The sequence below is a fragment of the Schistocerca gregaria genome, chromosome 8, assembly GCF_023897955.1.
Source record: "Schistocerca gregaria isolate iqSchGreg1 chromosome 8, iqSchGreg1.2, whole genome shotgun sequence".
NCBI lineage: Eukaryota > Metazoa > Arthropoda > Insecta > Orthoptera > Acrididae > Schistocerca > Schistocerca gregaria.
The window spans coordinates 319,298,394-319,370,482 of NC_064927.1; positions in this window are offsets into that span (position 1 = coordinate 319,298,394).

Sequence of the window (72,089 nt, forward strand, 5' to 3'; positions counted from 1 at the left end):
CGTAAGAGCGGCGGTGGATTTTTAAAAAAATATATGAGCACTATTAACTGCCATGGCTAACACGAGAGCATGAAATTTAGAAAAAGATGAAATTTGATTTTTATGTTATTAGCCAGAACAGGTTTTGCACAGCCCTCTTTGATTACACACAAGTAAAATTTTATCACTCATGAATTATTTACGTAACTGATAACATAATGGCAGCTGCCCATGTTCACCTGAAAATGACATAATAAAATCCACAATTTCCCTCTGAAGTCTCCAGTAAGCTGAAAGAGATAACTTTAATGTACCGTTACCTGCCCGCTATATTTCGGGAAAAGTGCTTTCATTCAATTTAATTTGAATTTGCCGAGGCAGCGGTTCCCGCGATCGCTGCAAGGCTCTGCGTCATAAAAAATTCCTGATACGCTGAAAACGGCTAAGAATGTGGAATGAAATCTTGGGCAAGCTAGCAATAAATAATTACAGGTAATAATTTTAATAATTTCTGTATTATAAAAAAAACATAAATTGAAAGGACACACCTTTTACAAATATCAACCTCCAATGGCGTCTTTCTCGATCAAAGGACAAACGAAGGCTACCTAAGCATTCAAGTGAGCGTCACAGGCTATTACAACTTTAAAGGCTACAAGAAGAAAGAGACAGTAATGTTTTAACCGCTTTTATTTACGAGCAATTTAATATGCATCTTTGTGATTATTTTCAGTTTTCATTGTCTGCTTCGATACATACATTTGCCGACCACAGACGTTATTTGTGAAATATAAATACACTCCTGGAAATTGAAATAAGAACACCGTGAATTCATTGTCCCAGGAAGGGGAAACTTTATTGACACATTCCTGGGGTCAGATACATCACATGATCACACTGACAGAACCACAGGCACATAGACACAGGCAACAGAGCATGCACAATGTCGGCACTACTACAGTGTATATTCACCTCTCGCAGCAATGCAGGCTGCTATTCTCCCATGGAGACGATCGTAGAGATGCTGGATGAAGTACTGTGGAACGGCTTGCCATGCCATTTCCACCTGGCGCCTCAGTTGGACCAGCGTTCGTGCCGGACGTGCAGACCGCCTGAGACGACGCTTCATCCAGTCCCAAACATGCTCAATGGGGGAAGATCCGGAGATCTTGCTGGCCAAGGTAGTTGACTTACACCTTCTAGAGCACGTTGACGTGCATTGTCCTGTTGGAACAGCAAGTTCCCTTGCCGGTCTAGGAATGGTAGAACGATGGGTTCGATGACGGTTTGGACGTACCGTGCACTATTCAGTGTCCCCTCGACGATCACCAGAGGTGTACGGCCAGTGTAGGAGATCGCTCCCCACACCATGATGCCGGGTGTTGGCCCTGTGTGCCTCGGTCGTATGCAGTCCTGATTGTGGCGCTCACCTGCACGGCGCCAAACACGCATACGACCATCATTGGCACTAAGGCAGAAGCGACTCTCATCGCTGAAGACGACACGTCTCCATTCGTCCCTCCATTCACGCCTGTCGCGACACCACTGGAGGCGGGCTGCACGATGTTGGGGCGTGAGCGGAAGACGGCCTAACGGTATGCGGGACCGTAGCCCAGCTTCATGGAGACGGTTGCGAATGGTCCTCGCCGATACCCCAGGAGCAACAGTGTCCCTAATTTGCTGGGAAGTGGCGGTGCGGTCCCCTACGGCACTGCGTAGGATCCTAAGGTCTTGGCGTGCATCCGTGCGTCGTTGCGGTCCGGTCCCAGGTCGACGGGCACGTGCACCTTCCGCCGACCACTGGCGACAACATCGATGTACTGTGAGACCTCACGCCCCACGTGTTGAGCAATTCGGCGGTACGTCCACCCGGCCTCCCGCATGCCCACTATACGCCCTCGCTCAAAGTCCGTCAACTGCACATACGGTTCACGTCCACGCTGTCGCGGCATGCTACCAGTGTTAAAGACTGCGATGGAGCTCCGTATGCCACGGCAAACTGGCTGACACTGACGGCGGCGGTGCACAAATGCTGCGCAGCTAGCGCCATTCGACGGCCAACACCGCGGTTCCTGGTGTGTCCGCTGTGCCGTGCGTGTGATCATTGCTTGTACAGCCCTCTCGCAGTGTCTGGAGCAAGTATGGTGGGTCAGACACCAGTGTCAATGTGTTCTTTTTTCCATTTCCAGGAGCGTATTTCATCCTTCCCGGGCAATCGTATTTGTGCCCTTTACCTATTGACAAAACCTCAAAAGTTTCGTGTCAGCACCTGCGGAAAACATATTTCCATCTGCCTAAAATACATATGTTTTAACTGAAAGTAATTTCATTTTGCAACAGTTTGCATTTCCAAATAAAAAATTTGTCCCATTTTCCATAATACGGCATGGCTATCACTATTTTCATACATTTTGGTCAACTTCGTGCAATTTGAAAACTGAATGTTCTCTGTGTATTTCTTACGTAGTCCTTTGTTAGTTACAGCGTTAGTAGTCAACAAGTACTGTGCTTACCGCACCAAACGTATTTTCCTACAAACATACATCTCTTGATTTCGCTTCCCACTTCAACGAAATATGCCAGAAATTGCTCGACCCAGTCGTTATCTTTCAAAAACCCAATGGAAACAAGAAAATGATTCTGGAATCCATCTTGAAATCTTCTCTGACGTAAGAGTAATGATTTCTTTAGTTGAAAAAATTAAAAATGCAGGTCTTCCCACACATCTACACTAAAAGGGCGTTCGGATCAACGCGTACGTCTGTATTGGAATTTCTCTAGCACGCAAGAAAAAGCCACGCAACCACTGCTTAGATTACCGCTCTGCAAATGTAACCTTTTCTCCTCTCGAACGCCAGAATACGCAGCTGGTCACATAAATCAGGACTGCGTGCCCGGCCATCATTCTCGGAAGCCATCAACAACTTCCACTAACTGGAGGAGTGAGATTAAAGAGGCGCCGCGCAAAGTATGCTTTTTATTTGCGGTCCAGAGATAAGAAGACCTGTTCAGCTGATAGATGTCTGCCTATTGGTGCTATTAAGAGTTACTGAGAATATTTGCTTCAGAAAGTATTAAATGACAAAGGAATGCAATTTTCCACAATCCTCTGTCTCAGTGGAGGCGGCGTTCTATAATCTAAGTTAGCTCTGTTCGGCGCATAACCAAAGGAATCCCTTCAGACCATAAACATATGTTTTTTTCGCTGCAACTTAGCTCAGAATCTACGCGGTAGTTTCTCGTAGTAGTGTGGTGAATGTTTTTCTAGTCCTCAAGTTACACGTCAGCTACTCTGTTCGCCAAAATGATTTCTGCATCTGAGAAGATTGGAAATCTACTTCCTTCAACGCAAGACATACGCTGACGAGCCAAAACACTACCTGTATGCCACATGTCCGCCGCGGGGTTTTATGTTGCCTAGTGGTGCAGAGGGCACATGACGCGATAAGAGAAGTACTGTATACGAACGGAGCAGAGACGACTGGGCAATCATTCTGGCGACGGTAAGTGGCGAAAATTCGGAAATCCGCCGACTTAAGCGACTTTGATAAAAGGTAGATTGTTGTGGCCCAGTGCCTGGGAGCGAGCAACTCGGGAACAACGAAGTTGGGCGCCTGTTCGCGTGCTACTGTCGTCAGCATCTATGGGATGTGGTTGAAGAATGCTGAAACCACGAGTAGGCGACAAGAAGTTGGACGTCCGTGGCACATCACATAACATAGGGAACGGAGGCTTGCCCGCTCTCTAAAGCAGGATAGGCGGCGATCTGTGGCAGATCTGACGACAGACTACAGTGCTGGAGCAGATACACGTGTTTTGGAGCACACCGCTCAGACACCAGTGTTGAACATGGTCTTCCGGAGCAGAGGACCCTTACGTGTTCCCATGTTAACCCAACAACGTCGCCAACTGTGATTACAGTGGGCACGGGATCACCGAGGTTGGACACGGATCAGTGGGATCGTGTCGCCTGGTCGGATGCATCCCGCTTATTGTTAAACTAAAGGAAACTAAACGTCCGGACAGGCCTTGGCAGGACCAACGGTATCGACCGGCCGCCGTGTCATCCTCAGACACAGGCGTCACTGGATGCGGATATGGATACCAGGTCGATGATCGCGTCCAGACACGTAGTCATCTAGGCGAACCGTTGCTCGAAACATGCAGTGCGCCACGGATACAGGCCGCTGGGAGCAGTATTATGTTATTGGAGAGATTCGCCCGGGCTTCCATGGGACCTGAGGTAGTAATCGAAGGCACTATGACAGCTGCGGACTCCGTGAACACTATTAGGAACCACATGTAATTGCTTATACTTGATTTCTTCTTCAATAGCGACAGCATCTTCCAGCAGGATTACCGTCCGTGTCACAAGGCCAGAGTCGTACTGCAGTGGTTTGTGGAAAATGATAGTGAACTCACGTTGATGTCTTGGCCATCAGATTCGGCTTATCTGAATCCGAAGAAACCCAACTGCGACGCTGTCGGGCGCCAGTTTCGCGTTGTCAAATCACCCGTAAATTGCGGGAAGTGTGTGACAAGCGCGTAGGCTCCTGGTGTTACAAACCTCTGGAAACTTGCTAAGTACTTGTCGAGTCCATGGCACGCCGAGTCACTGCTGAACTGCGTTCCACAAGTGCACCAACACGCTTCTAAACAGATGGTTACAATGTTTTGGCTGATCAGTGTACATGGTTCTTTTACTGTTGTCTATGCAACAAGGCGTATATCAACTTATAAGAGCAGTTCCTTTATTCTAGTTTGTCAAATGTCATTTAAAGCAGTCCATATCTTATGACTAACGTGTTAATGGAAAAGGAGGTGAAACAGAACATTCAAGTCAGTATTTTTACGACTTACTTCGCTATGTCATGCATATCTTGCTCGTTTTTCGGTAATACACGCGTTCTACACCCACGTTTAGCTACAAACTTTTTTTACGTATTATACTCTTTTTGTTTGCTCCTATTACCTCTCGGGTGCACTGTTCCTTCCCATACCAAGTTAATTACTTGTTAATGCTGCGGCAGATATGCCGCTCAACAACCACTGCTATCGACAATGCTTTCATCTTTATTTTTCCATCGTCCACGTTTCACTTCTAAAATATGCTGTACAGAGATGCACACTTTCAGGAATTTTATACCTCGCTTCCATAAGAATGTTTGATACTAGTAAAGCCCGTCATTCAACATACTTTTCGTGGCTGGACTAATCTATACGGGGCAGTTAAATCAAAACGAGATAAGACGAAAAAAGTATGTATGGTGTTGATTATTTCATAAGTAATTGCCACAACTGTTAAATACATTTGTCCCACTGTGAGACAAGAAGGTCAATGCCGTGATGGAAAAATGTTTGCGGTTGCCTACGGAACCATGAGTGTACTCAACCATACACCTCTTCGCCTGAAGCAAATCAACAGTAACGAATATCTTTCTTGAAGGTTTCAAAAACATGGAAATCGCATGGGGAGAGATCGGAACTATAACGGCTTCCCAGTGAAACTTCTGCAGCGTACTCGAAATGACAGGCATGACAGCTCCGGGAAAATCATTATGACCTTTTTCTTCGAGTGCAAGGACCAGCTGCTTATTGACTTTCTGGAGCACGACGTCACAATTAAATCACAGCATACTTTGCGGGCACTTTGCAAAAATTCAGTCACGCCATATAGTCCAGATACGGAAGAATGTTGAGGGACAGCATCATGCTATTGCATAAAAACCCCGCCGGCCAGGATGGCCGAGAGGTTCTAGGCGCTACAGTCTGGAACCGCGTGACCGCTACGGTTGCAGGCTCGAATCCTGCCTCGGGCATAGATATGTGTGATGTCCTTAGGTTAATTAGGTTTAAGTAATTCTAAGTTCTAGGGTACTGATGACCTCAGAAGTTAAGTCCCAAAGTGCTCAGAGTCATTTGAACCATTTCAACCATAAAATCCCCGCCCACACGTTCGCAAAGTTCTTTCTAGTACGCTGCAGAAGTTTCGCAGGAAAGCACTTAAACATCCAACATACAGTCCCGACCTCTCGCCAAGCCTGAATTCGTGGCCGTCGATTTGCTTTGGACGAAGAGGTGCACGCCCTAGTACAATCATGGTCCCGTATGCAATAGTAAACATTTTTCCGTCAAGGTATTGACCATCTTGTCTCGCAGTCAGGCAAATGAATTAACAGTTACGGGAATTACTTTTGAAGTAATAAACAGTTTACTTACTTTTTTTTCAACCTGTCTCCTTTTCATTTGACTGTCTCTTATCCTTTAGACGACCTGCACAAACTTAGGTACTCCAATTGCTTCGGGGTGAGATATGAGTGTGGGTACCCAATATGTGATACTAAACAAATTTCTATTCACTTTCCTCTTAACAATTATCACTTCCGTCTTAGCCTTCTTCTTCTTCTTCTTCTTCTTTTTATTCAGTTGCGCTACAGCCCTTGGTGAGCCTTGGCTTCTTCAACAACCTTCCATCACACTTCTCGGTTATTTTCTGCTCTTTTCCATCCCCAGACTCCCAAACTGGTGATATCCATTGTTATGTTGTCGATACATCTTCTTCTAGGTCTCCCTTTTCGCCTAACTGAATGGACCACACCTTTCATCATTTTCTTTGGAATTCTATTCTCTGCCATTCTCTCCAAGTGTCCTAGCCATAGTATTCGCTGTGATTTCACAAATTTTACTATATCCCTGCCTTTTATTAACTCTTGTAATTCGGCATTGTAGATATTCTCCAGCCTTCTTCCTCCCTTATTGGCCCATAGATTTTGCGTAGTATTTTCCACTCTATGGTTCTTAATGCATTTTTATCGTGTTCTGTCAACGTCCATACCTCTGACCCGTATATGATAACTGGGTCGACTAGGGAATTATATATTAGCAGTTTAGTTTTCCTTGTAACAAGGCTATTTTTTAAAAGTTGCATATTTGCAAAGTAAGCTCTGTTTCCTGCTTGTATTCTTTCCCTTACAGCCTTTCCAATATTGTTATCATTTGTTATTAGGGCTCCCAAGTAGTTAAAAGAGGACACTCCTTTGAAGCATTTCCCATTGACGTTTAGATTTTTAGGGGTTCTTCCGGCCTCAGATTGTGACATTACCATATATTTTGTTTTTATTTCATTTACTATGAGGCCAATTTTTATGGCTTCTGTTTCCATTGCCCGGTATGTTTCTAGGAGTGTATTGGTATTTCTTCCTACTATAACAATGTCATCAGCGTATGCACATATCTGGCTAGTTTTCGTAAATATGGTGCCTCTTTTGTTGATTTTATTTATTACACTATGCAGGGCTATATTGAATAGGACAGTGGAGAGAATAACACCTTCCTTGTTCTGCTAAGGACCTTTACTTTTGCTCTTGTCTCTGTCATTGTCATTCTGATTAGTCTTATTAATTTAGCACATATGCCAACTTCTTTCAGTACTCTGTATAGTCCTTGCCGATTTATGCTGTCAAAGGCTTGTTTGAAGTCGATGAATAGGAAATGCAGATCCATATCATATTCATAGAACGTAGCCTTTTCTACTCTAAATCTATGGTCTGAATTGAGTATCCTGTCCGCTCCTTGAAACAGGTCTCTTACTATAAGCTTGTCGACATCGTTTAAACATCTTAGTGTTTGAATCTATTGATCTTGCTTCTTCAATATGCAAGTCAAAAACACAAGTGACAATACGTAATCCTTTCTTATAACCTTCTTAACACAAATGTATCACTCCTCATCTTTCTGTGAGATAACTCTTAGTTGTCACTCTTAGTTTTTGAATGTCTCTCGTTCGTCTGTGTACTTCACCTCCTCTTGCCTCAGTGTCCCGAGCTTAATTCCATTTTACACTGGGGAAGACTGTCTCTACTCGATCAATGGTATCCTAATTTTTCTTTATTCCTTCTAGCGTTGTTGTTGTTGTTGTTGTTGTTGTTGTGGTCTTCAGTCCTGGGACTGGTCTGATGCAGCTCTCCATGCTACTCTATCCTGTGCAAGCTTCTTCATCTCCCAGTACCTACTACAACCTACATCCTTCTTAATCTGCTTAGTGTATTCATCTCTTGGTCTCCCTCTACGATTTTTACCCTCCACGCTGCTCTCCAATACTATATTTGTGATCCCTTGATGCCTCAGAACATGTCCTACCAACCGGTCCCTTCTTCTTGTCAAGTTGTGCCACAAACTCCTCTTCTCCCCAATTCTATTCAATACCTCCTCATTAGTTGTGTGATTTACCCATCTAATCGTCAGCATTCTTCTGTAGCACCACATATCGAAAGCTTCTATTCTCTTCTTGTCCAAACTATTTATCGTCCATGTTTCACTTCCATACATATACTTTCAGAAACGACTTCCTGATACTTGAATCTATACTCGATGTTAACAAATTTCTCTTCTTCAGAAACGCTTTCCTTGCCATTGCCAGTCTACATTTTATATCCTCTCTACTTCAACCATCATCAGTTATTTTGCTCCCCAAATAGCAAAACTCCTTTACTACCTTATGTGTCTAATTTCCTAATCTAATTCCCTCAGCAATTCCCGACTTAATTCGACTGCATTCCATTATCCTCGTTTTGCTTTTGTTGATGTTCATCTTATATCCTCCTTTTAAGACACTGTCCATTCCGTTAAACTGCTCTTCCATGTCCTTTGCTGTCTCCAACAGAATTACAATGTCATCGGCGAACCTTAAAGTATTTATTTCTTCTCCATGGATTTTAATACCTACTCCGAATTTTTCTTTTGTTTCTTTTACTGCTTGCTCAATATACAGATTGAACAACATCGGGGCGAGGCTACAACCCTGTCTCACTCCCTTCCCAACCACTGCTTCCCTTTCATGGCCCTCGACTCTTATAACTTGCGTTAACAAACACAAAGTAACAGTTACTTGTCCTAGAGTTTTTTCTTTTCCGAAACCATATTTCTCACATCCAGTAGCCCATTGCTTTTTGTCTCTCTATCTGTGTATAAGCTCACTGGACGAAATATAGCTATCCCGTTAAAAGAGAATACTGTTCGATCTGGAGCCTTGTAGCTGATGTAGAACTGGTACTAGTCTATCACGTGACCCTCCAGAACATGCAGAATGATTCATATGTCCTTACCACTGTCGTTTTATGCAGTCTGCAAAGTTATAGCTGGCCTTCATAAATTGCATACAAGATTATCACATTCTCTCAATCGTTATGCTCAAATCATTAGTCCTATTGAAACAATGATCAGGACTTTTTTGTAAAAAAACGTAATCTAGTTAAATTTTGTACTAGGATTCGTTTACACCGGCGACCACGGTTTTCGAGTTATTCAAGAAAAACGTGCAGAAGCGTCTCCAAACGCGCCTCCGCCCCGCACTCACCCCCTCCGGTCAGGATTTCTAGTATGCTGCTCGAGCCACTCCCTCCTACCAGTGCTCACAAATGTCCGACTAAACGAACGATTCCCGGTATTAGACCTTTTTTTATCTCTATTGATTGGTCTATTACGCCCTCAGCTGTCGGCTACTTCGTTAACATTATTAATTTGAACGTTCCATTGAAGATAATGAAAGAAAAACGACTTTGTAAACGTCGCACTAAAACTAATTACGTTGACAATTCGATCCAAACTTACCCCTTAGAAGCACAGTTGTTCTATCCAGAAGGCCTGACGAATACAATGATGTAGTTTTTAATGCTGTTAAAATACACGAAATTGTTAAGTAAAAGTTACACAAATGTCAGTTTTACAATTTGTAAGTGTTCGACAAAGCGGGGGCGTAATAAGGCCAGTCAATAAAGATAAAAGGTCTAAAGTGGAAAATAATTCGTACAGTCGCAAATGTACAGTGGTGGGAGGGAGTGCCATGACCAAATACTTGAATGTCACTATGTACGTTTTTCTCGAATAACTCGAAAACTACGGCCTCTAGCAAAAACGTATCCCAATATAAAATTTAATTACATTTAAATTCCTAGAAAAGTTGCTGTTCATTTTTTCTGTAGGATTAATAGTTTGTGCGCAGCTAGCGAGAGAATATGAGAATCTCGCACATTGTGTATGAAGTCAACTATAACATGACGGTTTGCGTAAAACGACAGCGGTAGGGGCAACTGAATCACTGTGTATGTGCTTGTATGACGTGTGATATTAGTGTGCTAAAGTGTAAATGTCGTGCGACTAGGGCCTCCTGTCGGGTAGACCGCTCGCCTGATGCAAATCTTTCGATTTGACACCACTTCGGCGACTTGCGCGTCGATGGGGACATTCTGTCGCGCTGACCACTTTTTTTCTCATTTTATTCTATGTTGTTTGTTGCATTTGTTCGGTGCGGATGTCCCAGGACACCCGTTCAAGTTCAGTGTTGAGCCGTTGACTCAGTTTTTTACTACAGAGGACAGCTGACCTTCTGACCGAACACGCTGAGCCACCGTGCCGGCACCACTCAGCTACCGGGGGTGGACGGGGATGGACGGAGGTAGACACCTAACAGAATGACAGAAATGAGCTATAGTGTTTGGACATGCCCGCACAACGCCGTGTACCAAGTTGACCTACTTGTAAGGATTCAACGTGAAATGTAGAACGTGTCTACAAGGAATGGTGTACCACACGAAGTCATGCAGTACGGTGGGAGGACAGTGGTCGTAGAAATATCCTTACCAACAGAAAGCAGAGACAATTGTCACGCCTTTTCAGTCAAAATCGGTTGCAAACCCGACAGGAATTTCCGCTGTCAGTAAATGCATCTCCATCACAGTTTATGAAGGAACACTGCTCTGCGTGCAATAGACATTTGTAGTAGGATACCTTTCAAGAAGCCGCTGCTCACAACCATGCATAAAGCTGCGTGTCCTCATTGACCGAAACAACACAGATATTGGACAATAGCTGATCGGAGGCGCGTAATGTGGTCCGGTGAGTCACCATTTTGTCTCTATTCAAATGATTCAAATGTCAAGCGCACCGACAGCCCAATGAGGTTATTTACCTGACGTTTATGGAGGTGTAGTTCATGCTGGAAGTGCTTCTGTGATGTTGTGGGGCATATTTCTTATGCCATGAACCACTCATTCAGGTTAACGTGAACATCAGCCATGATAGAAAGCATTCTTGATTGGAGCCCAGCGATCGGTATAAAATGCTAAAAATCTGCGTCACTTGAGAACCGTACTTCTAAGGATCTCGCTCCGTCTGCCTCCACCAGGAGCCATAATGGCGGTGATAAGCCTGAACATTGTCTGAGGAGAGGGCCTAAAACGGTTTCTATCAAATGAAAAACCTGAAAACGCGGTCGAGATAGTTTCTATAGATTTTTGTCAACCTTGATGTTTACAACAACGTTCTCGGTTGCACGTTCTTCCACATACTCATAAGAAGTATATTGTGGGCTCCCTCATCTTCCAGGGTGACCCAGCCCTGTTCAAAAGGCTGCACACATAATTATGTTCCTTATTTGACGAAAGCTCAGGCGCGCTATCGCTCCTCCATTGGTTGGCTACTTGACATCACAACTGTTTGGAAGTTCTAATCGTCTAATCATTAATGAGTGGTTTCAGCTGGATATGGCATACCTCGAGAATTTTGTGGACCCTCTTTCTCGCAGAATTGCGGGTATTATCATGGGCAGAGGCAGCCTTACACTGTATTAGCGTGATACCTCCTGTAGAGGTGACAAGTTTTTGTCCACGCTTCTTATTATCCTAATTACTAGCTGATAAGTGTAAACTACCAGGCTGATAGTTTTAAAATCCAAGTGAGCCTTTCAGTCATTTGGTAAAACGCTTCATTGGAAACCTGATTTCTCCTCCTCCATACAGTTCTGATACCAGAAAAAAATAACTTGCAGGTCGTTTGCCTCATAAATATTTGAATAACTCTGAAGGTATTCTTACTTTGTAACTTACCTCCCTTGTAAATTAATGTTTACACATCAGTTGCTACAGATGACGTGAAAAGTACTTTCTCTCTGAAAAAGAACTCTTCGCAGCCATCTGAGTTACCCGCTGGCTTACTTGACTTGCAAGAGTTCTAACGTGGCACCCCTGCTGGAGATATATGCACGTCCTTCGAATGCAACATTCGCTGGTAAGAGGTTGGTGCCCAAAACATAAATACCCAACGCGTCTGGTAAAAACAGACATAGTTGAGATTTTGTGTCCTCCAATTAATCGTGTGTACTTCAGTAACAATTCCGACTCGATGAATGTGTGTCGCACCATAATTCAAGGAGCCTTCATGGGAGCCACTAATTCAATGTGATCATTTTCCCAACGAAACTTTGTGTAACTAGCAACCCAAGAGGGATATCAATGAAACCAGTTTTCAGCCTAAAATTTATAACTGAAGCGTCTGGATCGCTATTGACGGCGGCGCGAAAGGTATCCAAGTAGAAATGATTGAACGGGTTTAGTTATCGAAGAGGAATGAAACAATTAAGCCACTTCTTGAAACAGATCAGTAATACTTCTGGCAGATGAAAGCCAGTTAGGTTTTCACTGAGCCGAAGTTCAATAAACACCCCTTATTAAAGTCAATGTCCACACAGTGCAAAATTTTCAACGTCTGGTGCGTGTCCATTACAGAGTTACACAGAAACAACTTTGGAAGCCTACGTCTTTGCGACGTCGACAAAATCCTCGTCTTGTTTGGTGAGAAGGGCACGAAAACTCTAAGTCAACAGCTGACAGTTCCTGTGCCACGACATCAGATCCGAATTGCAGTACCGTCGCGGAGGCGGCTCTCAAGCGAGAAGCATGATCGAGGGAAACCTTAGACAATTGGCGCTTATCCCAAGAAAACTCAGAGTGAGCTGATCTTGTCTGGCCCGAACATTTCCCTAAATACCAATCAGCTCTACGATAAAGCCAGATCTATTTTCGACCATGTGTCCTGCAGAAGATAATAGGACCTACCGGCCCATGACCTCTAGTAGTTCTTGGATCGACTCCTAGTGTAAGGTTTGATCATTGCTTTGTGCCTTCCAGAACACTGCCCTCTTTTACTTTGGCGTCTTCAAAACACTAATGTGAAGTTGGCTGCTGACACTGCAGGTGTTAAGCCTCAGTAAAGCATCCCCCTCCCTCCAACCCCCCCCCCCCCCCCCCCCCACTGAGGTCATGACAGAGTCCATCTTGACATTCCTAGAGGTGGTAAGTTCTGAACTTCTGGATGGGGCGGTTAGGGGATGATGTCTACCTGACTTGATGTCGATTTTGACATGACGTGTGTAGCTGTTGAAGGCCTGTGCAGGGAACTGGCCACTGGCAGTGTTCAGTTGGCCCAGCAGTGTCTGAGATGGAGATGGCAGGTTGCTCTGTCTCTGGGACAAAGGAAAATCGTAGGTTCTACATGTCAGGAGAAGGACCACCGTGAGGCATAAATTGGTGACATGTTTGGTTGTTGTTCCAACACTGATTTCATCTTACTGGTACTGGTATGAATCAATAGTTTTTTGTACTGGTCTTCAACTTGTCTTAATGAAGGTCTCTGGGCTCCAATTTCTCATTTAGTTGTAAAACAAATTAGTTTGTGTTCTGTTTTACGACAGGTCTAGTCATTGGGGAAGCCTTGTCAGAGAGGTCTACCGCATGAGCATCTAGGGAAATGATTCCAGTGGTGATTACTCATTGCCTTTCACTGATGATGACGGAACGATAATGTAGTAAGTGATAAACGTTCAGGCCTACAGATGCCAAAGAGAATGAGTGCCACTGGTCGTCACCTGAGATGCTGTGAGCCAGAAAGTGCTGCTCCATGCATTCAGCATAATTTGCCCAAGGTTTGGATTTCCTGTTGAATGACTTGCAAGCTGTCGGCGTCAACCAGAAACCCTTGATCATGGGGCCGATCTCGGAGGCACGAGAGGATATTTCTGGAGGCGACATGGAGATGGCCACCAGGTCAACAGGTCATGGGCACGCTTTGTCTGCTGGAGAAGTGTCAACACCTGGACAGAGGGACCCACTGGTTACTTTAAGCTGTAAGTAACATTATGGGGAATGTCTTGTCAAGTGGAAAATGCATACAAACACTGACAATCTCTATCAGAGCGCACACACGCGTGAGCCTGAGTTGAGCCCAAAACAGCACCACCAAGTGATATGTCCACTAATGGTGGCACAAAAAATATCCAGGTAGCAATGATTAAACAAGTTTATTTTCTGAAGATTAGTTAGACATCAACTCTGATTTGCAATTAAACAAAACATAAAATAAGTTCTTCTTGAAATAGAACAATACCACTTCAGGCAGATGAAGGCCGATTAGATCGTTACTGAATCTAAGTTCAATAAACACACACATTATAAAAGTCAAAGTCCAAAAGGGAGCAAAATTGTTTAGCCATTTGAAAGTGAAACAGGAACAAATTTAGAAGTCCAAAGATCTGCCATGGAGACAGAGTAGTCTTCTTTGGCGAGGAGCCCATGAACACTCTAAATCCACAGTTGGAAGCCCCCAGGCCGCTATGTCAGATGTAAATGGCAGTGACGTCTTGGAGACATCTCTTGAGTGTGAACCCTGACTGATGGAATCCTTGCAGAATCGGCCCTAGCTCTGGGAAAACTCACTTGGAGAGAACTGATCTGGTCTGGCCCAAGTGCTGCCCTAAATACAGCCAGGTCTATCTTCGGATCACGTGTCTTTCGGAAGAGAATAGGTGTGGTCTCCCTATGTACTCTCCTGCTGTACAGTCGAAGCATGGCGCTCCATCTTCTGGAAAATTGTCCCCTATTTGTTAGCTATCTTCGAAACACTGCCGTGATGTCGGTTGCTGACAATGTAAGCGTTAAGCATTGGCACAGCTGTTATGACATATCCGAGCACTGTGCCCCATAAGATGCTACGCAACTATTAAATTTACCTGTACACTTGTGAACAGAAGGCCATATTCGATTATCTACTGCAACACTGAGCATATACTCAGTAAAATAATGAACGTAGCCCCACTAACTTGTGCCAGTGTAAGATATGACACAACAGCATGAGATAAGCTTTGTTCATCTGATATGCTCACTCTAAAATTGTAATTATTGTCGCATTTCAAATCATAACATTTCAATGTCAATCAAGGTCTCTTCCTACATGACTGTACCTGTCTGTACTTCACAAACAACAGATGTACAAACAGGCTTATTGCATCACTAAAGTTGAGCTGCCATCAGCTACATGGTCTGATCTCCGTGTACACCCACTACAGTCTGCTCAGAACAAGGGGGCACAGTCCTCATTTGTAACTGTTGCTCAGCCTGTGATGCCAGGCATGCAAATTTTCCTAATTTTTATAACTAAGCGACTTTTATGAGTCACGACAGTAACTCACACTTGTAAATACTTGGAGCCCTTCTTGTTCTAATTTTAGGATCGTTGTGCCTCATACAAAACGAATTTTTGTGGAAGGAGTGTCTCTTCTCTCCCACCATGAAGAGAAAGGGACGAGTGCATTCTGCTTTTGCTAAGGTATATCTTTTTCCTCAAACAGTGTCTTACTTTTTAGTTTTGACACAAGTATTCCTACTCCAAGTTCTAGAACATTCGAGATGCCTTTTTTCGCCCCTATCCGGGATCTACTTTCTTCCCATTCCAATAGCCACAATTCCCACCTCCACATCTAGTCGTCCTGTGTGACAACGGTCAAATATGACGGCCGATCACCTCCCTGAATTCTGATGCGTCGTTCTACTAAAAATCACCTAACTCTCGAACTATACGATGTATTTAGATGCGGATTTCAGCTATAAATTGCAGAGGCCCAGAAGCATATTTTTCGCTCTGTCCTACAGAATGTTCTACTAATACTAACTTTATGTGTTACTTAATATCAGGTCGAGAAATGTGTATGGCCAGGAAAATACCCTGCCAACGCAACATATCAACTTGAGCACTTTCTCTCTCAAACTCTAACTGCATTACTGGATACACTGTTCAGATCTTATTAATGTCCATCTTGGAATACATAGTTCGACAACTCGTTTGCTATAGTTTCGACAGTATGTTTTATCTCTGAGAGTGCACTTTGAAACAGAGTTTTATCTTTCTCTTTCCAGTTGGCTATTCAACGACCTTCACTGTGATTTCGACGCGGCATATCGCGTATCTTTGATTTTTCAGCTTTTTGTCAACGAGTACATCGCAGTGAAATACTTTTTCATATGATTTACAGGTGCATACAGTTTTCTATTATATATGTGAGCTCTGACATAAATTTCCTGGCAGACACATAGCGTTATAATAGAAAACTGGAAGTGATATTTTCCGTGGTGACAGAGAGCTACACCATGTTGTCACAATATTGTATGTACTTCCCAGTTTCAATTGCATATAAGAAATTTATTAAGAACAAGCATCCGTTCTATAATTTCCTACAACAAGACAAAATCAAATTTTGCTGTCGCTAATGTGCAAACTCTGCGAGAATTATGTCTACGTCTACATCTATACTCTGCCAGCCACCTTATGATATGTGGCGGTGGTACTTCTGGTACCAGTAGCTTTTCACCCCTTACTTGTTCAGTTCATGAATGGCACATGGGAAGAATGATAGTTGGTGAACCCTTGGTCTTAGCTCTAATTTTTGAATTTCCTCATTGTAATTACCTCGTGAGCTCCTTGCGCATCTCCGTAATGGTCTCGCGTCTACTAAACAATCCTATCATGAAGTGAGCCAATCTTCAAGGACTCTTGTGTATCCCTGAACATCATGTAACCACAAGAATGAAGATGTCAAATGTCGGTGATTTAACACTAGAATCATTTTCGTACAGAGTTAACATGGAAAAAGGAGTTGTAACATGTGTAAGAGTTGGGCATACGGCCAAAATTGTTGAAACAAATAATTTTTGTGTACATCAGAACTTAGAAGCGTGTGCTTGTGATTTATTATTACAGAATACTGCTCTGGTAATTGCAACAGTCTAAATGTCCCCACTAGGAAACTTTGAGCTCTTTGTGAGAAATCTAGATACATTACACAGGCCAACGATGGAAAAACTTTTTTGCTGAAAATACCTTATTCTTATGCTTTTTAAGGGTGGGAAATCCAAATACGATATTTAAAAAACAGTATCACCCACCTTTTTCCAGTTAAATTTATTAAATTAAGCGATTTTTAAACAATTTAACAGCTTTTATATAGTTAAAATAATTTAAGAAGGAAGTGTAATGAATCTAGATGACGTTAATAGCACTGCTGAAAACCATTTGCTAGCAAAAAAGGTCTATTCTATTTTTGTGTTAACAGATGGTCTTTTGTTTACTGTCAATCTAATCTCACTTTCCCTTTTCCTGTACGTGTGCTCAGTACAATGTCTAATCGTGGTTGTAAAACTCTGCTGACAGGTTTTCTCACATTTGTGGTGAATTTTTGATTAAAATCACTAAAGAAACATTACAGACATTGGGAAAAAGGTTTATCTATCATACCTTGAATCTAAACTTGGTGATCGAGATAAATTTTTGGCGCTGCATACGGTATGTTATGTGTTTGTTGGATACCTGAGAAATTGGTCCAAAAAGGAGAAAAAAGCCTTTAGCTTTTCTGTTCCTATGATATGGAGGGAGTCAAGAAATCATTCTGATGATTGCTACTTTTGCAGTGTTGATATTACTGGTCATAATTCAAAAAACAAGAAGGTAATGAGCTACCCTAACATTCTGCCCATCATCTGACCAGTAGGGAATGGTGTATATTTGCTGGTTCATGAACTACCAGATGATTTAAATTCTATTCCACCATAGCCATTTTCTGATGTACAATCTCATTTACATGAACCAGATGGTGACGAATTCCATTCTAATACAGAAAGTCTAGAGCCCAAATTGTTTACTCAGACCGAGCTTAACCATTTAGTTACGGAGCTGGGCTTAATGAAAGGAAAAAACTGTATTGCTTGGCTCCAGATTAAAAGAAAAGAACTTATTGGCAGTTGGAAGCAGCACATACATATATAGAAAGAGAAAGTAGCGATTTTCCAAGTTTTTCCAACAAGAAGGTGATTTAGTGTATTACTCAGACATTCACAGTCTGATGAATGAGTTTGGTATTGAATACAAAAAGGAAGACTGGAGGCTGTTGTTTCATCCAAAACTAGTTTAAAGGCTGTTTTATTACACAGTGGTAACATGTATGCGTCTATACCTGTTGGACATTCTGTACATATGAAAGAAAGCTATGAAAACCTAGAAATAGTACTAAATAAAATAGTCTATTCTGCTCATGGTTGGATGATATGTGGTGATCTAAAAGTAACAAGCTTGCTACTTGGTCAGAAAGGTGGCTTAACCAAATCTCCATGTTTCTCGTGTGAATGGGACAGTAGGGCTAGGGATCAACACTGGCGCAAAAAGAACTGGCCTGTAAGGGAGTCTTTAAAACCTGGTGAGAAGAACAGTCTACGCAAAACCCTTGTAGATCAAAAACATGTACTCTTACCACCTCTACATATAAAGTTAGGCCTAATGAAACAGTTTGTAAAGGCTCTGCCTGAAGATAGGCCATATTTTAAGAATCTCTGCCAAAAGTTTCCACACCTTTCAGAAGCTAAACTAAAAGAAGGCGTCTTTGACTGACCTGATATTAGAAAATTGATGTTTGATGTTAACTTTGAATCCACAATGACCTTAAATTAGAAAGAAGGATGGGTACCACTCAAGCAAGTCGTTACAAAGTTCTTAGTACATGAAAAAGACCCAGAATATGTTCCTATTATAGCTACAATGTTAAAGAAGTTTAAAAGTTTAGGATGTTTAATGAGCCTGAAAGTTCACTTTTTGAACAGTAACCTTGATTACTTCCCGAACAATATGGGAGATGTTAGTGAGGAGCAAGGAGAGCGTTTTCAACAGGACATTAAAGTGATGAAAAAACGGCACCAAGGCCTCTGGAACACCAACATGATGGGAGAGTATTGTTGGTTACTTCACCAAGAAGTTCAGAAAGCGACTCATTGTAGAAAAAGTACACAAGAAGCTTCAAAGAAAAAAGAGAAAGAAAATACAAACCAATTCCAGCTGACAGATGAAACCTCTATTAACACATATCATTGTTTTAAGTCGCTTACTGTAAATGAAAATCATGCTTATGTTGTAACAAAGCATTTCATTAAATTTCCCGTTTACCATAGAGTATAGGATTTGTATACTATATAATAAAAAGCATATTGCTCGAAAACTATGGGTGATACAAAAAACTAAGGCTATATTTGGATTTAGCTCGTAAAAATCTACAAATATCAGCTATCAAAGTAAAAAAAGTTTTTCAAAAAAAGTTTTCGTTGGCCTGTGTTATTTAGCTACCTGTCAGACAAGAACAAACACTTTGTGGAAATTTAAATACAGAATTTTGAAAAGATACAGACGGGAAAGAGGAACTGGAATTACTGTTTGGGTGTTTCACTCTAACTCCAGCAACAAGTTTTCCAATTCACATACAGCAAGATAGAAAGACACTGATTGATGACATTTTATAGACAATGCTCAGTCTGAAACAAACAAGAAAACCACAGGCAACTAAAGAAATTAAAATCTCAGTAAGAGGAAGAGGGAAATTTATTTGAAGCCAGAATACATCAAGATCCGACATTACTTGTATACTACAACAAATACTGTAATAATTTAAGGGACTTCATTAAAATGTCAAGAAATATGGACTTCATCACAGAAATTAATAATTCAGATAATGTGATTAAAACTATAGGGGATATTGTCAAATGGAAGACAGGACAGTCAGTCAGTGAACAAAATACCACAACAATTAAACTACATGACAGTGTTGTAACTGATAACTCGTAAGTTCCTAATTCTTTCAATAATCAGTCTCTAAAGGCAGCAACGAAAATCGGATGGGGTGGTTCAGTTGAAGAAGGAATCAAATATATTAAAAATGTCAGCCTACGAAACATTAAGCAACTAGAAGTAGCACCGATACCCTTTATTGAAATTAAGAAAACTATAAAAAATCTAAAACCAAAAGCTTATGTAGTGTTTTTGGAATTTCAAACAAAATTGTGAAAAGTTATTCTATTTCGTTAAGAAATGTCCTTAGTGTTATATGCAATGCCTCACTCGTATAGGGAATTTTTGCAGACAGATTAAAATTCTTTATAAGAAAGATGATAAGAGAGCTTTAAACAGTTGTCATGCATATTCCTCACTGAAGTATTATTCCAAAATAATCAAAAAAGTAATGTAGTCTAGAGCAGACTCACATTGAAATAGAAACAACTCACTCAGTACATAACAGCTTCAATTCTAGAAGAGTTCCTCAAATGAGAATGCTATTTATATATTCACACACCAAACATTACAAGGATTGAATAGTAAAATATAGCTAGTTAGTACATTTGTTGTCTTTCCAATACATTTGACTGCATAGAGCTTGATACTCTCTTTTAAAAACTTTTGTTTCGTGGAATTGATAGATATACACACAACTGATCAGAATCATTCTAAACAAACAAAATGAAAAAAATTGTGCCGAATAACTCAAATGATGTAAGAGAAAATTTTAGGGACTGGGGAGAGATCATGAAAAGTGTCCCAATAGTCTCTATTTTACAACCATTCCTTTTTCTTACATATGTGAATGATCTTCCACTTAGCATTCGCCAAGCAAAATTGGTAAATTTTTGTAAAATCGTGTTTAGCTATAAATCCTATCAGAGAGAAAGTCACAGAAGAGACTATTAATGAAGTTTTTCAAAGAATTATGAAGTGGTTTTCTGAAAATGGGCTCCCCCTAAATTTAAAGGAGACACATAATATTGGGTTCTGTACAAAAAATTGAGTCATACCAGTATTAATGTAGCATCTGAACATGTTTCAGTAAATAGGATAGAATCCTCCAAGTCTTTTGGTGTACATACTGATGAAAGCGAACTGGAAGAAGCATATTACTGAGATTCTCAAACAATTAAGTTCAGCTACTTTCGCTCTTTCTATAATTGTTAGCCTTGGAAACAAACCACTCAACTTCCGCACATATTTGCATATTTCCACTCAGTTATATTTCATGAAATAATTTGCTTCGATAATTCATCACTTAGAAAGAAAATACTGATTGTGCAAAAGGAAGCAAAATGAATCGTATGTGTTTATCCACTGTCGTCAGGCACATACCTCGTCAATGCATTGAGCATTTTCCCTGTACCATCACAACACATATATCTGTTAATGAAAGATATATGCAGTCCATCACTATTTGTGAAGAATAGTCGAACCATACCTTGACAACAGAGGCAGAAAAAATGACCTCTATGACCCATCACAAAGCTGTCAGCTTTCAGCAAGGATTTCAGAATGCGATCATAAATCTTTGACCTTCCGTATAATATCATAAAATGTCTCACAAGTAACGAAGCTAATTTTAAATACACTCAACCGCTAAGGAAACTGGTGTAGGCAAGCGTCTCCAAATACAGAAACATGTAAATAGACAGAATACAGTGCTGCGGTTGTCAACGCCTATATAAGACAATAATTGTCTGGAACAGTTGTTAGATCGGTTACTACTGATACAATACCAGGTTATCAAGATTTAAGTGAGTCTGAAGGTGGTGTTACAGTCGGCACTCGTGCGATGGGGCACAGCATCTCCGAAGTAGTGACGAAGTGGGGTTTTCCCATACGACCATTTCACGAGTGTGCCGTGAGTATCAGAAATCCAGTATGGCATCATATCTCCAACATTTCTACGGCAGGAAAAAAATCTTACAAGAAAGGGGCCAACGACGACTGAGCAGAATCGTTCCATGTGACAGAAGTGCAACCCTTCCGCAAATTTCAGTACTGGGCCATCAACAATTCTCAGCGTGCTAACTATTCAATGATGGTCAATATGCGCTTTCCGAGCCGAAGACCCAATCGCGCACCCTTGATGACTGCACAAAAGAAGCTTTACGCCTCGCCTGGGCATGTCAACACCGACATTGGACTGTTGATGACTGGGAACGTGTTGCCTGATCGGTCGAGCCTCCTTTCAAATAGAATCGGACTACTGGAAGTGTACGGGTATGAAGACAACCTTCATGAATCCATGGCTAGTGTATGTCAGCAGAAGACTGTTCAAGCTGGTGGAGGCCTGTAATGGTGTGGGGTGTGAGCAGTAGTAGTGATATGGGACTCCTGATCACTTGCACACATTCATGTCAATTGTGCATTCTGTCTGATCACCTACATCCATTCACGTCCATTGTGCATTCCGACGGACTAATGCAATTCCAGCAGAACAATGCGTCACCCCACAGGTCCAGAATTGCTACAGAGTAGCTCCAGGAACACTCTCCAGAATTTAAACTCTTCCACTGGCCAACAAATTCCCCAGATACGAACATCATTGATCGTATCTGGGATTCCTTGCAACGTGCTGTTCAGAAGAGATCTCCAACCCCTTGTACTCTTACGAATTTATGGACAGCCCTGCAAGATTTATTGTATCATTTCCCTCCAGCACTACTTCAGACATTAGTCGAGTCCATGCCACATCATGTTGCGGCACTTCTACATGCTCGTGGGGCCCTACATGATATTAGACAGTTGTACCAGTTTCTTTGTCTCTTCACTGTATAGCCTAAAGTAATTTCTCTTCGGCAACTCTTGGTATTCCATGAACGAATTTCTGTTTGAAAACTGGAATATTCATGAAAAAATCCTTGTGTTTATGTACAATGGCATGAGTAGATTTCTTTGCTTATGAATACGACGTTACATTTGTTTACGTTCAAGATTAACTTCCAAATTCTGCATAAATCAACGATAATCTGAAGCTCTTACTGCAGTTCGCTACAGTCTTCTGACGATGCTACTTTCTTAAAGGCGTCGACATCATATGCTGACAGCCTCATGAACGTTCCGACGTTATCCATTGGATCATTGAATTATAAAGTAAATTGTAACCATCCTGTTACACTCGTTTGGGGTACTTCTCAAATTCCCTTTATATCTGGCAACTTTCTTCCGTTAGGAGCGACGTGCAAGGAAATTCTGACTCCAGTCATAAATTTGGTCAAATACTTGGCAAGATAGTATTTTTTTCACTAAACGGCAATGTTGAATTGTATTCAATGCCTTCAAGAAGTCAAGGAACACGACGTCACCGCGGACGCATTTTTCTACAGCGCTGAGTCTTACAAACGGACAGAGCGAAGAGTAATCTACAGTTCACAAGACTTTCTGCAAACAAAACGTGATTTTGACGTCACACGCTCTTTTCAAAGACCGTAGGAACTGCATCTACTTTCGTTAGCATACGGTGCTGGGTGCTTGGAGAACACCATACTGATTTCCGTAATTTCGTATCGTAACTTGATTATTATGTAAGTATACCGTTTCAAGGCAATGGCACATAGAAAATTTGTAAATAAAACACGTCTTTCTTGGTTCAATTATCGCTAGTTCATCACGAAGTAGTTGTCATAAACGTTGAGTTAGGGCGTCATTACACTAAGGCCGCCAGGCGACGCAGCCAACTGCGCCAACGGCGGTGCAACCATCACTTGTTGTTCAGGCTACGGCAGTTCGGCAGTTGTCGGCAGTCGAGCAGTCTGTCTCCCTCGTACACATTTCTGCGCGCTATTTCATTTGCTTCAATATGTCTAGTGAACTGCAGAGTGTCACTGTGGAAAGGAGTGAAAGTGTACACACGACAAAAGGGAAAATCATGAAGCTGAAAGAAGTACTGAAAGAACGTCAGACATTATTGGACACACAAGTGAATACCGAAGATTTCATTTGTGCAGTTGAACAGCATCCCGCAATTTGGGATACCAGTTCTGAAGCTTACAGTAATAAGCAGTTAAAACTAAATGCTTGGAATGAAATTATTTGTTCACTCCTACCGCATTTTGTGCAGCTGTCCTTGGTTGAGAGGATAACCTTTGTAACTATTTAAGCATCATATTTATTCATAAATCCTCGCAAGTATAATGTTGTCATTATGAGTACTGAGAAAACTGAATGATTGTACTTCTACTTTTTAAAATCACAACCTTATCCTTCTACATCACGCTTGGGAGGATAGCCTTCGTTTTTCTCTAAATAGCAAGAAAATTCAAAAGGTTATGAATTTTTTTAATTAGCTACCGTTTCTTTATTTTTTTGATGATATTCACATGGGAGTGTTAAGTTAAAACACCAAGCAGACTATACCCACTAAATTATAATCACGATAAATAGTAGGTACATGTTCTCGCTTCAGCAGTCGTGCCCTTTTCATTTATTTAGATTCTGTCCATTTGCCAACGTACCACTCGTGCTTCACTGACAAAATAATCACAAAACCTGTCTCTGAGTTGCACTGGTTTTTTGGTTGGCGGTTGACGGTCTTCACTCCATTCATGTAAATCTTCGATTGATAAGGTATCTTCAACTTTGAAACCATCGCGTTCTCCCACAAAGTTATGCAAATCACAGCAGTTTCGTAGTATGGATTCACCCAAACGAAGGTCAACATTCAATGGTCGATGGAAAATTCGCCACTCATTGGCCAAGATTCCAAACGTACACTATATATTCCTCCGTGCTCTGCTAATTCGGTACTTGTATACACGTTTTTTTACGCTCAAACATTTACCTGCATAAGGTCTAAGTAACTTCGTAGTCAGACCGAAACCTTCATCCCCAACAGTCATAAAGAGCATGGGCTCATCGAAACCCTGTAAAGAAGATAGAGCTTCAGGAATATTTAAGGAGCCCTCATCAAGCTTCTTCTTAACAACACTGTCCTTAAATATCGTGAAATCAGCAGACCTACCATATACACCCACATCCTCGAAAATGAATTTGTAGTTGGCATCACACACAGCGAGTAGCACGGCTGGAAAAAGTTTTTGAAATTATAATACAATGAACCACTTTCAGTTGGCCTTATCACTCGTACGTGTTTTACATCAATGGCTCCAATGCAGTGCAAGACGTTGGTTTTTTCGTAAAAACCAGCAGCTGTCTTAAGCCAAAAATCTGTGATGAGGTCTGGAAAGCGTTGTCGTCTAACTTTGTTTCCAGATGGCATCTAAAACCTGTCTTACACACACTGAGATTGTAGGTTACCTTATTCAGTACTGGTAATGTAGATCTTGCATCAAAGTTCCCGTTGCCAGACATCTAAAACAAAATTAAAAAAGCAGTTCAATCACTTCAACATCTCTATATATGAAAATGAATGTATGTATTGTCCTCTGTGCGTTCCTAAACCATTCATCCGACTGGTGAGTTGTTATCCGTATGCCCGTGAAGGTTCCTAGCCAGAAAAAGAGAAATACGAGACATTGTTGGGGAGACATCACACCATAAACAACCGGATGCCACAACGCAAAAATACCCAGATTTATGCACCCACTATTTGAGAATGAGAGCACTTAGCGACTGTTCTCTGTCTCTCACCTTCTAATGTACTTTTTCTTCAGTGACATTCATTCAGAGGAAGTGGAAATCCATCCGCTCTTGTTACACGAGAGAACTTCTTCGTGTAAAGGGTGTCAAAAGTGATTCAGCTGCGACCACGGAAGAACAGTACACCTATTATGAACAACTGCGTTTACTAGAAACTGCGGTGAAAGAAGCTACAACAATCCTGGACGAAAAAGACATTGTGAATGAAGAAGAAAATGAAATTTCTGTTTTGTTTGATAATGGACCTACATGTAGGGTCTCTCAGCATTGACCTAAAAAAAAGAACCAGCAACGACGATGAGGTAATTGAAGTTCTAAAGAAAAAGATTGCATCGGAAGACAAATCACACACTTTCGATGAAACAGATGAGGATAAGCTATTTCGCCTCCCTATATTAACTGAGATTCATAAAGTACCTGCTGAAAACAAATTAAAACTCCGGGCAGACATGATACCTCTCGCCGCTGCTGCCCAAAGAGCTGTACAGCAAGGATGGCAGCGAATGGATTATGCTGGTCACTTCACTCCTCTGCCACCACCATCAGTACTACGGTATCCTACACAACCACAGTCTATGCAAATATAGTGCATGCCACAACGGCTAATGGAACAACATCCTATGGAACAGAAAACAATGTCTCAACCAGGACTAGTGGATGAACAACCACAAGTTCAATTTTTCCAGACTCAATTTCAACAATGCCCAAATGCAAATGTGCCCTTTAATCTCCTCCATGTGCAGACACTTCAGTCACATCAAATGAAGATTATGATAGTCAAATGAGTGAACCTTTGCTCTTCAATATGTAGTGTATATATATAAATATTCCACATACAATGTACAAAACTTTTGGAAATAAATGTTCTTATCGCTCACTGTTCTTCTTGTAAAGAAAAGTTCTTATTAATCTTCTACTTTTGGTCACACTTTGAATCAACTTCATTTTGACATAATAGGATAAAATATTGAACTAAAATATTCATATTTTTAAAAATGTTAACCATTTTCAAAAGTAATAAATATTTCCTAAAGCAAAAAGTTTAATAACTTTCTATATAATTTATTGGTTTACTTAACTCAAAGTGCTATTAGTTTTTCCTCTGGTGAGGTACACTTCCTCAATTTCGTTTCTTTCCCTGTAATATCAGCCTTTATTAACAGTAATAACTGAAATAAAAACGATTTAGACATTCGTAGGTGATTAAAAAACTTGTTGTTACCTAAACATCAATAAAGGTATAATACATCAATAAAGGTATAATACAACCCTTTAGAGTCTCTTAACGATAGCACAGGTTATACATGTATCTTCCCCTCCCGTCTCCTTCTTCTTTTCATTAAAAGTTGTAGGAGGAGCATGTATGTATAGTTGTTATCCGACATGTTCCCTAGTCACTAGCGCGCAGTGACCTGATGACGTGGTGGCCAAACCGAGTGGTGGTGGCAGGACTGGCCACCCAGTGTAACAGGCTCCGTTCGACACAATGCCCTGCCAAAACTCTCTGCCACCAGTGGCGGCTGACATGGTGGCGAGGCAAGGCAGCCAGTCAGCAGCCAGTTTCTGTCGGCGCCACTGGCTGCTCTAATCTAATAAGATCCATAACAATCTGTTCCCAATGACGAGCAGCGCCGCCGGTGAAATGTATGGCTGCGCCGCCTGGCGGCCTAGTGTAATAACGGTCTCATGGAGTGTAGTGTAGCTAAATAGCAAGTTGGCGTTCTGCCGTATCTGGCTTTTTTTTCCTTTCACGTTTCCACGAGGTTTTGGGACTATCTTACTAAGTTAATAGAAGTATGTTCTGTAACATTCGATGTTAAATATATTAGGAGCGCTCTCTCTCTCTCTCTCTCTCTCTCTCTCTCTCTCTCTGTCTCTCTCGCAGGGGTGAATAGTAATTGTCAGCAGTTTGCAAGTTAACCATGAAATACGCAGCCGTGAATAAATTTTCAAAACAAGTGATCACTGGTAAAACATACTACCACTCAGAATAAAAACCATAGGAAAGACACATTTGCAGAAGAATTAAAAGGCAACTTAATCTCTGCCATCTACAGAGTATAAAAGGTAATTTACGAGCTAGGTCTTTTAGATCATTTCTTTGCCAAACAAAAATATCTTCAATTGAAGTACATCTTTAACCACCAATATGACATTTTTCGTAGTTTTACAACAAATTTTACCAATACCGACACGTTTTCGAGAGATTCTACTTGTTTTTAAACAGCATTTATTCATTGGATAAAAGATTAATGAAATGCCGCTTTAATACGTCTGCTGGACTAGCTATTTATGCTTCCTAATTACAGACCAGCTCCTGATGCTAGCGTTTAGGAGTTTCTAAAAATACTCTTACTTTGTTGAGACATCTTAAAGAACAATGTTGTATATACAAATTATTGGAATCAATGCTGGCTGCCATCAGATTTTTTTGCTTGTAAATTAATAAATCGTCTCATTTTCAGGGTTGACGAAAGAGTGTAAGGAAAAATATCACAACTTTTTCAGTAAGTTTCGGAGTTAATTCATGCTAATACTTTAATTTCTCCCTTAACCTCAGCGCAGTTCTCATGATTGCGGAACTTTATGTATTTATAAACGAAGAAACATCGAGGTCAACGTACACTGCAGTAAAGAGGAAACGTAACCTCCAGTTCTCTTTACTCGAGGTGAAGATTATTGTTTTGAACGTCATTTTAGTCTCAAGAGACCGATCATCTAAATCGACAGACAGCTCTTTTCGTATGCGATATAGCTTACCCCGGAACAAAGTGAATTTCTAATGATCTCTCTTTGCCCAATTTATTCTGATATTCATAGGGGAGGTTTCGTTCTCAAAAAACGCCGTAACACGAGAGCATAGAGCGTGTTCCTCAATTCTGCAGCAAATAGATGACACCGATATAGGCCTGTCATTATTTGCATCATTCGGACGGTCCTTCTTGAAAATGTGTATCCTTCGTAACTCCAGCGACCTACGATTAACCTCTACTAAAAGGGGAGCACGTTTTCTCCCATCATCTCTGTGAAGTCTCGGAGATATCGCATCCGGTCCACATGCCTTTCCACTTTTAAGCTATTGTAATAATCGGTAGTTTTAAGACGGGAACATGCGTAAAAATAGATTTAATTTCTTTTCACCAATCGTGTGCTAGCGTATAGATGCAAGTTTTCCGCTGTAGAAAGTGAACGAAAATCCCTTGCGTGCCGGCTTAATCGGACTTGGAAATATTAATTTCAAAAATGAATGTTTCCCAGGTTCCAATTTGTCCAACCTCTACCCTGCCTGTCTGCTGTTCAGTTGCTTGAAATATCGTGTTTGCATTGCGTCAGATAATTATTTTGTGTTCATTAGCTGACGTCTGGGTTTAGATATTCTTTATTTAAGGTAAGTTAACAATAGTTATCGATATAGCAATTATTCTAGATTAGATCTACGTTTCAGTTGTTTGATGTTGAGGTTATTATTGCAACAGTGTCTTCTTCCATCTCTGAAGGAAGAATGATATTCGTCGTTCAGAAACGTATTGTTATGAAGTACTGAAAAACGAATTACCTGTTGGTGACGAGTATAAGGCTAGTAGGAAAGGTGTAACGTCACCGTCTAAGATAAACGACACTGGTCTTTGCCTTTGTAAGCATAGACGTACGAAAAGTATGTAGATGAAAAGGAACTTTGTTAGAAAACTTTGTTTGCTGTACGTTTTGAAAATGAGCAGTACATATTCTTAATGGGGCTGACTGATCGAATATCATCATTACGGGAGCGATCTCAAAGAGAAGCACCACACAAATAAGATAGCGTTTTTGTCTGTCATGTAATCATTTGAACTGGCAGAAGAGATTAAATATCTGGGGGTTAGCGTAAATAACAGAAATTATGAGACACAAGAAATAGAAGCTGGAATAAAATCTGCAGCCAGAGCATCATATTGACTCAAGAACTACTGTCATCCAAAATTTTATCAAGAGGAACCAAAATAAGACTATATAAAACTATAATCAGACCAGAAATACGGGGAATAGATAAGTATGCAGAGGGAAAGGAAATAAAATGATGCTTAAGATATTTGGACCAATAGGTGAGGGAGGAGCATGGGAAGGAGAAATAACGGGGAGCTCGGGGAGGTATATGATGAAAGAGATATTGTTGTGGAAACCATGACAAGGAGGGTGAGATAGGCCCGGAGTGCCTATAAAAGAGTGGATGGATCAAAATTTGGAGAAGTGTCGGGGAAGAAACCCGAAGGACAAAAGTCTTTAGGCACACCGAAAATAAGACGAAGATACCAGATGGCCAAGGATCTTCTGATACTTGGAGCAACGGAAGATGATATCAAGGACAGAATGCTGCAGAGGAGGCTATTTGAGGAAGCCAAAAACCCACTGAGGTTTTGTAGGGCCCTGAGAGTAACTAACTATCTAAATAAGCGTGTAATGAAAGGCAATGAACGCGTGTCTCCGTGTAAAGATGCATTTTGCATTGTGTACTGCATAAAGAATAAAGAAGTCTTTCGATTAACTTGGATAATAGAGGCAAACATGATCAATGAAGTGATACAAAACTGGAAAACTTTCGTGGTTTTATCGATGAACACATTAACGAATTTCCTGTTAAAGAAACACATCACAGCAATGACAATACAAAGTATTTCAGTGCTGGACTTAAAATCAAAGCGATGTCTTACCTCTTTTGTAAAAAACATCCGAATCTTTCAACGAAGTAAAATGTGACTTACAGAAAGGACTTCCACGAAAATTGTGGTTATAGATTTTGACGTCCTCAAATCGATGTTTGTAGTACTTCTGAAGAACTAACTGCAAAGAAAAGTAATCCACAGCTAAATGTCAATGCAAAGCGAGCTGCTGTCGCCGAAAAGATCATTTATGTTCGTCAGGAAATGTCCTGCCTGAGAAAACTTTGCATACACGATATGAAAATAGATTCTTCCGACTTCTGTGTTTATCCAGAAACTAAACGTGGGCCTTATGAAGTACGGTACGTAGCCTGCTTTGGTTTAAAATAAAGAACATGGACCCTGAAATTAAAGAATTTCATTCTTCAGTGACAACTCTTGAGGACAAAAACACAATACTTTAGTGCGCTTTCTCCTTTTATTGGCGATTTGCAAAGATTGTTCAGTACTTCCCATTGTGAAGGCATTCCTTTCTTTAAAGTAATCGCTATTTTTGGACTGCGAAAAGGAAAATCGGACGACTAGACAGACTTTATGTATCAAAATAACACAGTGATTTGATTCAATCTTCAAGGGCGACTACATTCAACGCTACAGAAATTTCTTCCGGAGGTATCCTGTATTTCAAGAACTGACGACCTATCTGTAAGTTCTCCAAAACAGAATATTCATTTCCCTGTAAAAGCCCTCATGTCCTATTTCCAAGTACAGGCAATTAAAACGCCACTTACGTAAAATTTATTTAATCGCATCTGAGTTCATTGACAGTTAGGTCAAATGCTTTTTCGCTGCAAGATAACAATGGATCAATGTTCCACATTCCAACATAAATGACGGACAATGGAAAAAATCCAAGACAAGACATGAAGACTGAGGATGTACGCAAGATAGTTATATACATTCCACATGAGTAGAGACCATTCATGTTTATGAGACTAACAGCTACTGCAGATGACGGTGAAATTAATGGACAGTAATGATTTTCCGAGTAAATTTCATAGACAATGCTTTCAAGACATGTGAATAGTATAGAAATTTGCTTTATATTTTGCATTATGAATTTTTTGTGAAACTATAACTATTTCTGATATTCTTATAAGAAGTTTTGATGACTAATTCACAAACAGTTTGGAGAAAGGAACAAATCCTCGGTTTTTAATATCTCGATACATCCTTCAGGGCACTCCAATTCATCTTTCCAAGATACTGAGATGGAGTTTACCTTAAAGAATCTCATAGAACAGTTTGGTTAAGGCACAATTAAAAATGAGAACAGGAGATAGTTTTTTGTATTTCCCCACAAAAGGTGGTTTTGGATTCGTTCCCTTCTTCAAACTATCAACTCAATTGCCTTTCTATTCGGCGATCACTTGTCTGAATGCCTTTCGGCGATCATGCGTTGACTGCCAGGAGAAATCTAATGACGACCTCCCACGGTGAAACATTTTCGGAAGACCGAATTCAGTATTTCTGCCTCCTCTCAGACATCTTTGGTTTCGGTGCCAGGTGCCAGTACGATCATTGGACGACTGAGTGAGTGAGTTCGATCTGGTTACTGACTCTACATAAGTATAAAACTTCTTAGGGTTTTCAGTAACATTGCTTGGTAATATTTTACTTTCAGACTCATTTAGTATTTCTCATGTTACTGTCCTTACGCTCGTTTTCGCTTTTGGCTTCGCTTAAATTAGTGAGGAAGTTGTCTTTGCTTTCGTTGGAATTTTCTAATAGGGCTGTTAATAGACGCTATACATCTTCTATCCCTTAAAATCTTGCTCAGCATGTTGTATTGAAAAATGGTTTTCAATTTTACCCATTTGTTCTCCAATTCTTGGTCACCAGTATGAAATATTTGATTTCTTTACTCCGATGCTCTGTAAATTGCAGCTTGTCACTCTCGCTAAGAAGAATATTTTGAGTGCCTTCCCTAACATTTCTTTTTCTTACAGAACTGAATTCGTAGACTGCTTACAAATGGTGTGGAAGCCACCACTTTGTCACGGAGATTTTACAGAGCTTTGGATAATCACCTGCTAATGGACGCTATTCTCCTTACATATATGCACAGTAAGAATTAGCTCTGCATGCTGAAGCGGCCACGGAAGGAAGTCGCGAATATTTTATTACCGATTAGACGACTAATTTTATTTTTTATTGTATTTAATGATTTGGGAACCCTTACATTTCACGTTATGAATACAACGATTTTAAATTTATGTTTTCACTACAAACTCTGCCAAAAACCTTTCTAAACTCTGTGTAAAATCTATGTGACCAAATGATGGTTTCATCACGATTTGTAAACATTCTACCAGTTCACTTACGTAAGTGGAGTTCTTGTAGAGTCTACACATTAATGTCAGTAACCTTTGGTTTTGTCTTGTTGGTGGCATCTTGATAATAGGTGCTTGCGATCTGAAACTGGCGATTTAAAAAATTTAATCTGTAAATGAGACAGATTACTACGAATTGGAAGTGCTATACTTAAAAGCTTCTTCAAACTGAAACTGAAATTGTTCCCTGCATTTGACTAGATTACTGTGTGGAGAGACTATAATTCGTTCACACAAGCCACACTAATGCAAGAAACTTGAACGATCAATACTACTGTTCAATTCTTCACTGCGTGTAAGAATGTTATTTATGTATTATTTAGCACTAAAACTGGAGGACACTCTTAAAACTAAAAAGAACTATGTCTCTATGTGTCACAAGAATCGTCTGCGTGTACTCACTATGAAACTCGAAATAGTCGGTACTGATATGTCTTACTGAAGTGTTTAAATTCATAGGCGTTGCACTTAGAAATAACTGAAGATCATGGGGTATAAACACAATTGCAGTGGATAGAAATGCTGACTCCGATTTGTGTTCAGCGAGAAAAGTAATGGATGTGCTGTTGAATCCTGAGAGTCTTTAACACTGCTCCTCATCATTACGACATTAGAAACATTTAGCTGACTCTAAGGACATCACTGAAAGCACTATCGTATTCTATATTGCACTTGACAGTCATCTCTTTCTCTTTTGCTAAGAGTCGGTTCTTCTGTTACTCTTTGTTACTATCCCTGTTATGAAACTTGAAGAAGCCTTACAATCACTTGTCTAAAAGGCAGATTGTGGCTATATCTTGGTAAGAGAGGAATGCTGGCAGAAACCAACAGTCCATTACCTCCTTTTAAACACGGCTTCAATACTTACATGGATGGCTTAACCAACGTACTTTGCAGTAATACATAAAGAATGCTTAGTTCGTCTAAAATTGTTGCAACTGACGTGAATAATGGGTGTGACTTCAGAAAATTTACTATTCGTGCCATCAGTTCCATCACGGTCTCCTTGCCTTAAAATTTAGCACATAGTGCTTCTTGATGTACAATGAAATGAATTCCGTCTGTCGACCTTTGTAATTTTTAGCTCTTCCATCGACAACTATATCCTTAAATTCTTTCTGTGTGGTGGTGTAGAGTTGATCCATAGCAAATTTGTACTATCGGTCCATTATGTGTCTGAATAATAGATACTGAGACTTCTCGTCCTTCTATTCTGTCATTCTCATTCATTTTTAAGAACTTGTGATGATATATCATGTGACTGCCTCTTTTTGTGCAAGCAGCCACTGGGCCTTTCAGCTTCCTTCATACCATGAAGAAATAGCGACGGGTAAACAGCGATGACACAACGAGGCTGTTGACCTGAAAGCTGTCGTGCCGACTACAAAGTGCCGCACCACAGTGCTAAATGGAACATCGAGCTGCAACAAACACTTCCGAGAAGGGCCGAGCAAAACCGACACAGGCCGATCCTCGTCCTGCAGGCGTGGAGCACATCGTGTTCACGTACAGTTTCGCAGGCCATGGCCTACCCTGGCTTGGGCAGTGTCTCTGTCCCGACTTCACATAACTATCTCCCTGTCTTTCTCGATCGACCTACATGTCGTTTACAACGACTGGAATTCTATCTTCATCCATCTGCTGAAGTATTGTCTCGATTCTTCCCTGCATTCCTCAGTCCTCTCATTTAAATTACAAATTCCCAGTTCTGCCCAGATGTTTTAACTTTTTATGTGGCCCTTCTTTGAGCAACCTTTGAAATTTCTTAAAAATCTCTTTTCTAGTGACTGTACGCTTTTCTTTATTTTATTTTTTTTCTCTCAATCCAGGATTCGCTATTCATAAAGTAGCACAGGGGCTGCCATTGGCTCATACAGTCTCAGATTTGTGGCTTTGCTAACTTTAGTTCTTAATGTTTTGTTTATAGTTCCACATGTATGTTGAAATTTGTTGGTTTTGTTTTCTATGTCTTTATGTACGTCCAGACTCACGTCACTGCCTCAATAACTGAAACTGGAGACTTACTCAAGTACTTGGCTTTCGACAACACTCTGAAATAGAACAGGGAATTTTCCGTACTGGGCCATAAGTTTTGTTTTAGAAGGCTGATATTTTTAGATTGTAATGTTTTCTTCCAAAGTCATATAATTTATACACAGAGTGTTGTAAGTTTACCTTTGTATTTTGTAACACACTTACGTCATCTGCAAACGGCACAGCATTTAGATGGTAGTTCCTTTGCAGCTGCATACTTCAATGAACTTCCCTCTTCCAGTTTCTTATAAGGTTTTCGATATAGATGTTGAAAGGAGTCGGTCACATGCTACATCCCCACATGACTCCTTCACACTTCAAGAACTTGTTGAATGCTTCTGCCATGATTTCTGCGTTTCCTTTCATATTATGGGTTATTCTTCCATCTCTATTTCTCAGCAGTAGTATGTGTGGGGGGAGAGGGGTTGTGAATAGTAACTGTCTATAAAATGCTTGGAATTACTCTGGAATTTGTTTTGTACAAGTTTTCTTCAATGGAAATAAGTAGATCCTTTTGGTATTGCTGCTTTGTTTTTCTGATAATTTGAGATAACTTCTTTCTGATGTTTATGAGGTTAGTTGTATTTCCTTCTGTTTTGTGAGTTTGAAATTTTGTTCTCTCTTGATTTCTTTCATTATGAATTTCGTCACATTCTGTAGTCCACCTTGCATGTTTTTTACATTGATTTACTGGTGCCAATTCTTCGGCACACTGTTTTAAAGTTGGTATTAGTTCCTCAAGATTATCGATTACTATTGTATTTTGTGTGTTTTTCTGATGTTTTTCATTTTTTATTAATTTATGTGGTCATACTTTCCTTTATCTCCAATTGTTTTGTCTTTTTTTTCCTTAATGGGGTGCATTTGATTTTGATTTTGAGCAAATAATGATCTGAATCTGTGTCTGTTCCTCTCACTACTTTAACATTTCGAATTTCTTTATGAAAGAATTTATCTGTGCAGACATGGCCCAGCCGCCTCTCTCCTCTTGTCTAGTAAGAATGTTTCCATCTGATAAGTTTGCTTGGTTTTCTTTAAAAATAAGTAGTTTTAAAGATGAGCCCATTTTCCAATTACATGTCTGTGTTTCTTTTCCAATTATATGTCTGTGTTTCTTTTAAATTAAAATCTCCAATTAAGATCTTTGCATTGTTTTTATTACTTGGTTTACTGCCTGATCCAAAAGATACCAGAAATTAACTGCTTCTACCATATTTCTTGTTACAAAATTTTCTTATTGGTAGGGGCATGGGCGTTATGATAGAACAGATCTTGATTGTGGTTTAAGTTAAGCGATGTTACTGATGATGAACGTTATTATACAAGTTCTACTTTTTATTTAATGATGACTGTTGCCGGAATGATGATGTAAATATACGAGGCGTGTTTTTAAGTAAGTAACATTTTGAAATTAAAAAAAAAGACGCGTCAAAATATCTAAATAATTTTATTTTTACATGAAAGCCTGTACCTTAATCTACTTTTCTACATAATTTCCGTCAATATTGAGGCACTTGTCATAACGTTATACCAGTTTTTGAGTACCCTCCTCATGTAAGTCTGCCGCCTGACTTGTTAACCACTGCATCACCACTGTTTTGACTTCATCATCTTCTTGAAGACGCTGACCGCCCAAGTGTTTCTTCAAGTGCAGGAACATATGGTAGTCACTGGGCGCAAGATCAGGGCTGTACGGAGTCTCAGACGGTGTTCAGGAAAGATAGATTAGGCAGAATTGGTGGTGGAGTGTTTGTGTCTGTCAGTAGTGGTTTATCTTGTAGTGAAGTCGAAGTAGATACTCCGTGCGAATTGGTGTAGGTGGAGGTTATACTTAACAGCCGAATTAAGTTAATAATTGGCTCCTTCTACCGACCCCCAGACTCCGATGATACAGTTGCGGAACAGTTCAGAGAAAGTTTGAGTCTCGTAACAAATAAATACCCCACTCATACGGTTATAGTTGGTGGGGACTTCAACCTACCCTCGGTATGTTGGCAAAAATACTTGTTCAAAACCGGTGGTAGGCAGAAAACGTCTTCCGAGATTGTCCTAAATGCATTCTCCGAAAATTATTTCGAGCAGTTAGTCCACGAACCCACGCGAATTGTAAATGGTTGCGAAAACACACTTGACCTCTTGGCCACAAACAATCCAGAGCTGATAGAGAGCATCATGACTGATACAGGGATTAGTGATCACAAGGTCATTGTAGCTAGGCTCAATACCATTTCTTCCAAATCCATCAGAAACAAACGCAAAATAATTTTATTTAAAAAAGTGGATAAAGTGCCACTAGAAGCCTTCCTAAAAGACAATTTCCATTCCTTCCGAACTGACTATGCAAATGTAGACGAGATGTGGCTCAAATTCAAAGATATAGTAGCAACAGCAATTGAGATATTCATACCTCATAAATTGGTAAGAGATGGAACGGATCCCCCGTGGTACACAAAAAAGGTCCGAACGCTGTTGCAGAGGCAACGGAAAAAGCATGCGAAGTTCAGAAGAACGCGAAATCCCGAAGATGGGCTAAAATTTACAGACGCGCGAAATTTGGCACGTACTTCGATGCGAGATGCCTTTAATAGGTTCCACAACGAAACATTGTCTCGAAATTTGGTAGAAAATCCGAAGAAATTCTGGTCGTATGTAAAGTACACAAGCGGCAAGACGCAGTCAATACCTTCGCTGCGCAGTGCCGATGGTACTGTTATCGACGACTGTGCCGCTAAAGCGGAGTTATTGAACGCAGTTTTCCGAAATTCCTTCACCAGGGAAGACGAATGGAATATTCCAGAATTTGAAACACGAACATCTGCTAGCATGAGTTTCTTAGAAGTAGATACCTTAGGGGTTGCGAAGCAACTCAAATCGCTTGATACGGGCAAGTCTTCAGGTCCAGATTGTATACCGATTAGGTTCCTTTCAGATTACGCTGATACTATAGCTCCCTACTTAGCACTCATATACAACCGCTCGCTCAACGATAGATCTGTGCCTACAGATTGGAAAATTGCGCAGGTCGCACCAGTGTTCAAGAAGGGTAGTAGGAGTAATCCATTTAACTACAGACCTATATCATTGACGTCGGTTTGCAGTAGGGTTTTGGAGCATATACTGTATTCAAACATTATGAATCACCTCGAAGGGAACGATCTATTGACACGTAATCAGCATGGCTTCAGAAAACATCGCTCTTGTGCAACGCAGCTAGCTCTTTATTCGCACCAAGTAATGGCCGCTATCGACAGGGGATCTCAAGTTGATTCCGTATTTCTAGATGTCCGGAAAGCTTTTGACACCGTTCCTCACAAGCGACTTCTAATCAAGCTGCGGAGCTATGGGGTATCGTCTCAGTTGTGCGACTGGATTCGTGATTTCCTGTCGGGAAGGTCGCAGTTCGTAGCAATAGACGGCAAATCATCGAGTAAAACTGAAGTGATATCAGGTGTTCCCCAGGGAAGCGTCCCGGGACCTCTACTGTTCCTGATCTATATAAATGACCTGGGTGACAATCTGAGCAGTTCTCTTAGACTGTTCGCAGATGATGCTGTAATTTACTGTCTAGTAAGGTCATCCGAAGACCAGTATCAGCTGCAAAGCGATTTAGAAAAGATTGCTGTATGGTGTGTCAGGTGGCAGTTGACGCTAAATAACGAAAAGTGTGAGATGATCCACATGAGTTCCAAAAGAAATCCGTTGGAATTCGATTACTCGATAAATAGTACAATTCTCAAGGCTGTCAATTCAACTAAGTACCTGGGTGTTAAAATTACGAACAACTTCAGTTGGAAGGACCACATAGATAATATTGTCGGGAAGGCGAGCCAAAGGTTGCGTTTCATTGGCAGGACACTTAGAAGATGCAACAAGTCCACTAAAGAGACAGCTTACACTACACTCGTTCGTCCTCTGTTAGAATATTGCTGCGCGGTGTGGGATCCTTAGCAGGTGGGATTGACGGAGGACATCGAAAGGGTGCAAAAAAGGGCAGCTCGTTTTGTATTATCACGTTATAGGGGAGAGAGTGTGGCAGATATGATACACGAGTTGGGATGGAAGTCATTACAGCATAGACGTTTTTCGTCGCGGTGAGACCTTTTTACGAAACTTCAGTCACCAATTTTCTCTTCCGAATGCGAAAATATTTTGTTGAGCCCAACCTACATAGGTAGGAATGATCATCAAAATAAAATAAGAGAAATCAGAGCTCGAACAGAAAGGTTTAGGTGTTCGTTTTTCCCGCTCGCTGTTCGGGAGTGGAATAGTAGAGAGATAGTATGATTGTGGTTCGATGAACCCTCTGCCAAGCACTTAAATGTGAATTGCAGAGTAGTCATGTAGGATGATCTAGAGTTTGCCATGGAAAAGATGTGATTTGATTTTTGGTTTGATTCGACTGAAGGACACCCACTCCGTTGTTCATCATGCACATTTGTGCTAGCATCTTTAATTGCTCTCACCCACTTTCTTACCAATCCATCACTCATGATGTTTTCTCCGTAAACTGCACAGATCCCACGATGAATATCGATCGCCTTTAGGCCTTTAGCACTAAGAAATCTTATAAAAGCTCTTACTTCACAGTCGGCGGGACCCACGATTATTGGACGCATCTTAAACACTCAGTACACCACGTAAACAAGGAAGAATCAGACTGTAATGGCGTCAGTGCGTAGACAACAGATGTAGGTACCCAGTGCGCATGTGCAGAACGCCGACCACAGCGCTGCGGCCGCGGTGTGACAAAACGGTACTTACTTAAAGAAACACGCCTCGTAGATCCGCTGTAGAGACAGAGTGACTTGGAAGAGAAGGATGATGGTTTGAGAGGTTTTTTACCTGATCTGGGGACACAATTAACTTTGTTCGATGTCAGACAGACCGCAGATATTTCATAAAATAGTTCAGACCATTTTTACACAAAGAAAAGGTGCAAAGACTGGTAATTAACTTCTGCTGTTTAGAAAAGAAAAAGTGTTTGCTTCACAAACGAAGAAACTTGGTATTGTATGACTACAGTAACAATGATTCACATATGAAATTAAACTGTCAGAGGATGGCAAGGGCACGGCAACACGAATGGGCTGTGCCCAATGAAGGAGTATGGTGTTCAAACCGAGCTTGTGTGGATGGATACCTTTATCTTTATGTATTAGAGTCGAAGTAGTTAATTATAGCAGTACTTAATGAAGACGTTTTCGAGACAAATTGCGAAACGAAGGGTAAAGAAAGGGGGGAAGATTAATCTTGCTTTCCTGCAACTATGTGATCAAAAGTATTTGGACACCCCTACGAATATAAAATATGGTTAAGAGTACTGCGTTGCCGCTAGAGAAGCAGTAACAGCAGAAAGGGTTTGTCTGGAGAGCTCAGTGACTTCGAACGTGGACTTGTCACTGGGTGTCACCTGTCTAACAGATCCATCAGGAACAGTTCAACCCTTTCAAAGAGACCCCTGTCGACTGTTGGTGATGTGACTGTGAAGTGGAAACGGAATGGAACAACCACGACTAAACCAAGACCAGGCAAATCTCTTGTACTGACGCACAAGGACTCTCGATCATTGCGGAGGAAGCTTGTAAAAAATCCCGTCAACTCAGTGAAATAAATCACTCGTCAGTTGCAAAGTGCCGCCAAGAGGAGACCGTGAGCAGGGATTTAAAATTCAACAGGTGCAATGGTTGCTCAGATATTATGTAGTCAGTGCCGAGTGTCTATTAGTGCCTGATGACTGCTTTGTTTAGCTACTGCGGCGATGCTTTGACCTCTTGAGCAACGTCTGTTCTCGACCTATTACTTTTTTTTGCAGCTATACCGAACACCGCCACCTTAACACTCCTTTATTAGATTCGTATAAATTTTAAGTCTATCAGCTCTTGTAATTTACCTCACGGTCCAGCTATGCTGTGTCCTGTTCTTCCTCGGCATCGAACTTCTTTCTTCCGTGCAGATTTCTTTAATTATATTGGCTATAAGACAAAACATTACTTCTCTACTTAAACTGTAGATTGGATCCAATTAACTCTGCATATTATCAGAAACTTTCACAAAAGGTTACATGTTGTTGTTGTTGTCTTCAGTCCTGAGACTGGTTTGATGCAGCTCTCCATGCTACTCTATCCTGTGCAAGCTGCTTCATCTCCCAGTACCTACTGCAACCTACATCCTTCTGAATCTGCTTAGTGTACTCATCTCTCGGTCTCCCTCTACGATTTTTACCCTCCACGCTGCCCTCCAATGCCAAATTTGTGATCCCTTGATGCCTCAAAACATGTCCTACCAACCGATCCCTTCTTCTAGTCAAGTTGTGCCACAAACTTCTCTTCTCCCCAATCCTATTCAATACCTCCTCATTAGTTACGTGATCTATCCACCTTATCTTCAGTATTCTTCTGTAGCACCACATTTCGAAAGCTTCTATTCTCTTCTTGTCCAAACTAGTTATCGTCCATGTTTCACTTCCATACATGGCTACACTCCAAACAAATACTTTCAGAAACGACTTCCTGATACATAAATCTATATTCGATGTTAACAAATTTCTCTTCTTCAGAAACGCTTTCCTTGCCATTGTCAGTCTACATTTTATATCCTCTCTACTTCGACCATCATCAGTTATTTTACTTCCTAAATATCAAAACTCCTTTACTACTTTAAGTGTCTCATTTCCTAATCTAATTCCCTCAGCATCACCCGATTTAATTTGACTACATTCCATTATCCTCGTTTTGCTTTTGTTAATGTTCATCATATACCCTCCTTTCAAGACACTGTCCATTCCGTTCAACTGCTCTTCCAAGTCCTTTGCCGTCTCTGACAGAATTACAATGTCATCGGCGAACCTCAAAGTTTTTACTTCGTCTCCATGAATTTTAATACCTACTCCAAATTTTTCTTTTGTTTCCTTTACTGCTTGCTCAATATACAAATTGAATAACATCGGGGAGAGGCTACAACCCTGTCTCACTCCTCTCCCAACCACTGCTTCCCTTTCATGCCCCTCGACTCTTATGACTGCCATCTGGTTTCTGTACAAATTATAAATAGCCTTTCGCTCCCTGTATTTTACCCCTGCCCCCTTTAGAATTTGAAAAAGAGTATTCCAGTCAACATTGTCAAAAGCTTTCTCTAAGTCTACAAATGCTAGAAACGTAGGTTTGCCTTTTCTTAATCTTTCTTCTAAGATAAGTCGTAAGGTCAGTATTGCCTCACGTGTTCCAACATTTCGACGGAATCCAAACTGATCCTCCCCGAGGTCTGCATCTACCAGTTTTTCCATTCGTCTGTAAAGAATTCGCGTAAGTATTTTGCAGCTGTGACTTATTAAACTGATAGTTCGGTAATTTTCACATCTGTCAGCACCTGCTTTTTTTTGGGATTGGAATTATTATATTCTTCTTGAAGTCTGAGGGTATTTCGCCTGTCTCATACATCTTGCTCACCAGCTGGTAGAGTTTTCTCAGGGCTGGTTGTCCCAAGGCCGTCAGTAGTTCTAATGGAATGTTGTCTATTCCGGGGGCCTTGTTTCGACTCAGGTCTTTCAGTGCTCTGTCAAACTCTTCACGCAGTATCGTATCTCCCATTTCGTCTTCATCTACATCCTCTTCCATTTCCATAATATTGTCCTCAAGTACATCACCCTTGTATAAACCTTCTATATACTCCTTCCACCTTTCTGCCTTCCCTTCTTTGCTTAGAACTGGGCTGCCATCTGAGCTCTTGATATTCATACACTTGGTTCTCTTCTCTCCAAAGGTCTCTTTAATTTTCCTGTAGGCAGTATCTATCTTACCCCTACTGAGATAAGCTTCTACATCCTTACATTTGTCCTCTAGCCATCCCTGTTTAGCCATTTTGCACTTCCTGTCGATCTCATTTTTGAGACGTTTGTATTCCTTTTTGCCTGCTTCATTTACTGCATTTTTATATTTTCTCCTTTCATCAATTAAATTCAATATTTCTTCTGTTACCCAAGGATTTCTAGCAGCCTTCGTCTTTGTACCTACTTTATCCTCTGCTGCCTTCACTACTACATCCCTCAGAGCTACCCATTCTTCTTCTACTGTATTTCTTTCCCCTATTCCTGTCAATTGTTCCCTTATGCTCTCCCTGAAACTCTGTACAACCTCTGGTTCTTTCAGTTTATCCAGGTCCCATCTCCTTAATTTCCCACATTTTTGCAGTTTCTTCAGTTTTAATCTACAGTTACATGGGATATAACTAATATTATTGTCTCAGAGACTACTCTTTAACATTCTGTGAATAGTATGTAACAAAAATCGCTTGTATACATCATATTCGTCTTCCTTAGTGCCGGAGATCTTCCTTCGTACCAGAGCTCCTTCGTTCCTCCTTGCTCCATAGAAGTTACAAATGCTCTCTGTCAGGTAGACTCCGCACCTTTTGAGTAATACTTTCTCACAGTATGTGGCCCGATGTATAGAAACCAACTGCGATCACGCACATCTTTACTCTGAGTTCTGTATTTGACGTACGTTGTAATGGTTCTTTATTTGCGAAACCATTACCACCCGCCAACCCAATTTTTCAATACCGTAAATTAATGAATATTTTTCTACGTAATGTCTCATATTTTTCAGTCTATTCAATTTTGGTTTTATTTGTGTATGTAGGTACGTCGATATTTTGAGATGTTGAAATCGATATAATATCTACTGCGAATATCTTTGTACTTATTGGTATCTTTGAGGCTGACTTGTGACTTTTGGCGCGGAGGCGTACAGTGTAGTCAAGTGTTTGTGTTGAATTGAACAGTCTTGACTTTCTGTTGGAAATGAAAAGATGAGTCTGGGTTGTGGACAATGAAAAATATTGTGAGTTTCATTAAGAGCAGCAACGGCTGCGAAATTGTATGATGAAGTAACGTTTTGAACATGCGAAAGTATAAAAAGTTTAATAAATGTGAATTTCTGTGAAAAGTGAGTGTGAAGAATTATTTTCAATTGACCATTGTTTTAAAAAATGTATGAAGCACATTGCAATGAAAAACATAAATCATCAAATTAATCCTGAAAGATCGTCTTCGTAAGTTCTTCAAGTCGGCGAAATCAACATCCGAGTGCCTTTCGCACCAACGGCGATAATCATTGGTCAGGTAGACCTACACAACAATTTTAATTGCGAGCCAAAGCCAGAGCGAGATCGTCGTTGGATTGCAAACACAAGATAAGCGATATTATTGTTAATTTTCTTCAGTGACTGTAATCAATTGACGTAGCAATACCTGCCATATTAAAGACCTTTCAGTTGCGCAATAAAAAAATCATATTTTGAGAGGGCGACGCGATAATTTTTGAACTAATTGACTGTTAGCAGAGGTATAGTTATAACGTGATACATGCCCTTTCGTGAATGGTACGGATCACTACAAGTGCTAAGCGACGCTTGAGATGGTATGAAGAGCGGCGCTACTGGACAGTGGATGACTAGAAATGTGTGATCTGGAATGATTACAAGCCGTGGCATTCTTATAGAAGAGCTTGGGTTTGGCGAATGTGTGTAGCACGTCGCCTGCCATCATGCGTAGTGCCAATAACGAAGTACGGAAGAGGTGGTGTTACTACGGGATGCTGGTGTTTGTCGTAGTCAGAGTCTGCTCTCCTTTTCGGACTAAACTATACTAAACTCAGCCCGAACAAATCTTGTAGGTGCAGCTGTATCGCCCGACCACTGTGTCATCCTCAGCCCACAGGAGTCAATATGGAGATACATGTGGTCACCACACCACTCTCCCGACCGACCGTCGTTAGTTTTCGTGACCAGAGCCGGTACTTCCCAATCAATGAATCACGCTCCTCAATTGGCCTCATAAGGCTGAGTCATCCCCGCTTGCCCACAGAGCTCGACAGACTGGACGGTGACGGTGACCCATTCAAGTGCTAGCCATGCCCGGCAGCGCATAACTTCGTTGAACTGAGGGGAACCGGTGTTATCAGTGCGGCAAGGCAGTTGGATTTTTGTTGTTAAGAAAACGCTAAATGCGGAGGAGTATGAACACATTTTATAGCATTGTATACTGCGCACAGTATAAGAACAATTCAGGGACGATGACTGTATCAGCGTGACTATGCTCCCAGTCATAAAACGGCTCCTGTGAGACCTTGGCTTGAGAGCAGTAACGTTCCTGAAATCATGCTCTATAGATTCTGATGGCCACCGGCCGATCTTAAGGCAGCTAAATGGCTGTTCACGATTATGACTTCATACCACATTACAGGCCGCAATATTGGGTCTTTTGGTCTGAAACTTTGAAAAGACTTGTGAAACATTCGAAATTCACAGTACAAATTTTGACATTGGTCGATCGTAAGGCTACCAAAACCCTGTTTACCAACATGATTGCGTATGCTGGCGCCGTTCGCTGTATGACGTACTGCAGTTTGGTAAGATGCTATCTGGTTGTGTGGGGGGATGGGTTGTTAGGGGGAAAAGACCAAACAGCGAGGTCATCGGTCTCATCGGATTAGGGAAGGAAGTCGGCCGTGCACTTTGAAAGGAACCATCCCGGCATTTGCCTGGAGCGATTTAGGGAAATCACGGAAAACCTAAATCACGATGGTCGGACGCGGGATTGAACTGTCATCCTCCCGAATGCGAGTCCAGTATGCTAACCACTGCACCACCTCGCTCGATGGTTGCGTAGGCGATGAGCATATTTGGAGTACGACTCTGTTAATCATTTGCAGACATCGTTTTTCTTACAGTTTTGATTGAGGGATTAGCAGTGTAGAATTGCATCGTGTCTTCCGTTAAAGTAAACCATGTCCTTCGTGTGGAAGTTCTGTCTTTGTACTTTTGTGGCGAGCTTAGACTATGATGCATGGTACATAATCGGTTTGCTGTTAATCCATCCGAATGATAGAGCATTTGAAGGGTTATCATGCAAAAGGGACTAAAAGCCAGTTTTGCACAAATTGTGTGCTCTACTTCGTTAGGTGATGAAGAGCGCTTTTACATACCAAAAGGGCTATCTTGAGTTATTTCTGGTGTGGATATTGGAAGGCCCGTAGATGACATGAGAGGTAACTTGTTCATGCCAAACAGGGGAAGTGCAGAACATATTACATGACTTGGCCGTATTGGACATAGATACGACAGACTTCCGCTTGCTCTGGCCGTTCCGTATTCCGCCTCTTATGTCTCATCATTGGCGATACAATAGATAGTGGCTGCAATAGGAATAATTCATCAAAGGGAGGTAACAGAAAAACTGGTAATTATAAAAGAAAGCGTGAACAGAAGTTCAGGAAGCGCCTTCTTCCTGACGATAAAGTGAACATAGCAGGAGCTCACAATAAGTCATTATTTAAAGTTATTCAAATGCAACGCAGTTTTTTAATGATTTTCGTCAAGCATCTGATGTGATCATTAACACCACAAAGGTTAATGTAAGTTCTGCCCCAAGGATTAAAATCACCATCCCTGGAATAATTCCGAGAAAAAAAGCATTTTGTGAGATACTGGGATAGGAAAACACAAGTGTTAAAAAAAAGGTTGGCGAAGTGAAGATTTCAAAATGATCACATTCAATGAGGTCGCTGGTGCAAAATGATTGTAATCAGAGGCGAGAATAGGCCTGAAATAAGTACCTGAGGTGCACAAACAGTTTTACCGCGAATTGTGCCACGATTGAACAGTGAAATGGTTACTAGAGACATAAATATTACAAAGTTTGTTTGGTGGCTTTAGCCCGTTTAGCTTTTCGGTTCCAAATTGTTTGGAAAAATCAGTGTTCATTTGTTATTTTTGGTTTGTTCCTAGTGAACTTGGTTTTCTAAAGTCAATGAGCAAGTGTTAATGCGGAGTTAGTGTATATTAACGTTCTTGTTGTTTGAATGAAGTTTGTTCCGAATAACCTAGAAAGTACATTTTGTCACTTAGTCCCTTTATCATGACAATTTTTCATTTACATTCGCCACTCTCCCTACTAATCATTGTTTTTCAGTGTTTCTCGTCGCATATGGATTTTCTTCTCCCTTTTCTTTTTCAATTTCTGAAGTGCTGAAGTTTCCTTTACTGTGTGTTCTGAGCACTAATGTTGTGCGTGCCATCGTGATTTAAATACCTTTTTGAAACAATTATATACTTTTCTACTCAAACACTTTTTAAATCGTTTTAATTTCCTTTAAATCATTTTTCTATATAAATGAAATACTTCGGGTTGCACTCTGCAGTTAGCACAATACCACTCGATACAGGGATCGCTATTTTGCCAACAGAAATGATTGTACCTTCTAAAAATAGTTCTACTGGTAATTTCAAGCGCTGCACCAATCACCGCTAACATTACTAGTTGTTCTCTTATGCATGGCTTTTCAGAGCTGAAGGTACTTGACGCTGTCCGACGGAGCTGGCAGAACCGTAGTGTTTCGTTCTATAAAGTGCGGCAATTTTACTTCACGTAGACTGACAGTCTGGGTGCGTCGTGTCCACTGGACGAAGCGGCGCTATCAGCACGTTTTCCAGGTAAAGTCGTATGTTTCTACGACTAATCAGATTCAAGTGAATCAACTAACTGTTTACTTCGCCCATTATCTGATGTTGCGCGAAGTCTCTCCCGGTATAGGTTACATGTAAATATTGTAGTCAGACTACGTTTCTTTATGAAGTCATGGGTCTTAACTTCGTATCCGAGAGGACACTTCAGTTCAGGACAAAATTTGGACAAACTTTTGTAGGTAAGCCATTTGCAAAACTAGACATGGGACGTGAAACCTAAGTCTTTTAACAAAATATGTGTAATAACTGCAATATTGCACCAAGATCCCACAGGAAATTCCATTAAAATGATTTTAAAGCTCATGCTACAGTAACTGACTGGAATAAGAGATTTTCTCTTGAATTCAAAACAAAATCCACTCCGTTATGGTCCCGGAAAATCAAAGGAATTTTCTGGAGAAGCCTGCTAAAATGAAACGTCTTTTAAATGAATTGTAATTTTGATTGGGCGTCAGATCAATGGGTTGGATAGTCCGGCAACAACTGTTCACCGTACTTCAGGAAGAATGGAAAAAATCTGTCTTTACTGCACCACACCTTAGCAGAAATCGATCCCCTAAAATTAAGCATTAAAGTAAGATCAAAAGGTGATCATAAATGAACGTCACTAAATTTCCTTTTCCCGTGCACTAGTGCAGGCGCAGGGAAACAAAAACTTGTGAGTCAGAATTGGCTGAGCGGAACCATTAAATACATCCACAGACTGCCTAAAGTTTTGCGATCTACATCAGACCATTCTGCAAGATTTTAGTAATTCGTTAGAGACGTTGATAATGTGTGTATATGAGTAACGTAAAGTTATACGTAACATGATTTCTATAGCGATTGAGGTTGCCTATAATGCTCTGTTACTTGCAGACTCACCATTCACGTGCAAATTGCAACTACTAAGTTCATTCCTAAAAATAAAATAATTCTGTGATTGTTGTTGAAAAAATTGTGAAAGATTGATGTGACCCGAAAGCATGGGTCCATTACATTAAAATTGCTCGTGTAGTACAACAGTATGAAGGGCAGGTATTTTTCAGATGTACGAAAATATTACAATAAAAACTTACTTATTTATATGCTTTTCTAAACCATTCTGAAGTTGTAAAAGTTGTACCACACAGCACAGAGCAGGGTCCACAAAAATTAACAACGAAGTTCGTTGTCACGCATTTCCACGTTAAACTTTTTCTTCAGATTTCAGTATATGTGCACTTTTCCAGTGTATTAAATTTCTAATCTGATCTCTGAACTGGACTTCCATAACACGCTTGTAGTCTTTCTTGAACTGGCTGGCCACGAATTCCTCTCCTGTGTCAACGTCTTTATCTCAGAGAAGCACTTGCAACCTACGTCCTCAATTATTTGCTGAATGTATGCCAATCTCTGTCATCCTCTATATTTTTGCCCTCTACTGCTGCCTCTAGCACCATGGAAGTCATTCCCTGATATCTTAACAAATGTCCTATCATCCTGTCCCTTCTCCTTGTCAGTCTTTTCCACACATTTCCTTCCTCTCCGCTTCTGCGCAGAACCTCCTCATTCCGTAACTTGTCAGTCCACCTAATTTTCAACATTCGTCTGTAGTTCCACATCTCAAATCTTTCGATTCTCTTCTCTTCCGGTTTTCCCACAATCCATGTTTCACTACCATACAGTGCTGTGCTCCAAACGTACATTCTCAGAAATTTCTTCCTCAAATTAAGGCTGATGTTTGATGCTAGTAGATTTCTCTTGGCCAGGAATGGCCTTTTTGCCAGTGCTAGACTGCTTTTGATGTCCTCCTTGCTCCGGCCGTCATTGGTTATTTTGATTCCTAGGTAGCAGAATTCCTTAACTTCATCTCCTTCGTGACCATCACTCCTAATGTTAACTTTCTCTTTGTTCTCATTTCTGCTACTTCTCATTACTTTCGCCTATCTTAGATTTACTCTCAATCCATATTCTATACTCATTAGATTAATAGACACTAAGCGGTCGAATTAAATTAATTTGTTTGCTGGGAAATAGCACGGTGATACTAGGGTTGGTGGTAACTGAAAGTTTAAAAAACTGTTCACTGATGAACCAGAACATTATCCGGCTCATATCAGGTGAATCTGGTGGCTACGACGTCAACGTAAGGTCACTATTATGTTTCTCAACCCACCGTAGCATCATTCTTGCGGTGTAACCCGAAGTAATCTTCACAATGACTACAGCGCCTTCGATTACTACCACTGACCATGTGCAGCCAGGTAAATGTGTCCTGCATCTGTGGATGCAAGGCATGTTTCAAGAAGCTATTCATCCAGATGATACGGTATCCTGGCATGACCATCTACCAGGCGACACGTTCCCATTGATCCACGTTTCCAGTCTCGATGCTCCCATGCCCACTGCAATTTAACTGTCGATGTCAACATAGGAATACGTATGGGTCGTCTGCTGCGGAATACCATGTTCAGCAAAATACTTGTGGCTTCTCCAGCACTGTAGTCTGTCGCCATGTCTTCCACAGATTGTCACCTATCCTGCTTTACAGTGCGGTCAGCCTCGAACCTCCACGTTCTGGTTGCGGCGTGGCCGTCCAACACTTTATCGCTTACTCGGTTTTTCACCGTCCTTCAACTACTTTCCATAGATGGTCACGACGGTAACACGTCAACAGTCGACCAGCTTCGCCGTTTGATAGGTGCCAGTTTCCAGACACCGGCCCATAACAATCTGGTCTTTGTCATAGTGGCTTATGTCAGTGGATTTCCCCGTTTGAGCACCGTATCATCGTGGCAACGATTTCCAATACGTTTTGATCCGCTTTTATACTTTCCCCGTCACGTCAGATGCCGACCGGCTATCAAGATGGGCAGTGGTCGTAATATTTAGGTCCAACAGTATATTTCTGAACACTATAAGAGGCAGTCAAATGAAAACCGAACACATGTCACATCGGGAACATGGAATGATTCTACTGGAAAGACACGCGTTAAGACATTTATCCCACTAGGAGACAAGATGATCAATTTCTGTTTCATAGAATGCGGTGGGCCGCTGACGGATCTATAACCGCACCCACTCTTGGACTTCCTCGTCCGACTGAAACCGATGTCCAAGTATGTCTTTCCTGAGGTCTCCAAAGATGTGAAAATCACACGGTGAAAGATTCGGGCTATGCAGAGAATGCTGCAATGTTTTCCAAGCAAATAACTGAAGCGTTGCTGTCCTCCGATTGGCTGAGTGGAGGTGGACGTTATCGTGCAACGGTATGATACCGTCTATCATCATTCCGGCAGTCCAAGGGCAAAAGGCAAATCTAGTAGGGGAAAAATCCCATGTTTCCCTCCACCAAATAAATCCAAAGATCTTAACACAAGTCCTAGTAAGATCATGATGACCGTACTCGACTACAGTTGCCCTCTACACGTCGAATTCCTCGAGCGTGGAACCACAATCAATAGACAGCGCTATGAATACACTTTTCGACGCGCAATGAAGTCAAAACGCCCAGCATACTGTCGCACAGAATCATCCTGTTGCACGATAATGCTCTCCCGAACACTGGCAATCGGACGAAGGTTGAGCTGCAGCGATTTTGTTGAGAAACACTGCAATATCTTCCGTACAGCCCGGATCTTTCAGCGTGTGATTTTCACATCTTTGGCGACCTGAAGAAAGACCTGCGTGGACGTCTGTTTGAGTCGGACTAGGAAGTGCAAGAGCGGGTGCCGTTGTGGGTCCGTCAACCACCGACAGCGGTTTACGAAAGAGAAATTGATCGTCTCGTCTCCCAGTGAGATTAATGTCTTAACGGGTCTGGTGATTACTTTTGAATGGAACGATTCTGTGGTTCTGTCGTAGCGGGTGTTCCGCTTTCATTTGACTGCCCCTCATAGTAACAGAAAAACTACTCTGAATCGCAGTGAAGCCACGAAAAATATAAATCTGAAAGGCTGGACTGGTTTGAGTTTTTCTCACAAAATGCGAGTACAATTCACTCGGGAGCTCAGATTCGTGCGGAATGCTATATACGGCTATGAAATGTACAGATGTGAAACTGTCAGTGGGAGTTAAAAGTAATGCGAGCTGGCTTCAAATTTCTGCACAAATCCCTATAGGTTAACGGACGACATTGAGACACCAGTGATACAGGTGTATCAGATACTGCCGCAAACTCTGCTTGAGAGATTCGACTGCCGCAGAAGTTAAGCATGTGACTGCTTTCACAGCACTTCGTAGCTCATGGGCGCAGGCATTATCGAGGTAGTGCGTTACGCTGCAAGTGGGTGCTTTGCGTTAAAAGCACCGCTTGCGCTTCTGAGAGCTTTTTACGAGTGGGGTGTGTCATGTGTCACATTTCTGATGCTATCGGGCTTAATGCATGTCTTGGGAATGAATTCGAGGAAGCGAATGCTCTCGTGCGTGACTCGAGAGGCGAGTTCATTATCGATTTCTTGGTAAGATAAGTGTTTGTATCTACTCTGGTAGCAATCAGTTATTTGAATTGAAACAGTCCAGTCGAAAAGACTGGTCGTTACATGTCTCGGGAAACACGCAGCATCTGTCCTGATGACGAGGTCGTCAAAGGCAGGACACAAGTCCGAAACGCTCATGGATGGTGAAGGATGTCAGGAGTGCCGTTTTCTACTGAACCAACCAGGAATTCGCCTTAAATAATTTAGAGAAACTGCGGAATATCTATATCTGGATGGCTGGGCGGGATTTTTACTCAAGAGACTGATTTCTTCTCTTAAAACCAGATGTTGACGCTCCACTCATAGATATAAATCATTTTCGTTTGCGTCGTAACCGTTCGTTTTCTTTTAGCCCTCCTTCTCAAACATATTTTTGAAAGGTACTTTCAAATGTTCGACTAATTCAGTATTATCTGAAAGTTTTTCAGAGTGAATATCTAACTCTCTAATTCCATACTTCAATTTAAAACGCGTAAGCCAGCGAGTAGTGACTTTAAAATCAGTGTGACCCAATTATTCCTTGTTCATTTAAAGAGCTCTATTTTTTGGGTTCTGTACCTCAGCCAGTGGAAACGGAATCATAATAAGATCACTTTGTTGTCCGTCCGTCCTTGTGTCTGTGTCTGTCCGACTGTTAAGAACCCTTTTTCTCAAGAACGGGTAGATGTAACAATTTTCAATTTATTTCACACACTATGATCTATGATCTCTGTGAGATGTAAGAAATTTAAGCCTCTACGTCAACGCAATCAAAAGATACAGCCATTTGTCATACATTTTGATACGAACTCACCTATGAAGACCTATAGAATACTTCCTGTTGACATAGAATCATAAAATTTGGCGAGAAACAAGGTTTCATAGTACAAGTAAAGGAAAAAAACCGAAAACTGTTCATTTGTAATTATATCACACAAAAAATATTTTTTCTTATTTGTTATCCATCCATCCGTCTGTCCGTCTGTTAAGATCCCATTGTCCAATGAACGGGTACACATATTATGAAGTTGAGATTCGCGTCACATGAGAAGATCTACGATTTCTTTACAGTGTAAAATATTAAAGTTTCTAAGTTAATACAAGCAAAAGATACAACCATTTACGTCACCTATTTTGATACACGCAAACTCGCTCTTAAAAAATCTCTGTGGTACTTCCCGTTGACCTAGACTCATGAAATTTGACAAGAACCGAGGTCTCACATTACACGTAAAGGAAAATTCTAATATCCGTAATTATATCATACGAAAAAAATATTTTTGTCATTCGTCATTCGATTATCTGTCTGTCCGTCTGTTAAGACCCCTATTTCTCAATGACAGTTGGATGTATCAAGATGACATTTATGTCACTGCGTAAGATCTATGGTTCCTCGGTGGAGTAAAAACTTCAAGCTGCCAAGTCAATGCAGTCGCAACATACGGCCGCTTATGTTACATATTTTGTTATCGAGCCAGCATCGATATCGATACAGACAAAATCAGTCGAAATTCTCGATTTCGGGGAATCTCCGTGCGCGAGCCCTGCTCGCACTCATCTGTATTTTTACAGTTTTTTTTGTTTGTCCTTCGAGATGCTTCTGTTGTATCATAAGGAAACAACAATGTTTAAATGCTGGTTTTTCTGTCATTTTCAACGGTATGCCGTGAAGCTTCCAACTTCACTATCAGCTATTCGTGCATATTTTTGCGTCACTGTTTTTTTTATGTCCCACATGGTAGCCTTTCCAACTCTAAGCTTGACCGACAAGCACCTTTCACCAGCTGCTCAATTATTTTATCAGGTACATTATGAACGACGTGTTTACATTCAGTCACCATTGCGAACGCACAGCGACAGCACGGTCTGTCACAAGCAGAGGTTCGCAGTCAACATAGAACAGCAACGCTGGAAGTTGGCAGGTAGAGAGAAACAGTCTGACTAGCCAATCCAGTGCCAGCGGTTGATTGGTATTTTCATATTCGATGCTCTATTGCGTGCTTAGACATGAAGTACTAACAGAGAGGTACGCCACAAAAGCGAAGTTGCTGTGTACGCCGCACGTTTTCAATTTATTCGTCACTGACGTGCAAATGTGAAGTTTTAATGAAATGATTAAAACAGACGGAAGCGGAAGAGGTCACGAAATTCACTTTTTTTCAGTAATGTATCTATATTAATGGTTACTGGTCTCCGTAGTTTTGGATTATATTATTTAAGAAATTTAGCAACCAGCCACTTCTTTTGTTTTTTTATATTCGACTACTGTGGTGTCCATATGTTATCCTACTGAAGTGTACATACTATTTTATTCCACTGAGTTTGAATCACTTCTTTGAATCTCCTCGTCTGAACTTCGATGGCGAATAAGGGCAGACCTTGAAACAGCTGGTTTACTGAGCTTCCAGACTCCAAATCATCGAGCGAATGGACGTTGTAGGGAACTTCTCCGACAGGAAAAAAACGAGCACCAACAGTCTCAGCCAATGCCAGGTTACCAGACAAAGACAACGGGTAAGAACATCACTTTTTGTAGTTGACACAGACAGCAACTGCAGTCGTCGAAAAACCATATAGAAAAATGGAGTAGTAAATCTGAATGGACTCTCAGATAGATACCTTTAGTTCTTGCAGTGAGCTTTCCTTCTGCGGTGAAACCATCATCTGCTCCATCAACTGTGTACAGTATTTTTTGTGAACAAAATAGTCTAGATCACTTATTAAAATTTATTTATTATTACGACGTTTCGCCTAACGCCACCATTACATATCAAAAAACTTAAAACTTATAAAACAAGTTTCTTCTTTATCATTATTAAAACCGACCCCCAGTCAACAAGATGGCGCCCCAAATGGGCATATAATTTAGTACAGACACAGTATCTTCTTTCATAAGTTATAAGATTTTTTATATCTGATGACGGCGGTAGCTGAAACGTTGTGATTATAAAGAAATGTTAATAACTGATCTAGACGACTTTAACAAAAAAATTCACAACGATCACAGTTAATACATACAGTACTTGACACATACAGCCTCGCGGTTCTAGGCGCGCAGTCCGGAACCGTGCGACTGCTACGGTCGCAGATTCGAATCCTGCCTCGGGCATGGATGTGTTTGATGTCCTTAGGTTAGTTAGGTTTAAGTAGTTCTAAGTTCTAGGGCACTGATGACCACAGCAGTTGAGTCCCATAGTGCTCAGAGCCATTTGAACAAATACAGCGCTGCACAAACTTGAACATATAGTCAGTAGCCCACATAAGAACCTTGTGGTTCAGTTACAGGGCTTCGTGCGATATGTTCCAAGCCCTCTGATTACCTTAGCAAAATGTGTCCAGAGCATACAACAATTAGACATAAAATTTTAATTATCACCTCGAAATAATCAATTTGCGATCATGACTCGGCGATGCTTCAAACATCACATTGTCGACACATGAGGAAAAAAAAAAAAAGACAATGCCAGAAGTTCATGTTAGGTGTAAGGTGAGTTACTGATGTCACAGTAGCACCAAATTTAACCACACTGCTCCCCAACGCCAACGTAGACGTGTTACATGATGGGAAGGTCATCACAACCACTCTTACCCACATTTCATGACTTCTTATTTTTCTGGGATTCTTGTTAGAAAAGCGCAATGCCCAACTATGAAATCATGCCGTTTTATTATGAGTGGCCGTGGAAAACATCCCAGGGGTTGCATAAACGGATCAATGATTCCCATACATTTTGCTATCGATAACGGCATTTCGCAGTTAGATGAAGAACAGGAAGACGTTCTTGACAACCTTTGACACTGCTCATCCCCTCGGATGCTTCAAAAATGGTTCAAATGGCTCTGAGCACGATGGGACTTAACTTCTGAGGTCCCCTAGAACTTAGAACTACTTAAACCTAACTAACCTAAGGACGACACACACATCCACGCCCGAGGCAGGATTCGAACCTGTGACCGTAGCAGTCACGCGGTTTGAGACTGAAGCGCCTAGAACCGCTCGGCCACTCCGCACGGCTCGGATGCTTCAACCGTTCTCTAAGGACATTGCAGACCATCAGTTCCATTAAACCTGATTATAGTGCGTTGGAGTGCAGTGCGATTCCAATTTTTGCTCTGGTGTACAGGATGGAACCCTCCAGGGACCTTTCAGAGTCATTCGACGAAATTTCAACGTGATCCGAAGCAGCAATGATTGTTCACGCTTTTTCAGCCTCCTGTTTCGCACACTTCTATGGCGTGATCATGGAGGGGTGAAGCATTGACACAGTCATGAATACAATGCAAGGGGGTCTCTCCAAGAACCTCCTGACTGGCAACACCCTCAAGTACACCCGCTCACATTTATTGACAACTTTAGAAATATACCTTTACAGAGAAAGCCAGTGAAGCAGTTCTAGGCACCTGTAGGCACGCAGCCACTTTGACACCACTCCGATGCCATTTGCCATCCTGCAGGCATCTAGGACTACTTTGCAGGTTTTCTATGTAAAGGCACATTTTTAAAATTCTCATTAAACATGAGAGGGGGCCTCCGACGGTTTTGCCCCACTGAGAGGTCTTAGAGGGACCCTTTGATGTTTTATTCACTCATGTATCAATTTTACAACCCTCTGTGATCACGCCACAGGAAAGCACGACGCAGGAGGGCTAAAAACCATAAGCAACCTTTTACTGCTTTGCATCACATTTATTAAAAATGGCTCTGAGCACTATGGGACTCAACTGCTGTGGTCATTAGTCCCCTAGAACTTAGAACTACTTAAACCTAACTAACCTAAGGACTTCACACACATCCATGACCGAGGCAGGATTCGAACCTGCGACCGTAGCAGTCGCACGGTTCCGGACTGCGCGCCTAGAACCGCGAGACCACCGCTGCCGGCCACATTTATTACTACTGGTACAGGTCCACATCTGTGATCTCATTCCAATTCTTCGTACTTTTAATACGGCCATAGGGACTCTTTGCTGTGTTACTGTCACAGTAATTTTTATTCATACGGGCAATGATTAGTGTGTCACACTTGGTTGAAGCTTTAAAGAGATACGGAGATATGTTACTGTTTCTACAAAACCGCCACCACTACCCCTGTGGCTGAAATGTCATCTGGACTGTCACTAATTAGTCTACCGACCCCCAAAAACTAATGATTCGATACTAATATCGACCACTGACGAATATTTTTAGGATGACTCAGCCCCACCCCCATCCCCATCCTTAGAAGTGTCAGGCTTGTACAGCTCCCACAGTATTTTTATCCAAATAACTTGTCTATACAACAAAATTGGTTGAAATTGCTCCAGACTTTTGTAAGTTATGCTTCAGTGTGACCTCCTTTTCACTCTCATCCTGAACGGTAGGCGATGCTTAGCCCTACAGTGATTGTTTCTGCATAATAAGTGCTATGTGTACCACATATGGCTGAAATCTATCCAATGGATTTGGAGAAATGGAACATACATTCGTATGTATACACAATAATTTTTATAAATACATAGAGATTTATTTCGTCCTAGTTCCACCCAAGTAGTATTGTTACTGGTTTAGAATTATTACCAAGTCATCATCAAACGATCTGAACACTGTGATTGTTGAAGTGTTGTTCGCCTTCAAAATGCAGAAAACGAATTATATTATCACTAGGGTGCGCCATTTTGTTTCGGATCTTCTAGCAGCATGCCATGACGCAGAGGCGTGGAGATTTCAGTGTGCACTAGGAGCGCAGACAGTTGCCTCCGAATAAAAATTAAGTACGTAACTTAATTTATTCCATACGATATTGCAGTGCCTGTGTTCCTACGGACATAAGCTGCAAGAACCGGATAAAGTACTTCATATTCAGTGCGACTTCAATAATTCGGCTACGACGGTAATTTTGATGACGCGCTTAGAAGGCCCAGTCAGCAACAGCTCACCCTCTTCGCTACAGCAACACCCCGGAGAACAAAAAAAAAAAAAAAAAAATGGCCCTGAGCGCTATGGGACTTAACATCTAAGGTCATCAGTGCCCTAGAACTTAGAACTACTTAAACCTAACTAACCTAAGGACATCACACACATCCATGCCCTAGGCAGGATGCGAACCTGCGAACATATCAGTCGCACGGTTCCGGACTGAAGGTCTAGAACCGCTCGGATCCCGCAGAACAAGGCAGGACCTTAGCACGCCACCGCATTCGCCGGCAGCGTGGACAAGGGGACCGCGCCTGCCCATCATCGCCTATTTCGTCCTGAAATAAAAGTGACGAAACTGGCAGTTACAGATATCCAAGCGTTTATGAAAAAAATATCATTTTTGCACGGGTCGGGCGACGCATGAGTCATGTATGTTAATGTAGTAACCAGGTGGTGGCTGGCACCGCGGGAAGAGTGCAGAACGCCACCCGGTGGTTCTCGGATCTAGACACTCTGTGGCAGAATCTTTTTGTTTTCAGTTTTTAAGTTACTTACACTCCAAATAAACCAAAATAATGATCAGCATGTTGTACTAATATGTTGATTAAAGGCTTGGAAAAAGAAAAGTTGGCAACGTAAATAAATTTTCAGGAATGGATTTTAAGGCGCACATGAGAAATTTGTAAATTACATACCTTTATTATTGTGCAGCTCATTTACACATGCTGGGGTGATATTATCGTAACAAAAGGGAAAGAAGTAATTGGTTTGACATCTTCCACACGTTATAAACGCCGCGTTCTTCCAATTAAAGTCTCTATAGAGAAACAAACTTGGTTTACACTCATAAAGGATTCTGTCTCATTGCACAGTTTAGCAACAAACTACGAGTTACACATTATTTCGCCAGATACTGACGAAGATAGCTGTAATGATGTCCAGTGGGATGTATTTTCTTGTAGTCTTCTCGGTACATAATTTCTTTTACTCTCTCAACAGCCTGTGTTTGTCTGCAGCAGAATCCTACTGCTCTTGCGGCCTTGCCGCAGTGGTGACACTGGTTCACGTCAGGTCACCAAAGTTAAGCGGCGTCGGGCTTCGCTAGAATTTGGACGGATCACTGTCCGGTTGTTGGCAAGTGGGGTGCACTCAGCCGGCCGCAGTGACCAAGCGGTTGTAGGCGCTTCAGTCCGGAACCGCGCGACTGCTACGGTCGCAAGTTCGAATCCTGCGTCAGGCATGGGTGTGTGTGATGTCCTTAGGTTAGTTAGGTCTAAGTAGTTCTAAGTTCTAGGGGACTGACGACCTTAGATGTTAAGTCCCATACTGCTCAGAGACATTTGAACCATTTGGGGTGCAGTCATCCCCAGTAATACCACTTTAGGACCTACTTGATTGAGAAGTAGCGGCACCGATCACGAAGACTGAAACCGTTGGAGAGCAGTGTATTGGCCACATGGCCCGCGGGTATCTGAATCCGGTGACGCCTAAGGGCTAAGGATGACACGGCGGTTGGCCGGTACTATTGGGGGTTCAATGCCTAGTCGGATTTTTTTATCTTATTTGTCGCGTGCATGTGCTGAGGGCTCTCGAAGCTCAAAATGAAACTAACGCTTTAATTACAGCCGTTTCTTGGGAAGTTACATGTAGAGTTCTGTTGGACGCTGTTAAGTACAATTTTTTCTTGAAAATTTATTTGCATATCCTGTTTTAAGTATGGCTTTCTTTTTCATGCTTTTTATGTAAATATTAATACACTACTGGCCATTAAAATTACTACACCAAGCAGAAATGCAGATGATAAACGGGTATCCATTGGGCAAATATATTATACTAGAACTGACATGTGATTACATTTTCACGCAATTTGGGTGCATAGATCCTTAGAAATCAGTACCCACAACAACCACCTCTGGCCGTAATAACGTCCTTGATACGCCTGGGCATTGATTCAAACAGAGCTTGGATGGAGTGTACAGGTACAGCTGCTCATGCAGCTTCAACACGATACCACAGTTCATGAAGAGTAGTGACTGGCGTATTGTCACGAGCCAGTTGCTTGGCCACCATTGACCAAACATTTTCAATTGGTGAGAGATGTGGAGAATGTTCTGGCCAGGGCAGCAGTAGAACATTTTCTGTATCCAGAAAGGCCCGTACAGGACCTGCAACATGCGGTCGCGCATTATCCTGTATAAATGTAGGCTTCTCCAGAGATCGAATGAAGTTTATAGCCACGGGTCTTAACACATCTTAAATGTTCACTGTTCAATGCGAACAAGAGGTGACCGAAACGTGTAACCAATGGCACGCCATACCATCACGCCCGGTGATACGCCAGTATGGCAAAGACGAATACACGCTTCCAATGTGCATTCACCGTGATGTCGACAAACACGGATGCGACCATCATGATGCTGTAAACAGAACCTGGATTCATCCCAAAAAATAACGTTTTTTTTTCCATTAGTGCACCCAGGTTCGTCGTTGAGTACACCATAGCAGGCGCTCCTGTCTGTGAAGCAGCGTCAAGGGTAACCGCAGCCACGGTCTCCGATCTGATAGTCCATGCTGCTGCAAACGTCGTCGAACTGTTCGTGCACATGGTTGTTGTCTTGCAAACGTCCCCATCTGTTGACTCAGGGATCGACACGTGGCTGCAAGATCCGTTACAGTCATGCGGAAAAGATGCCTGTCATCTCCACTGCTAGTGATACGAGGCCGTTAGGATCCAGCACGGCGTTCCGTATTACCCTCCTGAACCCACCGATTCCATATTCTTCTAACATTCATTGGATCTCGACCAACGCGAGCAGCAATGACGCGATACGATAAACCGCAATCACGATAGGCTACAATCCGACCTTTATCAAAGTCGGAAAGTGATGGTACGCATTTCTCCTCCTTACACGAGGCATCACAACAACTTTTCACCAGGCAACGCCGGTCAACTGCTGTTTGTGTATGAGAAATCGGTTGGAAACTTCCCTCATGTTGGCGCATTGTAGGTGTCGCCACCGGCGCTAACCTTGTGTGAATGCTCTGAAAAGCTAATCATTCGCATATCACAGCACCTTCTTCCTGCCGGTTAAATGTCGCGTCTGTAGCACGTCATCTTCATGGTGTAGCAATTTTAATGGCCAGTAGTGTAAATACAATATATTGAGCATTATTTCGGTTTATTTCCAATGTAAGTGAAATTAAAATTTTAATTTAAAAAAAATTGTCAGGTTTCGACCCCATGACTTTCAGATTACCGTTTTGTACTTTTCCCACCGCGCCAACTGCTGGGTGTCAATTACGCTAATATGAAAGACTTATGTCTAGCCCAACCTGTTTCAAACATAGTACTTTCTTTTTGTTCTAAAAGCTTGACCATCCGGAGCTCCCGCTTCCGCTTCCATTTCAGGCCAAGCCCTGCATACCCTACAAATGTGGACGACATCGCCGGTAACGAGGAGGTTGCCTTGTCACTGTTTTTGCGGCCTCGCTGCCACTCAGCCACGCTGCGGCGAATGCATCGACGTGTTAAGGTCTCGCCTTGTTCTGCGGGGTGTTGCTGTAGCCAAGGCGGTCAGCTGTTACTGTGAGGGCCGTCTAAGCACGTCATCAAAATCCTACTACACCGAATTATTGAAATCACACTGAAGATTAAGTATTTTATCTTGTTCTTTGAGCTGAAGCCCATATATTTCAAGTTCTATCAAAATGTTTAAAAAGAATCCGTTAGTTGCCGTGTGTCAAATTTCAAGTTGTGTTTCTTCAAAAATGGTTCAAATGGCTCTGAGCGCTATGGGACTCAACATCTGAAGTCATCAGTCCGCTAGAACTTAGAGCTACTTAAACCTAAGGACGACACACACATCCATGTCCGAGGCAGGATTCGAATCTGGATTGATTCGTATTTCTTTACGTACTACACGAATATGTAATAAAAATGGGGGTTCCTATTTTTAAAAAACGCATTTGATTTCCGTTTGACCTATGGCAGCGCCATCTAGAGGACCAACCATAGCGCCATCGGGTTTCCCCCTTCAAGCTATACAAGTTTCGTTCTTTGTAGTTTTTTTTTTTTTAGACTTATTTCACGAGATATTTTGCCCGGTCACGATCAATGGACCACCCTGTATACTGTTTATGACAGTCGTTGAACTTGATCTCATAGCTTCCGACGTCCTAAATTTGCCACCCGATTTATTTGTACCGTGTTTTAGGCTAAATCAGACAAGTAGTCAAAATACATTCGGTCAGGGTCTTGAAACATGTACGTACTAATTGTGACCTGGTATCTGGTTCAAATTCTGACAGTCCCCAAACAAACAGAACGTGCAATGGAACAGGCCATATATTGGATGCTGTGGAGGCAGAACATCTTCAAGGTCTCCATACAAACTTGCACTCTTAGTCTCGAAGGTAATGGACTGGATTTAAAAGACTTACACGCTAAATGCGTGGCACTTTTCATCAAACATACCAAAACAGCTTTTGAAAAAGGTTCTTACAGTCCGGCAGCAACATTATTTCATACATGACGGGCACAATCACTGGATTCCCCAGTCCAAATCAGCGACATTCATTATGCGCTGAACATCGTGCGCCGGTTTTACTTCTACACTATCTACCTGCGAGGGAACAAAGTCAGTGTCTTCACTACCGCATCTGTGGATTAAATGGGAGTTGTGACTGCCACAAGTGGAAAAATGTGTGGAAAAATCAAGTCTGAGAGCGTGCGAGGTACGATGTACAATGTCTCAAATCACCTTATTCCGACAAACTCTTAACTCTATTCAATGCACCTGCTCCGTTCAAGTAACTCCTACATGTGTGTGGAAGAGGACACAGTCGAACACAGTTTCGTGTGCCTTAAATTTCGCCTCATCTGGGACACCGCAAGAGAATGCTGCGTTTTATAAACATATCGTCAGACGCCATCATACTACAATGGAGCCCCAACCCCAAAATGAAGAAAAATACTACGACCTGGATTATGGGACACACAATTCACGCCAAATTCTTCTTAAAAACGCCTGACACATTGGATTTCTTGGAATATTTGTGGAATGAACACGGTAAGAAACAAATGCTGAGGAAATATACTAGAGAAATCTTTGCAAATTTCCTGAAACATCACTGCAAAAAGCGTACGGTGGTATGGGACTGTAACTTATTTGTACCACTATTGCTTCTGTGTTCTCTTTTCTCTTACTTTAATGTGATTTTGTGATCTACTGCGATGTCTGCCGTCATTATTTATTTTTCTATGCTCCATGTGCTGAGATTTCTTTTTCGTTATGTAATACTGTAACACTATTATCGATATTACCTTTAATGCTCTTGGTTAATTTCTTTGTCTGCTTTTACTTAATGTGACTGCTGTATAACCATGCTCTTTGACGTAACATCGATGTAAATGTTTTATCCTTTATTGATGATAATTTACGTAATTGTAATTAACCTACTGAAGCAATTTCAAAAGTATTGTGCTGTAAAAGAATGTAAAAGTTAAAACTTTAATTGTATTACTGGTTCATGCTAACGGATAGTAGGTTTGTGATCATGTAAAACTTGAAGGGAAGTCCCTCCGCAACGGAAATAGCTAAGCTGGAACAGAAAAGATGGATCTGGCGGTCCAGCTGCAAAGCTCCTTTGTTGCATGAGTCAGAAGTGGCTAGCAGGGAAAGGGCGCGCATCTTGTCATACGAAAGAGGCTTGAAGAACTGCGAGATTTTATAATATAGCATCGGATGCCGAAGTAATTCGGCTTGTTGTTCATGGCATACTTTGGTTAACTCCCTACTACGAAAATTCGACACTAAGCACAGAATTTTCAGAGCCTGTTATACAGGAAGAGCCATGAATATTTTGGCGCTTTTTTTTATAACACAGGAGATCGACGTTGTCAGCATCTTCACCTCAAGTTATCAGTTGAGTACTTTATAACTGCCTGGACCAGTTATGTGCTTTCGTTTTCAATAATAATTTTGTGTTCTGTAAATTTTGTGTTGCGCCACCGTATTTTATTCTTAGCCGTTTTCCTAGACAGAGTCTAATCCCAGGTGCTACGATAAATCCGAGCATCCTGTTTTACAGAACTGGAAAGCAATTATCTTCTTTAATAGAGGTTAATAAACTTTGTGGAACTATAAAATACATAATTATTTAGAAGGGATAAGTTTTGAAATACTCCAGGTAGTTTTCATAAATGGTCAGTTAAATTTTCATCGAAGTACAATCACTAAGAGAAGATTAAAAGTATTCAGTTCAACGATTTTTTAAATTGAAATAAGTGTTTAAAATTTCATTTGTTATGTAGTTAACAGTGCTTACAATTTCTTGCTGTGACTAAAGTGTTCAGCCTCAATCTGAGACTACCGATAGATTAGTTTCTGGGTCACCATGCTAATAGCTGAGACACATTTTAATGCCTTATTACAATAACAGCAATCAAGAAGAAGAAACTGGCTACAAATATTCAAACTGTATTAGATCCAATTAGAATGCAGAAAAAAACATAGAAATACTTTATAACTATTTCAATAGTACTAATTTCCTATAATTATCGCGACAAAAGAATCTCTTTTCCAAGTATCTTACAAGTAGTGCTCCGCCATTAGTAATTATTTACCTATAATTATCATTATCTTCCTACTGTAATGTACAGAAATGTGTCAGTTGTTGCCTGTTGTTAAACTGTGCTACGACCTCGTATTTTATCAACAAAACACAAGTTCAATATCAAGTAAAGTCAACCCTAATAGTTAACTTTATTTATGAACCATGCCAGTACAGGGTACGGCCTTATCTAACTAGGTTGCCGACCGTTTCCTTTTGCGTAATTACAATTTACTTGATTACTAATAGAACCTCATTTCGATTCCCATTTATCTTGCTATTTCTTCCTTTCAAAAGAAGTCCTTAGGGAAACAATATTAGTCTGATACCTTACCATTACACACCGTCAGGGTCACAAAACAAAATCCCTTCACAGGAATAACGTTATGGACTTGGGCACTAATTTAACAATAGCCGGTAGTGGTATAATAATTTATTTGCAGCGCACTGGCAGAAAAATAGAGGTAAGCTACTTGCCCAAAGATTGCTCTGGACTTGCCTGTTGTGGTGCACATTCCAATAGATGCCTTTTTGTGTTTTGGGGATATGTGGCTGATCTACTGGATCACGTTGCCTAAGACTAGAACTGTCAAACAGGTAGAAGAAGCTTCTGTTTCCTTTCTTCAAAGTATATTTTATGTCCAAGCAGTATGTAAACTCTGGAGATGGTCACTTCGAGTTCAATAAAAACAATACCAATCATCGTTATATAGGTTTATTCCTAGGCAACCACTCTCGACGTTACACTACGTCGTCTTCGTGCCAAAAGTGCTCCAGTCCAGTAACCTTCGTGTTACACATATAGCAACGCCTTTAGCTGGTCTCGTAATAGCTATTACGGGCATACGTGCTCGTTGGACAACAGTCAGCAACTAAGTTGCTGGCTTCTTTCAGAAGCCAGGCGGAAGATCTCAGAAACTTTGAGTGTACAGATGTCAGCCCACTAGATCTGTGGGTCGCGGTTTAAGAACCGAGCCCAGTGGGTTCATTTTGTCGAATATCATTGAGCGCACAGGTGTGCCGACCCACTAGGCCTGTGGCTAGATGTTTAACAATCGAGCCCAGTGCGATCATTTTCTCGATGGTTGCGCAGTCCGGTTGTATAATCGGCAGCCTGTGGTGGGCAGCTTACCGTGCTCCAGTATGTGATAATGCAGCATTCGGACGTAGCATAAGACCATTATCAGCATTCACAGCATTTGGAAACACGTAACGTCATGGATTAGTCTCTCTTATTACAAATGCGCACTTGTTCCTCCTCAAAACATTTATCACGTCGAAATAACATGTAGATGCAGACCGTTCACATGTTTATTAATTTTGAATACACAAGTCTCGTACATTTGTCGTGATTACTGTGAATATAATTTCTAGACTTGTGTCACCGAGATTTGTTTTTGCATTTCTCGGGCACTATCACTGGCCAAATACTACGCGTTGTTGTAACGTCTGTCAGTACAGTCCTTTTCACAAGTTATGTTGCGCGCCGTATCAACGAGTCTTTTAGCAATTTTGTTTCTAGATGTCGTCACAAGTAATGGCTTTACACTTGACGTAAGAAGAATCTGACTATAAATGATTAAGTACACGTGAGTAATGACAGTATGACAGTTTGAATCGTTCGTCGAGAGCTTAGCAGACTCTGGTTTTTCTGTTTTGCCTTTATCAGTACATACAGTGATTAAAGCTACTAGCCTCGACCTGAATAAGAAACAAAGATCTTAACTAGCTTTAATAAGAGCACGATATCACCACTAGGTTTCCGTTAAGTTTAAATCTCTTTTAAGAGAAGTCGTTTTTAAAGTCCTTATCTCTTTGTAAGACGAGCTAACAGCTCATTAAAACAAATTCATTATTATTTGAAAAGTAGCTGATGGCTCTTTAAAACAGCATAGTTTTTAATAACATGATCAAGAACATACCTTTAAGTTTTACTTAACTAACAAGATAAATATTCATGCTGCAAAAGAACAGTTCATCAACAGCAAAAGCTTGAATACGAGCTGATGGCTCAATCTTTATGGGAACTTCACTTAACTTCAGACTAACACTTGGAAAAAAATTTGTTTCGAAAACAAATGCCTCCCTCTAGGAAGCAAATAACAAAAGAAACATGCTACTTAAAAAATTTCTTCTTTGAAAATCACAACATCTGTAAAATAAGAAAATAAACAATATATTCGTAGTATTTTTTGATATCCTTGTGAGGATATAAACTTTTATCTATTTGGATAACAAAGTAAGTAGATCCCGTCATGAGCGATATCTACAATATGGTATAGTCCGGAATAAAGAGCTTACCACTTCTTGTTCTGTTTTTTTTTTTTCAATAAAGACGCTTTAGGATGCGTTCTGAGGAGAATCTTCTCACCAATTTTGTACTGTGTTATTTGACCTAGTCTTTTATCAAACTGGAAGTTTCTCTTTGGAGCACATCACAGTTCTTATAAAACTCGGCGTACCTGTTCGTCTTTTTTGTCGGCTAACTCTAGCACTTTAGGTATTAGGTGTATCCATTCATACTTTTCTACTTCGGTGTTTTGTAGACGGCTGAGGTAAATTACACAGTTACATAGTCAATCCATTTTAACTGCTGTTTTGGAGTATATGATCTTATAAATCTATTAAATTCTCTACATATCCGCTCAATGGGACTGGCTTCCAGATTAAAGCGGGATGTTGAAATACGCTTAATACTATGTTCCCTCATAAATAATTTGAAATCATTACCTATGAAGTAAGATGCGTCTGCTACTGCATTGTCTTTTCCTTTGACATAGATTGATTCTACATCATAATTTTGTAAAACGAATGCTCACTGGGCAAGCCTGACATGTACCAATTTGCAAGATAACAAGAAACTTATTGACTGGTGATTGCAATGCTCTATTTCTTTTCTCACATACAAAATAACAAAATTTCTTCAGATCCCATTTTAAGGCTAGTACTTCTAACTCAGTTACATTGTAACCTCTTTCACAGTCGATCAGAGTCCAGGTTGTAAAACCTGTAATTATAATTTCTTGCTGGTTGTCTACCTATACTAAATGGAAGAGACAAGCACCTAACCCCATCAGTGATGCATCAGCAGCTAAACAAAAATCCTTGTTCATGTTAGATGGTGCAAAATATCTGACTCTTCTAAACCAGTTTTTACTTTCTCGTATACTTGTGCACAGTGAGGAGACAATACCACTACTTATTCTTTCTCAACAGACTAAACAGGTAATCATTATTCAGTAAGTGATTCAGAAGAATGTGGCAAGACCAAGAAATGATAATAACTCTTTTTTATTGGTTTGGAAGTGGAAAATTTCTGATAGCCTCTAACTGTCTTGGATCTGCTTTTATTCCTACTTGGGTGATAATATAACCCAAAACCTTGCTCTGATTTTTGCCAAACTTGGATTTCATCAGAGGTTCAGTAACGCAAAACTCTGCAAACTTTTCAAATACTCTTCCTAATAATTTTATATGCTCTTCCCACTTGCCTGTATTGTTGTTGTTGTTGTCTTCAGTCCTGAAACTGGTTTGATGCAGCTCTCCATGCTACTCTATCCTGCGCAAGCTGCGTCATCTCCCAGTATCTACTGCAACATACATCCTTCTGAATCTGTTTAGTGTATTCATCTCTTGGTCTCCCTCTACGATTTTTACCCTCCACGCTGCCCTCCAATGCTAAATTTGTGATCCCTTGATGCCTCAAAACATGTCCTACCAACCGATCCCTTCTTCTAGTCAAGTTGTGCCACAAACTTCTCTTCTCCCCAATCCTATTCAATACCTCCTCATTAGTTACGTGATCTACCCATCTAATCTTCAGCATTCTTCTGTAGCACCACATTTCGAAAGCTTCTATTCTCTTCTTGTCCAAACTAGTTATTGTCCATGTTTCACTTCCATACATGGCTACACTCCAAACAAATACTTTCAGAAACGACTTCCTGATACATAAATCTATATTCGATGTTAACAAATTTCTCTTCTTGAGAAACGCTTTCCTTGCCATTGCCAGTCTACATTTTATATCCTCTCTACTTCGACCATCATCAGTTATTTTACTTCCTAAATAGCAAAACTCCTTTACTACTTTAAGTGTCTCATTTCCTAATCTAATTCCCCCAGCATCACCCGATTTAATTTGACTACATTCCATTATCCTCGTTTTGCTTTTGTTGATGTTCATCTTATATCCTCTTTTCAAGACACTGTCCATTCCGTTCAACTGCTCTTCCAAGTCCTTTGCCGTCTCTGACAGAATTACAATGTCATCGGCGAACCTCAAAGTTTTTACTTCTTCGCCATGAATTTTAATACCTACTCCGAATTTTTCTTTTGTTTCCTTTACTGCTTGCTCAATATACAGATTGAATAACATCGGGGAGAGGCTACAACCCTGTCTCACTCCTTTCCCAACCACTGCTTCCCTTTCATGCCCCTCGACTCTTATGACTGCCATCTCGTTTCCGTACAAATTGTAAATAGCCTTTCGCTCCCTGTATTTTACCCCTGCCACCTTCAGAATTTGAAAGAGAGTATTCCAGTCAACATTGTCAAAAGCTTTCTCTAAGTCTACAAATGGTAGAAACGTAGGTTTACCTTTTCTTAATCTTTCTTCTAAGATAAGTCGTAAGGGCAGTATTGCCTCACGTGTTCCAGCATTTCGACGGAATCCAAACTGATCCTCCCCGAGGTCCGCATCTACCAGTTTTTCCATTCGTCTGTAAAGAATTCGCGTTAGTATTTTGCAGCTGTGACTTATTAAACTGATAGTTCGGTAATTTTCACATCTGTCAGCACCTGCTTTCTTTGGGATTGGAATTATTATATTCTTCTTGAAGTCTGAGGGTATTTCACCTGTCTCATACATCTTGCTCACCAGGTGGCAGAGTTTTGTCATGACTGGCTCTCCCAAGGCCGTCGGTAGTTCTAATGGAATGTTGTCTACTCCGAGGGCCTTGTTTCGACTCAGATCTTTCAGTGCTCTGTCAAACTCTTCACGCAGTATCTTACCTCCCATTTCGTCTTCATCTACATCCTCTTCCATTTCCATAATATTGTCCTCAAGTACATCGCCCTTGTATAAACCTTCTATATACTCCTTCCAACTTTCTGCCTTCCCTTCTTTGCTTAGAAATGGATTGCCATCTGAGCTCTTGATATTCATACACGTGGTTCTCTTCTCTCCAAAGGTCTCTTTAATTTTCCTGTAGGCAGTATCTATCTTACCCCTAGTGAGATAAGCTTCTACATCCTTACATTTGTCCTCTAGCCATCCCTGCTTAGCCATTTTGCACTTCCTGTCGATCTCATTTTTGAGATGTTTGTATTTCTTTTTGCCTGCTTCATTTACTGCATTTTTATATTTTCTCCTTTCATCAATTAAATTCAATATTTCTTCTGTTACCCAAGGATTTCTAGCAACCCTCGTCTTTTTACCTACTTTATCCTCTGCTGCCTTCACTACTTCATCCCTCAGAGCTACCCATTCTTCTTCAACTGTGTTTCTTTCCCCCATTGCTGCCAATTGTTCCCTTATGCTCTCCTTGAAACTCTGTACAACCTCTGGTTCTTTCAGCTTATCCAAATCCCATGTCCTTAAATTCCCACCTTTTTGCAGCTTCTTCAGTTTTAACCTACATGTCATAACCAGTAGATTGTGGTCAGAGTCTACATCTGCCCCTGGAAATGTCCTACAATTTAAAACCTGGTTCCTAAATCTCTGTCTTACCATTATATAATCTATCTGATACCTTTTAGTATCTCCAGGATTCTTCCATGTATACAACCTTCTTTTATGATTCTTGAACCAAGTGTTAGCTATGATTAAGTTATGCTTTGTGCTAAATTCTACCAGGCGGCTTCCTCTTTCATTTCTTTGCCCCAGTCCATATTCACCTAATACGTTTCCTTCTCTCCCTTGTCCTACTGACGAATTCCAGTCACCCATGACTATTAAATTTTCGTCTCCCTTCACTACCTGAATAATTTCTTTTATCTCATCATTCATTTCATCAATTTCTTCATCATCTGCAGAGCTAGTTGGCATATAAACTTGTACTACTGTCGTAGGCATGGGCTTTGTGTCTATCTTGGCCACAATAATGCGTTCACTATACTGTTTGTAGTAGCTTACCCGCATTCCTATTTTCCTATTCATTATAAAACCTACTCCTGCATTACCCCTATTTGATTTTGTATTTATAACCCTGTATTCACCTGACCAGAAGTCTTGTTCCTCCTGCCACCGAACTTCACTAATTCCCACTATATCTAACTTTAACCTATCCATTTCCCTTTTTAAATTTTCTAACCTACCTGCCCGATTAAGGGATCAGACATTCCACACTCCGATCCGTAGAACGCCAGTTTTCTTTCTCCTGATAACGACGTCCTCCTGAGTAGTCCCCGCCCGGAGATCCGAATGGGGGACTAATTTACCTCCGGAATATTTTACCCAAGAGGACGTCATCATCATTTAATCATACAGTAAAGCTGCATGTCCTCGGGATAAATTACGGCTGTAGTTTCCCCTTGCTTTCAGCCGTTCGCAGTACCAGCACAGCTAGGCCGTTTTGGTTAATGTTGCAAGGCCAGATCAGGCTGAAAAGGCTGCAGCCCCTCTTCAGGAACCACATGTTTGTCTGGCCTCTCAACAGATACCCCTCCGTTGTGGTTGCACCTACGGTACGGCCATCTGTATCGCTGAGGCACGCAAGCCTCCCCACCAACGGCAAGGTCCATGGTTCATGGGGGGTTGCCTGTATCTATTAGCAAATTTTATAAGTGTAAAATGATATTGTCAAGCAGCTCTGGTTCTAATACTGTATCCAGCGCTGCTATGAAAACGCCTTCACTCACATTCGATCCAAATTGCATCGCTTGAAACTGATAACTTGAGCCAGAGAGGATAAATACTGTGCACATCTTGGATTCCCTAACTGTATGTGCCAGTATCGTTATCTTAAATCAATGGAGATTAAATGTTTCACTCCATAGAATTTTTTTTGCACAAGAACTCTACTAATGTGCCGCACATACAGAACTAAGTGGATACTTCTGCCTGCCTTGGGCACCACAAGCAACTGATCACTACAGGCAGAATTCGAGGGTTCAGTCAAACATCTTAAGAATTTCTTTAGTCACTGCTTCTTCCTTTGACCAAGGGACTGAATAAGACGATCAACAAAAGGTTTTATGAGAGTATATCTCAACAAGATACACATAACCCTCAATAGTGCTTGGCTTTTCATAAAATACTTCGACATATTTTTTAACACATGACACAGTTCTCTTTGTTGCCCACCCATCAGATAAATGGTTATAGCTACTTTAATTTTGATGAGATCTATTATCTCTACTTCCTTGCTTTGGTTTGAATCATACAAACTATTTCAGTTCCTATGTGCAGTACCATCGGACTAACACATCTGCTTTTAACTAGCTGACAATACTTACTATAAAGTTCTGGCAGCTTCACTAGGTCCAGTTTTACATTGTTGCCTTTACTTTCTAATACTACTATTCCTGCCTCGAGGTCCATTATGGTTTTCATCTCATACAGGAAATTCAATTCCCAAATACATAATACCGACAGTTTATTTAATACCAAGAAAGCGCTTTTTAATACTTCCTTCTGGATCATAACGTCGACCTGTACTTGAAATTTTACAGTCTGTGACTGCCCCCAAAAGCTCCAGTAACATTACTCTTCTGAATGGTAAAAACCAGAGTCTCGCTCTTAACACTGATTTGTTTGTATAAACTCATAACGGAAGCAGTGCCACAGTATCTATACTTATATCAGAAGGTATGTCATTAATTGATGCCGGAACCATGGCTTGTATCATTATGTCCTTGCCTGATTTACATTCCAGATATTATTTATTTGATTCGTCCTGGATTTTATCGACATTATTGTATCTTAGCATTAGAATACGGTTTCCACATTTATCTCCCTCCTCTTCTGCGACCAGCCTCAGGGGGCAAAAATTGATCGTATTCATTTTTCCTGCTTAGTTACAGAATCCTTCCGTAACATCGATTATTCTCATACTATGATTATTCTGTAGCCAAGATCCTGACGAATATGGTGTAGATGTAGGGTTCTATTTACATGACTGTTCATCTGATGTTGCATTTACAGATGCTGTTCAGCTGTAACAGCAGCAGCAACAGAAGGCTACCAAGAAGCTGGATGATTATTATTATTATGCCACTGAGGATTCACATTTCGGTT